The 70,143-nt window shown below is 42.5% G+C and overlaps 2 protein-coding genes across 3 annotated transcripts; one reads left to right on the top strand and one right to left on the bottom strand.

Moving 5' to 3' along the window:
• Nucleotides 1-15,467: 15,467 nt before the first annotated feature.
• Nucleotides 15,468-20,554, top strand: LOC115897463 (putative GED domain-containing protein DNM1P46). Its single transcript, XM_030930093.1, has 4 exons — nucleotides 15,468-15,551; nucleotides 19,150-19,155; nucleotides 19,516-19,720; nucleotides 20,442-20,554. Exons 1-4 carry the CDS (start codon nucleotides 15,468-15,470, stop codon nucleotides 20,552-20,554), a joined length of 408 nt encoding a protein of 135 aa, XP_030785953.1.
• A 6,691-nt stretch (nucleotides 20,555-27,245) lies between these two features.
• Nucleotides 27,246-35,551, bottom strand: LOC115897618 (golgin subfamily A member 8C-like). Of its 2 annotated transcripts, XM_030930946.1 has the most exons (17): nucleotides 35,473-35,551; nucleotides 33,663-33,782; nucleotides 32,709-32,766; nucleotides 32,444-32,526; nucleotides 31,553-31,591; nucleotides 31,242-31,289; nucleotides 31,069-31,153; nucleotides 30,864-30,973; nucleotides 29,737-29,823; nucleotides 29,522-29,629; nucleotides 29,239-29,326; nucleotides 28,595-28,830; nucleotides 28,187-28,327; nucleotides 27,953-28,053; nucleotides 27,773-27,870; nucleotides 27,516-27,671; nucleotides 27,246-27,430 (listed from the first exon to the last, which is right to left on the bottom strand). In XM_030930946.1, the coding sequence occupies exons 1-17, from the start codon at nucleotides 35,518-35,520 to the stop codon at nucleotides 27,246-27,248; spliced, it is 1,791 nt and encodes a 596-aa protein (XP_030786806.1). In that variant the 5' UTR covers nucleotides 35,521-35,551. The 2 variants fall into 2 exon arrangements, with proteins under 2 accessions (XP_030786806.1, XP_030786805.1); XM_030930945.1 differs by lacking the exon at nucleotides 32,709-32,766 and having other exon boundaries at nucleotides 32,444-32,571; nucleotides 33,665-33,782; nucleotides 35,473-35,520.
• Between the last annotated feature and the right edge of the window lie 34,592 nt (nucleotides 35,552-70,143).

Raw genomic sequence — 70,143 nt, 5'->3', positions numbered from 1 at the left:
AAAAATACAAAAATTAGCCAGGTGTAGTGGTGTATGCTTGTAATTCCAGCTACCTGGGAGGCTGAGGCAGGAGAATCACTGGAACCCAGGAGGCAGAGGGTGCAGTGAGCCAAGATTGTGCCACTGTACTCCAGCCTGGGTGACAGAGCAAGACTCTGTCTCAAAAAAACAAAAAACTAAGAAAACCCAAAAAACTACATATTAAGACAAGAAACAAATTAAACTGATGGATAGACTACTGCTTTGTTTTCAAAAGATACACTACCCAAAAGTTCCTGGTCTAAAATACAGTAGTACTATCTATCTCTGTTTGTTTAGTAAGAACCTAGCAACTTAATGGTGTTCTTATATGTAAAATGCTGTTCTTGCCTTTCATTTCAGAATATACTTTTTAAATGTGAATGTCTGGATTTTCATTTTATAGCATGTTTGTGTCATTAGTGAAGCTGGAAAAGCAAAATACAAAACAAGCCTCAGTTGAGAGTTCAAGTTGCGTTTGGAAACGTCTGGAGTCCTACGGACATCGCCAGTAAAATTATCAATGTTCTAGTTCTGTGGCCATCTGCTTAGTAGAGCTTTTTGTATGTATCTTCTAAGAATTGTATCTGTTTTGTACTTTAGAAATGTCAGTTGCTGCATTCCTGAAGTGTTTATTTGCACTATGAGCCTATAGACTATCAGTCCCTTAGGGTGGATTGTAGTTTAACTTGTAAATGAAAGAAATGACTTAAACCACACCACTGTTGAGTGAAACATTGAAATCGTATCTGTAAGATATAAAGAGAAGATATATTAGTTTTTTCGTTGATATTTTAATTTTTATATACGCAGGAAAGAACAGAGGTGATTGAATATTGTTAATTATACCACCGTGTGTTTAGAAAAGAAACAAACAGTCAATTTTCACATTAAAGACAGCATCTGAGAAGTTTTGTTCTGCCAAATAAACCTATGTCCTGGAATTATTTTAGTAGCGTTTCAGTAGTGTTGCCTGTAGTTTCCAACTTGTTCAGATTATTACAGTTTAATAATCTTTGTCAGCAGTTCCTTTCAAATGCAAATCAGTAAATTCCGACAAGTTTGCCTTACAGTATCCAGTCAAAATACTGTTTTCTAAAATTACTTATTTTCTTCTTCATCCCTCTCAGCATGGCTGTTATTTATAATGCAGTTTGGTTCATTAGCATTTGTGTTCCAAAAACACCCTCAGCCTTCCTATCCTAGTTTTAATGAATTATTAGGGTGAAACATAAGAAGATTTGGGGCTATACAGAAAGGTCTACTCAGAGGTGCTTTGTTTCCTCCTATTCTGTTCCCACCATTCCTACTTTCCACTCCTTTTTCCACTGACCCTGTGAGCATCATATTAATCGTTAATGGCAGTTACATTCTTACCAAGTGCTTCCTATCTGTAGGCACTTGCTGTGTCTTGCTTCTTTTGGTGTTCACAGCAACCTCTTGAGGGAGGCACTATTATTATCCCCTCCCTTTTTTTTTTTTTTTTTTTTGACAGAGTCTCACTCTGCGGCCCAGGCTGGAGTGCAGTTGTGTGATCTCGGCTCACTGCAACCTCCACCTCCCAGGTTCAAACAATTTTGCCTCAGCCTACCAAGTAGCTGCAAGTATAGACACCCACCACCACGCCTGGCTAATTCCTGTATTTTTAGCAGGGATGGGGTTCTGCCATGTTGGCCAGGCTGGTCTCGAACTCCTAACCGCAGGTGATTAACCTGTCTCAACCTCCCAAAATGCTGGGATTATAGGTGTGAGCCACCATGCTGACTATTATCCCCATTTTTTTTTTTTTTTTTTTTGAGACAGAGTTTTGCTGTTATTGCCCAGGCTGGAATGCAATGGCACAATCTCAGCTCACTGCAACCTCTGCCTCCCGGATTCAAGCAGTTCTCCTGCCTCAGCCTCCTGAGTAGCTGGGATTACAGGCATGTGCCACTATTCCCGGCTAATTTTGTATTTTTAGTAGAGACAGGGTTTCTCCATGTTAGTCAGGCTGATCTCGAACTCCCGACCTCAGGTGATCCACCCCCCCACCTCAGCCTCCCAAAGTCCTGGGAATACAGGTGTGAGCCACCGTGCCTGGCCTTATTATCCCCATTTTTTAGATGAGAAAGCTGAGTCCCAGAGAGCATAGGGAGCTTGTCCAGAGTGACATCTCTGATGCATAACCAGTACTCAAACCAGTATTTTTCTGACACCAAGGCCTGTGTGTAAACTGTAAAAGGGCTGTTTGGCACCTACTTTTCTAAAGTTGTCTGATCCCTTCTCAGTCTGGGTCTTCCTGAAGCTTGGCACTTCTGAAGTCACCTTTCTGAAAACATTCTGGTAACTGTTAGATCCCTTGTTCTAGCTATTCATGTGTTCTGTGTGATTAAACCAGGTTCACAGTGGGCCACTTAGCCTTTGGAACTTGGGTGAAGAGTCTGCCTTCAGCTGATCCTCCCCACCCCCATTTTCAAAACATCGGTTTCCATGTGTTAGTTGTAAATTAGGAAACATAACCATGTTTTGAGGCTTCATAGAAAACAAATGTCTGGGGTCACACAGGTTAAAGGAGGAACCAAATTCAGCACTATCACTGTTCTATTCAGTAGGCAATTCTGGGGTCTTCCTGTGTCTCAGGTTCTATAGTAGTTGTTTCAGGACTTTGGGATAAACACAAACTGTCCCTGCCTTCAGGGGGATTAACGTCAGGTATACAAGCAACTCTAATTCGAGGCCAGGTTGGATTCAGTGCTGGAAGAGGAGGGCATACCTCATGCTACGGGAGTTCAAAGAGGAAATGATCACAATGAGGAGGGAGAGATGGGTCATTCCAGGAGAAACTTCAGGGAAATGCAACATTTAAAATGAGACTTTGGAGAGTGAGGGAAGTTTGGACAGATGGATATAGAGGATTCAAGGCCGGGGGAAAGGTTTTAGCCAGAAAGTCTGCTTGGGCAAATGCATGAGTAAAAAAAGAAGGCTTTTTTTTGGTGGGGTGAGGCTGAGGCAGGTGGATCACCTGAAGTCAGGAGTTCAAGACCAGCCTGGCCAACACGGTGAAACCCTGTCTCTAATAAAAACACAAAATTTAGCTGAGTGTGGTGGCGGGCACCCGTAATTCCAGCTACTCAGGAGGCTGAGGCAGGAGAATCACTAGAACCCAGGAGGCAGAGGTTGTAGTGAGCCTAGATCACACCACTGCACTTCAGCCTGGGCAACAAGAGTGAAACTCCATCTCAAAAAAAAGAAAAAAAAAAAAAAAAGGAAGGGAAGGGAAGGGGAGGGGAAGGGAGGGGAGGGGAGGGGAAGGAAAGGAAGGGCAGTGTGGGAAATGGTGAGTAATCTAATTTGGTTGTTCCAGAGAGGATGTAGAAGGAAGTCACAAGAGAGAAAGCCAGACAGGTGGATGGATTAGGGTCATCTTAAGAACGTTTGTGCCCGTTAGGATGTTCTAGACTTCCAGGCAGGTTGCCCAGCTCAAACTGGCTTAAACAATGAGGGGGATTATTGGCTATGTGATTGGGAAGTCCAGAAGTTCTAGGAGTACAGAAAATTATTATTTAGTATTAGTTTGACAAAACACCTTCTGTTTTCTGGGAGCAGGAGATGCTTGCCAAGGTGTAGGTCATTGAGTTGAATATTATATGCTTTATTAAATTGCCAAGGGCACAGTAACTGTTGAGAGGGGAGAAGTACACATGAAATAAAATGTGACCAGCTTAGACATGTCAAATGATTATGACATGTTGTTACAAATTATTATAATTATTTGAGCGTCTACTATAAGTAGAGAGACTTGAGTTCCAGGTCATGGGCTCAGTTCTAGCAACAATCGGGAAGGTGGTCTTGCACGAAGCCCTTCTTTCTTCTATACTCTTCAGTGTCCTCACCTGCAAAATGAGGTCTTTGTTATATTAGGGCTCCTACTGTTTTTTAAAATAATTTTATTAAGTCCAACATTTTTACTAAGGTCATCGCTTTTATACATTCCTATTTATGAAAGGGGTTTTTGAGTATTTACCACATTTTATTAGAAATAGAGACAGTAAGAATATTTGACTTTACTGATACAGGCATAATTGAATGGGTATAAATGGCATGCCATAGAAGAAGAAAATTAAGTTGAGTTACTCTGTTGGTTTCACTGATGAGGAAATGCATCATTCAAACAGCCAGGAATTAAATCCGTCCAACTCACAAATGGGGAAACCAGTTGTGTCTGTACACATGGCCAGCCGGATTGAACACAAATCAGGAAAGTCAGTGAACTTTTCCTCAGTTCTGAGGGACTTCAGTGGCTGTGGTTCATTTTCGTTTTGTTTCTGAAACAGTCCAAGTTGATGCTTGCCTGGACAGAGCGTCAGTGAGTGGTAGGGTCTGAAGGCCAGGTCTGTGTCCAGTGCAAAGTGCCCAATGCATAGAAAAGATACACTACTAAGTGTGAGATGCTCAGTGAAAAGTAAAATGTGGGGTTGAATCATCCTGGGGGATACTGCATACTCTATTTTCCCCTGCAGATTTCCAATGCTCATTAGTATTTAGAGACCCTGAGAATTCCCGTAGCAAAGGCACCTGCTGAGGTATTTACAAACTAGTTGAGTTAAACCAGACTTTCAACAATTCGTTACTAAAGTCCACTCAAAATCTGTCAACACTCTGTCATCTCTATGTGACGATAGAAACATAGAAATTCAGGGTAAATGTTTAGAAATTTCTATAGAAACCTGACATTCTCCCAGCATCTGTATGTGACATCAGCGGACTTGTCTCAATGAGCAGTTACAGACCAACTCAGGTATTGTCAGACTTGATGAAAAGATGCAGAGGCTGTCAACTGCAACTGAGTCACGTGCACAGGGACCACACTGCAAGCTGCGTTCTTTAAGGTTAGTCTGTCAACTGTAGTATAATCTCACCCATCTGAGAAATGGGAGCATTTACTCTATAAAGTCTTATTTTTACAATAATTTTAATTTTCAGTCAAGCCAGTGTTAGCATGGTTAGTGAAAACAAAAGGAAGTTATATTATTTATTATTAGTCCTAATTTTATAGTGAAACAAATTGTATTATTTTTTTTTAACCAACAAAAGATGCACCTTGTAAACCAAGAGATGATTATGGAAGTGATTCTGGAGAAATGAAGACCAAAGGCGATTGTCCTCGTTTGACTCAGAAGTGCTATTTCTAATGGACAGGTGATCCTCGACATACAATGGTTTCACTTACCATTTTGTGACTTTATGATGGTGTGAAAGTGATATGCATTCAGCAGAAACCATACTTCAGTAGTCAATAAATTATATGAGATATTCCACACTTTAAAATGGGTTTGTGAGAGAGAATTTTCGCTCAACGGAAGGTGAACGTAAATTTTCTGAGAATGTTTAAGGTAAGCTAGGCTAAGCTATGATGTTAGCTTAGGTGTGTTAAATGCATTTTATTTTATTTTATTTCATTTTATTTTGAGATGGTGCTTCGTTCTTGTTACCCAGGCTGGAGTGCAATGGTGCAATCTTGGCTCACTGCAACCTCCGCCTCTCGGGTTCAAGCGATTTTCTTGCCTCAGCCTCCCCAGTAGCTGGGATTACAGGAGTGCGCCAACATGCCCAGCTAATTTTTGTATTTTTAGGAGAGACAAGGTTTCACCATGTTAGCCAGGCTGGTCTCGAACTCCCGACCTCAGGTGATCCACCCGCCTCAGCCTCCCAAAGAGTTGAGATTACAGGCTGAGCCTCTGCACCCAGCCTTAAATGCATTTTTGGCTTATATTTTCAACTGATGATGGGCTATAACCCCTTTGTAAGTTGAGGATCATCTGTCTTGAATTTGGTTTTACAGGCATAACTGAAGGTGAAAGGATAGAATCACAGTGTGTTACTGGCACACGTGCATTGGCTAGTGAAGCAAGAAGACATTCAAAATGTAAGTTGCATTCATGTGGGAAGCACAAAGAATTAAATTCAAAACAATGAAACATTAGAGAAAAGCATGGAGTTAAAAGACAACAGAATCAGATGTTTACTATTTCTCATTTTAACACTAGTGCTTTGCTGGCTTCTAATAAACATGTACTCCAGGAGGCTAAGACTGAAAAGTGACACTAGTGAAAAATAGCCTTGAAATGGTTCTTAGAAATGTTGGGTGAATGTGGGGCAAAGATACCACTAAACTTTAGTTTTCCATCAACACACAAATTCAAAGTTTTCCAGAGCGAGCAAGTGAAATGGAAGATCCACTGACAGGACACATGCAGTGTGCTAGGGGAACGCTTTTCAGCACTCCTTGATGGATGCACAAATAATGCCAATGTGGTCAATATTTTTGGTAAATGTGCAATGGAATGTGGTGGTTGTGTGAAGGAAGAATTTTATTTTCAGCTTCATTTTTGATAAACACAACCAGCTCTGGACTGTGCAAAACCGTGGAGCATTGCATAGTTAACAGAGGTGATTTGGAGTTTTTTAGCTTTGCACGAGGATGTTCTGATGCAGAAGCTACAGTGACAGGGAACCATTCTGGACCAGTTACAGAATTAAGGAACTTGTGCTGGGTTGGAAATAAATCAATGACTTCTGTCTTCTGTATTTGAGAAGTTTTTTCTCTGCTCCTCTGTGATTGTTAATTTTTTTTTTTTTTTTTTTTTTTTTTTGAGACGGTCTCACTCTGTCACCCAGGCTGGAGTACAGTGGCGCGAACTCGGCTCACTGCAAGCTCCGCCTCCCGGGTTCACGCTATTCTCCTGCCTTAGCCTCCCAAGTAGCTGGGACTACAGGCCCCCGCTACCATGCCCGGCTAATTTTTTGTATTTTTAGTAGAGACGGGGTTTCACCATGGTAGCCAGGATGGTCTCGATCTCCTGACCTCATGATCCAGCCACCTCAGCCTCCTAAAGCGCTGGGATTACAGGCCTCAGCCACCGTGCCAGGCCTTTGTGGTTGTTGTTGTTGTTAGTACTTCCCTCCAGTGTCATGGAGATAATAAGAAAATGTTTTCAAGCAAAAAAATTTATTTTTCCTTCTTATTGTTAGCAAAGAAATTTATTTTTCCTTCTTGTTATTTATTGGCCTTGGAGACATACACCACATAGCTCATTCTACTTACGAAATTTTGTTTTGGTTTCCCTGGCCCCTCCCCATAAAGTATTTCAGATTAGCAGGGAGTCAAGCATTGCCTATCTGACTGTGAATAAAATGTTTCAGGCTGCTTTTGCATTTAATATACATGCTCTTGCCTTTACAAGTCACACCCACATCTTACTTCCCGCTTTGTAAAACCCCAGGTAAAAAAGAAAACAGTATTTCTGAGTTCTGCTTTATCAGCCCAGTAGAGAACCCCTCCCTTCCCTGAACTGAGGGCCACTTCTGAGGGGTTGAAATAGGGCCAATTACATTCTGTGTTCCCAACATAATTGTCCATGCACAGATCCAATCAAGTTAAATGAGCAATAAGATATTTATTCTCAAAACAAGTTATTGCTATAATAATAATAATAATGCTATAGTAATATTCTAATAAGATATTAGAATAAAAACTGATTATTAAAGTACTAAACAGTTGAAAATCTAAATGTCTTACAAGGTCAACTATAGCAAGTATATAAAATTTAGTATTATTCACATATTAAAAATTGTATTCAGAGAAGTAATGACATAGGAAAACAGTTTATTGATACAGATATAATATAACAAATATAACTAAACTGTGCTAAAATGCATTTTAAAATAAAATATGCCAAAATATTATTGATGATTTTGGATGATGGTATTACTATTAAGGTTTCAAATTTAATTTGCTTCTTTTTATTACTTTTATACATTTTTAAATAATAAAATTAGGGTGTTAAAAATATCAAGTAATGTCTAGAAATCAGAAAAAGGCATATTGCCACAGGAGGACTGAGTTAGTAGATTTGGGGCTCCATTAAGTTTTGTTTATGATCAAAAAACAAACAAAAACCAGGAAAAAGCGGCAAAAAATATCTCGCTCTCTTCCTGGAAAGGTAAATGAAACTACAAAGAATTTCCAAACTTAAAAACCAGACATTTCAAGTCTGTTCATAACTACTGAAGTCACAGTTTCTAAAAACAATGGCAAAGTTTTAATCGATATTTAATTCATATTTTTTATTTAAAAAAACTGTCAGTATTGAAAGATAAATTTCATGGGAAAAGCATTGAATCATTCAGTTTTACAGTCACAAAGGTAAATATAATTTGCTTAATGCTGCCCTCAGTTTACAATGAGTCATTAGTATTTTCTAAGCTATGAGTTTGCCAAAATATAGCATTGGTTTGCTACATATAATTTACTCAGTGATAAAACACAAAGGAGTTACTTAAGATGTGAGTAATAAATTTATGCAAAATTTATGAAAGTATGCATTGTGAAGACAATAAAACTTTCCATTAAATTAGTGGGAAAGGAGCTCAAAACCCAGCCGGGTGATTCATTATTGTAATGACTTCCTGCTTTACTGGAGAACCTCTCTCTTCATTCGGTGTTGGCAGTTTGAGCCCGTTAAGGATTTAGGCTCACAATGAAGCTTCTATAAATTTCTAAATCTCTGTCATGCTGGCATGTGGGTCATTCTCCTTTAGGAATGATGAGGCTGGAAAGCGGTTGCTCCAAGGGAAGGGGGAATTTTTCAAACCTGAGCTGTCCAAGCTCAGCATGAATTGGAGTGGGCTGCTGACTGGGGCTAGCAGAGGCAGCCAGGAAACATGCAAATCTGCAATCCCTTCTGCCAGGTCTGTCCCAGCAGGTGTCACTAAAAGGCAGCCATATGTGCTTCTGTCACCATGGCAGCCTTGACAAGGAAGGTGGAAGGGAAAAGACCTGGTGCTGAACTCCAAGCAGAGATGGGGCTTTGCTCTCTGCATGTTTTCCCTCCCCTCCCAGCCTGCATTTCCATTAACATATTGATTTACATTTGTATTATGAAACAAAAATGGTTGTAAGCAGATGTTCTTTCTTTTTCTACAATGTTAGCTCCTATTTACATTCCTAACTGAACAATGTGTAAAGAGCTACTTAAACTGACATAAAACGCAGATAATCTTACGGCCAAATGCTTAGCGCAAGAAAAAACTTGAATTTGCAAGAGAAGTCCCTCCAAATATAGAAAGGACCAGTATTGTAAGAGGTATGTTAACTAAAATGTGGCAACTTAAGGAGCAGAGCAGGAAGAACCTTTAAGTCGGAAACTGACAACAAGTCAATTTCATAGTCAGTTTCCCTGGTCCTTCCACAACCACCTCTGGGCATCTGTCTTCTCTACAATGAGGTACAATAGTAGCTATTTCAGAGTAGGAAATGGCTTCGGGCAGTGCTAGAATATGATCGTGGCTATATTAAATTTTACTATTTGTATATTGTAACAAACCTACAATGTGTTTTTACTGGTGGTCAGTAATGGATTTCTTATGGAAAAGTAGCAGCCTCCTGTCCGGAGAACACCTGCAGTTCCCACTAAGTGAACACTGGTGTCAGCTAACCTTTGCCTCTGTTTGTCTCAGTAATACACTGTCAAGCTGTTCCTTGAGTTAGTGATTTTATTTACATTTTTTTTTAATTTTTAATTTTTAATTTTTTCCTTTCCCTTTTCCTGTGACAGAGCCCCGCTCTGTCGCCAGTGGGGAGTGCAGCAGCGCCAGCATAGCTCACTGCCAGCTAGACCCCTGGGCTGAAGCAATCCTCCTACATCAGCCTTCAGAGTAGCTGGGACTACCTGCCTGCGGTCCACCACGCTGGGCTAATCTTTGTGGTTTTTGCTTTGTTTCTCCGTTCTGGGTTTCGGCTGGGCACGGTGGCTCACGCCTGCAATCCCGGCACTTTGGGAGGCCCAGGTGGGCGGATCACCCGAGGCCCGGAGCTGGAGACCAGCCCGACCAACATGGAGAAACCCCATCTCTACTAAAAAAACCCCACAAAATTAGCCGGGCATGGTGGCTCTTGCCTGTAATCCCAGCTACTCGGGAGGTCGAGGCAGGAGAATCACCTAAACCCGGGAGGCAGAGGTTGTGGTGAGAGATTTGGAATACATTATCCGGCTTATATAAACACATTGGATCCTTCCCTTGGGTAGTTTTTAAGTTATTTTTGAGTAAGAGAATAAGACTGAATAATTTTGTTGATTGTTTCTATCCAGATGGGTGTAGCCACATAAGTAGAAAGACGTGCTTAGGGTAACTAATAGCTTCTTTTTTATGCAATGCTGGTGTCCCAGGAAGAACAGACCAATGACCCCAACTTTTTTTTGGCATGTTTCTCAGTGGAAACTTTTGAGTACATACTCCCAATATATTTCAATATATATTACTTTAGTAGAAATATATATATATATACACACACACATATATATATATTTTTTTTTGAGACAGAGTTTTGCTCTTTCACCCAGGCTGGAGTGAAGTGGCGTGATCTCAGCTCACTGCAACCTCCGCCCCCGGGTTCAAACAATTCTCCTGCCTCAGCCTCCCTGGTAGCTGGGATTATAGGTGCACACCACCACACCCGGCTAATTTCTTGTATATTTAGTAGAGATGGGGTTTCACCATGTTGGCCAGGCTGGTCTCAAATTCCTGACCTCAGGTGATCCACTCGCCTCGGCCTTCCAAACTGTTGGGATTACAGTTGTGAGCCACCGCACCCCGCCCAGAAATATTAAAAAGAAGAAATAGGCCAGGCGCGGTGGCTCACGCCTGTAATCCCAGCACTTTGGGAGGCCGAGGTGGGCGGATCACGAGGTCAGGAGATCGAGACCATCCTGGCTAACATGGTGAAACCCCGTCTCTACTAAAAATACAAAAAATTAGCCGGGCATGGTGGCGGGCACGTGTAGTCCCAGCTACTTGGGAGGCTGAGGCAGGAGAATGGCGTGAACCCGGGAGGCGGAGCTTGCAGTGAGCCGAGATCGCGCCACTGCACTCCAGCCTGGGCAACAAAGCAAGACTCCATCTCAAAAAAAAAAAAAAAAAAAGAAGAAGAAATAAAAGTAGAAATTCTAATGTTTTCTTCTTGAAACCAATGGATTGATTTGTGCACACCACTTGGAAAGCTGCTGGGAGAGACAACTTTATCTTACAATACTCTTAATATTGAAGTATAATTTACATATGATAAAGCACACATATATACATATCCTTTATTATTTTTTTTTTTTGAGACTGTCTCACTCTGTCACCCAGACTGGAGTGCAGTGGCACGATGTTGGCTCACTGCAACCTCTGCCTCCTGGTTCAAGTGATTCTGCAGCCTTAGCCTCCCGAGTAGCTGGTACTACAGGCGTGTGACACCACACCTGGCTAATTTTTGTATTTTTGGTAGAGACAGGGTTTTGCTATGTTGGCCAGGCTGGTCTCCAACTTCTGACCTCAGGTGATCCACCTGCCTGAGCCTCCCAAAGTGCTGGGATTGCAGACGTGAGCCTCCGTACTGGGCCTGAACTGACTGTTCTTGATAAGTCTTACAACAACAACAACAACAAACAACAACAGCTTTCTTGAGCCAGGTTGGCCAACTTGGTCTCGAGCTCCTGACCTCAGGTGATCTGTCCACCTCACCTTGCCTGTGCTGGGATTATAGGTGTGAGCCACGGCACCAGCCTTACGTTTAAAATTTTCTTTCTTTCTTTTTTTTTTTTTGAGACAGAGTCTCGCTCTGTCACCCAGGCTGGAGTGCAGTGGCCGGATCTCGGCTCACTGCAAGCTCCGCCTCCCGGGTTTACACCATTCTCCTGCCTCAGCCTCACTGGTAGCTGGGACTACAGGTGCCGCCACCTCACCCGGCTAGTTTTTTGTATTTTTTAGTAGAGACGGGGTTTCACCGTGTTAGCCAGGATGGTCTTGATCTCCTGACCTCGTGATCCGCCCGTCTCGGCCTCCCAAAGTGGTGGGATTACAGGCTGGAGCCACCGCGCCCAGCCTAAAATTTTCATGTCAAACCATTGGTAGTCTCCTCTCACTCACTTGCCAGATTTACGGAAATTTATGGCAAAGGAACCACAAAACAATTGGTGTTTTTGTTGTTTCTTTTTACAGTCCACTAGAGAAGCTCACTTTAAAAACATATTTATTTTGATGAAACTAAGGTTCCAATCAGTATGGCTTTTTTTGAGACAGGGTCTTGCTCTGTCACCCAGGCTGGAGTGCAGTGGTGCAATCTCGGCTCACTGCAACCTCCGCCTCTGGGTTCAAACGATTCTCCTGCCTCAGCCTCCCAAGTAGATACTACCATACTCTGCTGATTTTTTGGATTTTAGTAGATGGGGTTTCAACAGTTTGGCCAGGCTGGACTCAAACTACTGACCTCAGGTGATCCACCCGCCTCGGCCTCCCAAAGTGCTGGAATTACAGTCGTAAGCCACTGCGCCTGGACAATATTCTAGTGAGCTAGTCAAAACCAAGTAAATAAAGATAACCCTGGATGGCAGCAGGAAGACGGTGAATAGAGTGATGTCACAGCAAGGGACTGGGGATGTGGGGTGGTGATTAGCTGGGCTGGTCAGGTAAGGCTAGAGAGAAAGCTGGTCTGAGAGATGGCAGGAGTGGCAGGGGTTGAGGCTGGAAAGGCAGACAGGGCCTAGATCTTACCGACCTTATAAGCCACGGTATGGACGGGCAGGCAGCACCGAGCCATAAACAAAATCCAGCTTTTAAATCCAGTGCTTTTTAAAAACTTTGACCTTCCCCAAGGGGGTGTCTTTTTATATTAGATCTGCTCAAAGGAGGGCCTTTTTGTAATCCATTTTCCTGGAGAGGACCCCTGTTTCTAATTTGAACAGAAGGGAAGTGTTTTCTGCAACTTGGGTTTTATACTAAGTGAAATGAGAAGCCAGTGAAAAGTTTGAGGCCAGCCAGTGACAAGATCTGCCTTATGTTTTAAGAATATACTTAGGCAAGAGTATGGAAAATAACTGTATGGAGACAAGGGTAGAATAATAAAAATAATGATCACAATCACAGCTAGCAGAAATGTAATAAATATAACAATGACAAGAAGGATCCTTGCTGTTTTTTTGTTTGTTTGTTTTGTTTTTTTTTCTTTTTTAGAGAGAGGGTCTCACGCTGCCGCCCAGGCTGGAGTGCAGTGGTGCGATCATAGCTCCCTATAGCCTCGACCTCCCGGGCTCAAACAACCCTCCCACCTCAGCCTGATCTAGCGGTGGCCGGGAAGACAGGTACCAGTACCTAAGGGCACTGACCTCCACCCAGCCCAGGCGTCTTCCGTTCCATCCCCTTGCCTCCCTCTCCTGTCTGCACCTGGCCTCTTCTGTCTGTCCCTCCAGAGTGCCAGCTGCCCAGCAGGCTCCCTTCAGGCTGAGTTCATGGTCCCTGCCCCCTGGTGGCCAGAGCTGGCTTCACAGGATAAGAGCCAGCGAAGCTCCAGGGGCTTTCCAGGAAAAGTGAACCTTGGAAAGGGTATGGCCTTTTCACCACTCCCAACAGCACCCTAGAAATGGCTTGGCCTTTCCCCTCCCCTGAGCTCCACAGAGAACACAGCCAGCAGAGGACACATTTCCCCGCCATCCAGAAATGGGTTTCTCAGCCGAGGGACAGCAGGACTGGTAGAGACTGTCAGGCCACACAGCTGCCTGCACAGCACTCCCATGCTTGGTGGGGGCGGGAGGGATGGCGGGGGCTGGCTCTCCGTAGGCCGGCATGACAGGGAGGCTCACTGGAGGGGCTGCACTTTGGAGGGGCCATGTCAGGGGACAGCTTTCTCTTATTGGCACTGCAAGACTCCAAAAGGACAGCACGGTGACTGATTCCCAGTGCTAGAGGCAAGGCGGCCAGCGAAGTCTAGGGGGGTGTGTGTGTGTGTGTGTGTGTGTATGTGTATGCGTATTTATAGATATTTAGAGAACAGGGCAGGGGCGTACCACAGAGAGGGGCACAAGTTTTCAGCAACGGTCACATCTTGAGGTGTCAGCTCACCACTACAACAGACCAAGTCACAGATGAAGGGGGCTAGCTTTAGGGCTGGGGGAGCCACTGTCAAGTCACAGAACAGCCTCCCAGGTAGGCTTGGAAAGGGAGGTCTCCGAGAAGACGAGGGATCTGTTTAGAGGTTGAAGGAGGGCCTGGGGCTCTCAGAACTGGATGGACTTGCCGGACCTGATCGGCTGGCAGTAGGAGAGAAAACAGAGAGAAAACAGGAGAGAGAAAAGTGTGCAGAGAGCTGGTGAGGCAAGTGCAGAGCACAGGTGTGCCACAGCAGCTGTGGGAGGGCCGGGGAGGGGAGGGCACAGGTGTGGGTGTGGCAAGGTTCCTGGAAAAGAGGGTCTGGAAGGGAAAGAGGATGAAGATGGAGGAAGGAGCCAGAGCTTCACAGGTAGTGCCTGGGGGCTGTGGCAGCCCTCCCCACCCCATGCATGCTGGCCTCTTCCACGGCACCCAGGCAGTGCACCCTCTGTTAAGACCAATGCTCACCCCCCTCAGGCTTCCCTCTTCTCTGGTCACCCTGTTTTCAAACCGACTGGTCCGGGGCCATCTCTCGCCTTGGGAAGCCCGATGCAACAGCCACTAGGTCTGACAGAGAAGGAACACTGCTTGAACCAGGATGATGAAGCTAAAAGGGATGGGTGGCTGGAGTGATCGCCAGAGAACCCTCTGGGTGGTCAGAAAGCCCAGGACCCTCTGATGGGACTCTGGGGGAGGCAGGGAGGGCAGGCAGCTGGATTCCACTGGCTATAGACTTGTAAGTCTAAGAGGGGAGCCTCAGCTTGTTGGGGATTGCAGGTTGTATAGGTGAGGCTGGGCCCTTCCTGCTGGGAAAAGCAGAAGAGGGAGAGTCCATGGCAGGGGAGGTGGGTGGGCTTGCTGGGCAGAGCTCAGCCGGGACACCAGGCACTGTGGTCCCCTTGGCTGAATAGCAGAGGCGAACTCTAGGAGCAACAGGCCAAGGTGCGTGAGCCTGCTAGCCTGTGGTAGTGCTTCAGCGGGGGCCAGGAACCCTGCCTTCCGTCACACGCTGACAGCTATGATGATACCTGGGAGGGAGGGAAGGGGCCGTGTGTCCCTGCCTGGCCTGTGAGGTGTGTTGTGGGTTGACCGTCTGTATGGGACTCTCGAGGTTTTATCCTGGATCACCACTGGATTGGCGACAGATAGAGGAGGTGGGACCCTGACTCTTACCCCTGCTCTGCAGTGGATTTGGCTCTCAGCACTCCCAGGCTGTGATTATTATTGTGTTGGCTACATATGCATTAATGAGGCAGGAGAATGCTCAGCGATAACAACCAAGAATCCTAATGATCTCATCAGACCAAGAGGGAGACATATGTGTGCATGCTCATGTTTCAGCTCAGAGCCCTTTGTCTAGAAGGCTGTTGAACTCAGAGGCCCAGGCACTATCAGGTTGACTTTGCCTTGGAGCCAGCACTTTTGTTGATCAATGAAATTGACATAATGCTTTCTTTTTTTTTTTTTTGCACCAACCATGTGCCTCAAGCTCTGTCAAGAGGAGCATGCTTCAGATGGCTGGAGTGAACAATTCAACTTGTGGAGGAATGAGAAATGTTAGTGCTGAGGCAAGAAACATAAACCCCAGGGTAAGGTAGGAGTCACTGAAAGTCAGGCAACGGAACCAGCATCCAGTAATGAGTTAGGCTTTGCCGGCCTCTGGAGAGGAAAAAATTAAGCCAGGCCCGAGGGCACAGATCCTAAGGGAATGTGGCAGCTCTAGACTGTCTATGGAAGAGAAGCAGAGGGTGGCACCTGGTTGAAAGAGGGGGCTGGGGGACATAGCTTGAGCCTGTGTTTACAGATGGAGTCTCCTGATTCCTGCGACTGGGGAAGGAGATCCTGCCTGGATCAGGGGACCTCATATCAGAACTCTTCCCACCCACACCCCTTCTTTTTCAGGGCATCTTTCACTGCAAATAACAGGTAAACTAGTTGGAAAGCTCAGCAGATTCTCACGGTGGTGCCTAGCAGGCCAGGCCTAGCTGCCCTTTAACCTGTGACTGAGGATGATGCCACTGGCCTGTAAGCACACATTGGAAAATCTTTACATCCAGGGACACACCATGCCCCACAGAGACAGCTGTGCATGGTTCTTTAGGTTTGGGGTGCGGTGCTGGCAATTGCCTTATAAATATGTCAGATTAAAATGGGATGCCCTGGAGCTTAGCTAATCTTTATCCTTTCCCTCCCCCTCCGCCCCAAAATGAAGGGGCTGCTAGTTTTGTTTGCTTTATGAAAGATGGATCTGTCATTGTTTTTAGAAACTTTGGAGAAAGATTTCTTGGGAGGAAGCTATCCTGAACCTCCAGGGATTTTCTCATTTACTGGCGCACCAGCTTTAGAGTCCTAGGTCTTCATCTTGGCTCAGCCACCCTCCAGCTGTGTGACCTCTGAGAAGTGGCTTGACTACAGTGAGTCTCGTTGTCACCTATGAGTGGAGGTTGCTACACGGCTACTGTTTGGAGCACCTACCACCAAGCACTCTTACAGCGTGATGGTGAAGATAAAATGCAATAATAAGGCTGAAGGGGGAAGATCGCTTGAAGCCAGGAGTTCGAGACTAGCCTGGGCAATAAAGCCAGACCTCATTTCTGTGAAAATGTTTTTTAAAAAATTAGCTGGACTTGGTGGCTTACTTCTCTAGTCCCAGTTACTCGGGAGGCTGAGGTGAGACCACTTGAGGCCAGGAGTTTGAGGCTGCAGTGAGCCGTGATCACGCCACTGCACTCCAGCCCGGGCAAAAGACAGAGACCCTATCTCAAATAAATGAATAAGTCAATAAATAAAATGATAAAATAATGCATGCAATTACAACACTAGTACATGATCAGGCACATGATAAATGCTCGATAAATGGTAGCCCCAATACACTTTGTAATGTTTTGGGAGAGGGTGTCCTTTGGACTCAGCCCAGTGGCAGAAGCATTTGAAAAGGCTGATGTGTATGATGGCTGTTTCCTACAGGTACAGGCCTGTACCCCCAGGGAACCGAGGCATTGGCTCCATGGGGCACCTTGTTCTATTTACACTTGTTTTGGGCAGCACCGATTGCCCTAGGGCTAAGCAGGACTGCCACCACTGACTCGATGGCCAAGAGTATCTCCCTCCCCAAGCTAGCCATGGGAAAGCCACTTGCATCACAGGACTACAGGAAATCAAAGGGAATAAAAAGCACAATTTAGTCAGCTACTCTCCAGTTGATGGGCAATAGATTTTTGCTGTTTTGAACAGAGTTGTTAGGAACATTCCTTGTCCACATCCCCTGTTTTATATAGACAAGAATTTCTCTTGGATGTAGAGTAGAATTGCTGGGCTGGGAGGAGTGTGAATATTCAACCTTATGAGATGGAGTCAAACTGTTTTCCAAGGTGGTCATACCAGTGTATACTCCCAGCAGCAGTTCTTAAGAGATCTCGGGATCTCTATCGTCTGGTGATGTCACAAGCAGTCAAAAAGAATAAATCGCAGCTATAAACAACAATAAGAATCTTAGCAATATACTATTAAGTGAAAAAAATAAATTCTAGAAGGATACATACAGCATACTTTATTTAACTTGGAAAAGAAAATGTATATACAGGCTGGGCATGGTGGCTCATGCCTGTAATCCTGACGCTTTGGGAGGCCAAGGCCGGAGGGTTGCTTGAGGCCAGGAGTTCAAGACCAGACTGGACAACATAGCAAAACCCTGTCTCACCAGACACTAGAAAAATTAGCCAGGTGTGGTGGTGCACACTTGTACTCCCAGTTACCAATGAGGCTGAGGTGGGAGGATGTCTTAAGTTTAGGTGTTCAAGGTTACAGTGAACCATGATTGTACCACTGCACTCCAGCCTGGGCAAGAGAATGAGACCCTGTCTCTAAAGAAAAGAAAAAGTAAATAAGTAAATAAGTAAAATTTAACAACAAACTGTGGGCCAGGTCCAGTGTTTCATGCCTGTAATTCCAGCACTTTGAGGGACTGAGATGGGCAGCTCACAAGGTCAGGAGTTCAAGACCAGCCTGATCAACATGGTGAAATGATGTCTCTACTAAAAATACAAAAATAAGCCAGGCATGGTAGTGCATGCCTATAATCCCAGCTACTCGGGAGGCTGAGGTAGGAGAATCACTTGAATCTGGGAGACAGAGTTTGCAGCGAGCTGAGATTGCGCCACTGCCCGTGAGCCTGGGTGACAGAGCAAGACTCTGTCTCAAAAACTAAACTAAAATAAAATTTAAAATTTTTTTTAAACGTTGGGTTTTTGACAAGATAACATTGACAAACAAGAGGAAACATGACAACTGATACTGCAAAAACTCAGGCCGGGTGCGGTGGCTCAAGCCTGTAATCCCAGCACTTTGGAAAGCTGAGGTGGAGGTCAGGAGATCGAGACCATCCTGACTAACATGGTGAAACCCCGTCTCTACTAAAAATAACAAAAATTACTCTGGTGTGGTGTCAGACACCTGTAGTCCCAGCTACTCAGGAGACTGAGGCAGGAGAATGGCGTGAACCCGGGAGGTGGAGCTTGCAGTGTGAGCTGAGATTGCACCACTGCATTCCAACCTGAGTGACAGAGCGAAACTCCATCTCAAAAAAAAAAGTCAAAAAAACTACAACACAAAACCAAACCCTCAAAGGATCACTAGTGGCTATTACTAGCAAATATATGCAAAGAAATAGGAAAACCTACTAAAAATGGATAAATTTCCAGACCCATCTAGACTACCAAGATTAAACCATGATGAAATCCAAAACCTGAACAGACCAGTAACAAATAATGGGATCGAAGCGGTAATACAAAGTTTCCCAGCAAAGAAAAGCCTGGGACCTGATAATTCACTGCTGAATTCTAGCAAATATTTAAAGAAGAACTAATACTAACCTTCCCCTAAACGATTCCAAAACTGGAGAAGGAGGGAATACTTCCAAACTCTTTCTACAAGGCTAGTATCGCCCTGATACCAAAACCAAAGATACATCCAAAAAAGAAAACTACAGGCCAATATCATGGATGAATATTGATGCAAAAATCCTCAACAAAATACTAGCTAATTGAATTCCAGAAGCATTGAAGTTGGGGTGCAGTGTCCCAGGTTCACTCAACCTTTCCCATTTTCCTCTCTGTGTGTGTCTACTTTGCCGTGTTCCCTGGTGGCAGCGGCGGTGGCAATGTTGGTGCGTGGGCCTCCCAGGACAAGGGGAAAGTGAGTGTGCCCTTTTCTTGCCTCCTGCCAGGCGTCTGCAGCCTGGCACAACCTCTGGTCAGGTCATCAAGCCAGGGACCTGGAGATGTTCTTTTCCAATTTCTGGATTGATAACTTGAGGCAAATTCTGGGCACTAGGGTCAGAACTAAGACGAGACTGAATCAGGGGAATCTGGGGTCCTGAGAGGCAGAGGCCTGAAACCGTCTAGAGCCGTGTGGGGAGCTGGGTGCGTGTTCAGGCCAGTTGCTTCTCTCTGTGCCTCAGTGTTCCAGGTACCCTTGGAGGGGCTGAGATCCTAGGGATTCCTGGAACCTGGCTGCATGGCCTGGCCACCCTGATGCTTGTGTTCTCCATGATAGGGCAGCAAAGCCGAGGAGAATGGCTCCGACAGCTTCATGCACTCCATGGACTCACAGCTGGAGCAGCAAATGGAAACCACCCAGAACCTGCAGGACTCCTACATGGCCATTGTCAACAACACCGTGTGGGACCTCATGGTTGGTGTCACGCCCAAGACCATCATGCACGTCATGATCAACAACGTGCATGCACCGCCTCATGGGGGCAGGGGCTCCTGTGGCACTGGGGATGCAGGTGGCCATGTTGGTCTGGGGGAGATGCTAACCAGCCCTATGAGACCCGGTCCAAGGAGAGAGGCACGGTCCAGACCAGAGCTGTCTCATAGAAATATAATGTGGGACTGAGGACTGTGGCCCATGCCTGTAATCCCAGCACTTTGGGAGGCCAAGGCACAGGATAGCTTGAGCCCAGGAGTTCGAGCCTAACATGGGCAATGTAGTGAGACCTGATCTCTACACAAATGTTTTAAAAATAGCTTGGCTTGGTGGTGGCACGTGCCTATAGTCCTAGCTACTCAACAGGCTGACATTGGAGGGTCACTTTAAGCCCAAGCGGCTGAGGCTGCAGTGAGGGCGATCTCGCCCCCTGTACTCCAGCCTAATGACAGAGTGAGATCCTATCTCCAAAAATTTTTTTTTTTAAAAACTGAGTAGACAGGTGTGCTGGTGGCATGATAGGTCCTGGGTGCCCTCCCAGACCTGTGACCTTGGACAGGTGACTTTTCCTCTGGACCTCAGTGTCCCTATCTGAGTGAGAAAAGGGCAGTGGGGAGGCAGATCTTTGAGTCTAAGCGGTGTAGAAGCTGTGTCTGAAAAGCCATACTCAGGGCTCCAAGTCCAGCACACAGTCCCAGCAGGGCCCGGCAGGAGGCCAGGGCAGCACAGGCATCAGGTCCCAACCTCCTTCCCTCTTTGCCCACTCTCAGACCAAGGAGTTCATCTTCTCAGAGCTGCTGTCCAACCTGGCATCCTGAAATTGAACCTGCAGGACAATCAGGTGTCCTGTCCCTGTACTTGCGTGGGGACCAGAACACGCTGATGGAGGAGTCAGCAGAGCAGGCACAGCAGTCCACGGAGATGCTGCACATGCACCCCTTGCTGAAGGAGGCGCTCAGCGTCATTGGCAACATCAATACGGCCACCATCAGCACACGCACGGGGTCTGTGGACAACTCCTGGCTGCAGGTGCCGAGAGTCCTTGCCGGATGCAGGTACCAGGGCTGGCCCCCAAGGCCCCAAAGTCCCCCAGACCCCATGGGTGAGCCTGGGGCTCTTGGAACAGGCTCCCTGCCCAAGCTGGCAGACGTGGGTGCTCTCTGGAACCATCAGAGAGCTCATGCTTTATGGTGTAAGGGCTTAGAGCTTAGAGTGGGTTGTGTGTGGGGCTGTACCTCTGAGGTGGCCAGAGGCCTAGGAATGTCATCCTGGGCACACTGTACCTGTTCTGCCATCTGAGTCATGCTGCCAGGGCAGAGTATCCAGATCCCAGCCTGGGAGTGCTGAGAGCCAAATCCACTGCAGAGGAGGGGTGAGAGTCAGGGTCCCACCTCCTCTATCTGTTGGCAATCCAGTGGTGATCTAGGATAAAACCTCGAGAGTCAACCCACATCAACCCACAACACACCTCACAGGCCAGGTGGGGATACACAGCCTCCTTCTATCCCTCCCAGGTACCATCATAGCTGCCAGTGTGTGATGGAAGGCAGGGTCCCTGGCCCCCGCTGAAGCACTATCGCCGGTCAGCAGGCTCATGCACCTTGGCCTGTTGCTCCTAGAGTTCGCCTCTACTATTCAGACAAGGAGACCACAGTGCCTGGTGTCCCGGCTGAGCTCTGCCCAGCAAGCCCACCCACCTCCCCTGCCATGGACTCTCCCTCTTCTGCTTTTCCCAACAGGAAGGGCCCAGCTTCACTTATGTGACCTGCAACCCCCAGCAAGCTGAGGCTCCCCTCTTAGACTTATAAGTCTATAGCCAGTGGAATCCAGCTGCCTGACCTCCCTGTCTTCCCCAGGGTCCCTTCAGAGGATCCTGGGCATTCTGATCACCCAGAGGGTTTTCCTGTGATCACTCCAGCCATCCATCCCTTTTAGCTTCATCATCCTGGTTCAAGCAGTGTTCCTTCTCTATCAGGCCTGGTGGCTGTTGCGTTGGGCTCCCCAAGGCGAGAAGTGGCCCCGGACCAGTGGGTTGGAAGACGACAGGGTGACCAGAGAAGAGGGAAGCCCGAGGAGGCTGAGCACTGGTCTGACCGGTGGGTGCACTGCCTGGGTGCCGTGGAAGAGGCCAGCATGCGTGGGGTGGGGAGGGCGGCCACAGCCCCCAGGCACTACCTGTGAAGCTCTGGCTCCTCCCTCCACCTTCCTCCCCTTTCCCTTCCAGCCACTCTTTTCCAGGAACCTTGCCACACCCGCACCTGTGCCCTCCCCTCCCCGGCCCTCCCACAGCTGCTGTGGCACACCTGTGCTCTGCACATTGCCTCACCAGCTCTCTGCTCACTTTTCTCTCTCCTGTTTTCTCTCTGCTTTCTCTCCAACTGCCAGCCGATCGGGTCCGGCAAGCCCATCCCGTCCTGAGAGCCCCAGGCCCTCCTTCGACCTCTAAATAGATCCCTCGTCTTCTCGGAGACCTCCCTTTCCAGGCTGCCTGGGTGGCTGTTCTATGATTTGACAGTGGCTCCCTCAGCCCCAAAGCCAGCCCCCTTCATCTGTGACTTGGTCTGTTGTAGTGGTGAGCTGACACCTCCAGATGTGACCGTTGCTGAAAACTTGTGCCCCTCTCTGTGGTACGCCCCTGCCCTGTTCTATAAATATCTATAAATACGCATACACATACACACACACACACACACACACACACCCCTAGACTTCGCTGGCCGCCTTGCCTCTAGCACTGGGAATCAGTCACCGTGCTGTCCTTTTGGAGTCTTGCGTGCCAATAAGAGAAAGCTGTCCCCTGACATTGCCCCTCCAAAGTGCAGCCCCTCCAGTGAGCCTCTGGAGGCTCCCTGTCATGCCGGCCTACGGAGAGCCAGCCCCCGCCATCCCTCCCGCCCCCACCAAGCATGGGAGTGCTGTGCAGGCAGCTGTGTGGCCTGACAGTCTCTACCAGTCCTGCTGTCCGTCGGCTGAGAATCAAACTCATTTCTGGATGGCGGGGAAATGTGTCCTCTGCTGGCTGTGTTCTCTGTGGAGCTCAGGGGAGGGGAAAGACCAAGCCATTTCTAGGGTGCTGTTGGGAGCGGTGAAAAGGCCATACCCTTTCCAAGGTTCACTTTCCTGGAAAGCCCCTGGAGCTTCCCTGGCTCTTATCCTGTGAAGCTGGCTCTGGCCACCAGGGGGCAGGGCCATGAACTCAGACTGGAGGGAGCCTGCTGGGCAGCTGGCACTCTGGAGGGACAGACAGAAGAGGCCACCAGGTGCAGACAGGAGAGGGAGGCAAGGGGACGGAACGGAAGACGCCTGGGGTGGGTGGAAGTCAGTGCCCTTAGGGGCTGGTACCTGTCTTCCCGGCCACCGCTAGATCAGGCTTCTGAGCCTGTTGGCTGTCGGGGCCGGACTGCGCCCCATAGGCACCATGGCAGTCCCCATGGAATCCCCCCGGTGCCACCAGGCATCATACAGGTAACAAGCCTGGAAGGTCCCCAACAGCCTCGCTGGACATGCTCAAGACACTCTGGGGCTCCTCGTTTGGTGGCACAAACTCCAGGACCCATTGAGGGAAACGGGCACACACCAGGCCGAGGTGTATGGTTAAATCTGTTTATTCCAAAATAAAAAGCAAAATAAACAGGAGTCGCATCACCAGGGAGCCACGACCCCATCCGCGCCTCCTTCCTCTGTCCTATGCTAGCAATAAATAAGTTTCCCAGCCACAAATAATTATTAGAACCTCCTCCCCACATGCCAGCTCCAACCACAGCTAGGTACGATACAGGGGTGGCCCTACCCTCTGGAATATACAAAATGTTACACAGACAAAATAGGTACACTGGGGAAGGGGACCCACGCCAGCGGCCCATGTCCTCGCCTGGTCCACAGTTAGCCCCACTGTCCTGCCTCAGCTACCTCTCTGAATAAGAAGGTGGGAGCCCCCCTGAGGGAAAAGTTGCTAGCTGAGAGTAAGGAGGCCATCAGAGTCATGCTTAAAAATTTTTAATTTTTAAGGTCTTGTCTTGCTACCCTAATTGTAAAGGGGTGACTGGGAAGGGGTGGTAGGGTCATGGTGGCGGTGCAGACTCCAGCCCCACTTCTCCAGGCTTTGCTGACACAGAACTGCTTTTAATTTTTATTTTAATCCCATGACTTGTTTTTTAAATCCCGTAACTTCTTTTTCATAACATTTGGTAACTTCGCATAAAACTTTTTTCTACGTTTTGCCACAAATTTTCACATTTTATCCTATAACTTTTTCACTCCATAACTTTTTAAATCCCATAACTTTGTAAATTTGTGTTCTTCTAATAAACACTTGCAAAGTTACATTACCATTTTGTAAAAATGAGACAGATGATCTCATGCCAAGGATGCCCGGCATTTGCACAGTATCAATACCTTTAATCCTATAGTTTTCAAGACTCGCAAAATAAAATTTTAAGGCAAAAACAGCACTTTGCAACCATTTCATCATTTATTACATTAGAGTAGCATCACATGAGCAGTCAATAATGTCACTTTAGGGAAAAGTCTTTCAGTATTTCCATTATAAATTCTGTTTACAAGAATTCATAAATTGGTAAAATTCATTCTAAGAAAACTTGGCAAACAAAGCTCTGGGCTGGAATTGGCATTTCTTTCTCTACTTTTCCTTCCCACCGTTTCGTTCTTTTAAACTACGGCGTTCATATTTTAAAATGTTTTAACTTACTTCAGAACATTAAGATAGCAGTTACATTTTTTAATAGTTATATTATTTTAAAACGACTCTTTAAGATAAAGTTTTAGAGAAACTATACTATGGATAGGGCTGATTTACATTTTCAAATTTTCTAAAAGTCAGCTTAGAAAAGTTTTAGAGCTGAATTTTTTCCATTTCTGGAAAACCTATCAAGTTTAATCCAATACTTTCAAATTTATTCAGTTGAAATCACATTTTAAAATTCGATGTTTCTGATGAACTCTAACCTTCCAATGTTGCCTTCTAAGCAAGTTGAAAGCTGCCTTACACTGAATGAGGAAGAGCACAAATACTTGACTGAATGAGGTATCGCAAAAGACTACGTGCACTTTGAAGGCTTACGTTATTGTCATACCATTTCCATTCTTTTTAGCTTTTACTTAAATATATGACAAATACCTACACAAAGAGTGGTATTTCAGTTAATATAGTAAATTTATTTTCCAGACTGACATTCCGCTTAAATATGCCAGTGTGTGATTTAATCCATAGGCACCTGATGGACACATTATTGTCAGATTCGGTACAGATGCTAAACACTATCTGAAGGTCATTCCTAGTCACTGATATTTATCAGGGTAAAAGTGAAGTGATTTCAACGATAAAAGTACCTTTGAAATAATTTATCCATGTATTAAGTAAACCCAGTTTCAGAGTGACAAAGAAAAAACCTTAGACTAAATAATGTGGCTAATTAACAGTGGTCCGATTTCTAGCCTGAGGGTTTAAAATGGACTTAAAGTAACTGTCTTTAAACTGAACTCAAACAATACAAAAGCGGCAAGTTCAGAAAATAAAAGGCAAGAACAGGACTTTAAATCCATTTTAAACCCACGGGCTAGAAATTGTACCACTGTTAATTAGTCGCATTATTTGGTCTAACGTTTTTTCTTTATCATTCTGAAACTGGGCTTATTTAATACATTGATACATTCATACAATTTGGAAGAGTCGGTTGAAGTCACGAGGACCCGATATTTGCGCTCTTTCAGTGAATGCGGCAAATCTGTTATTCCATTGGTAAAATCGTCTTGTTGCTCTCCTGTTACTGTCATATTTATAAAAGTATCATGAGGATGCCATATGCTGAAAATGGAGGTCTCGTAACCAGGAAATCCCCCCTCCAGGAAGCACACGTACATAGCTCCGTACATCCTAATAATGTGATGTGTTTTGGAACAAAACTTTCGAACTTCATGAAGTTTTAACTGTTGATTCTTTCCCAAGCATCAAGTTATGATTTAGGCAATGTGTGACTGAAATTCATTCATTCATCGTGCATAGGCACAATCACATAAATATTGCACAAAATATGTCCCTAACTGAAACTGAGAGGTACAAAAACATATTTCACTCTTGGTAAAGAAGTTTGTGAGGAAATACCACTCTGATTGTACAGACACGTTTCCTGATAATACATTGACATTCACAAACAGTAGATTGCACTGTAGTTTGTAAACATTTTAAGTTGCATAAAGTTCTCCTTGATTGTTAAAGATAGTGTAACACTGTCTACTAAAACTCCTTTCTGTTTCAACTAAGTGCTCTCACATATATTAGTTTATGATAATGCTTGTTATTATTTTTGAAAGTGTTTTCCATTCAAGGAAAAGAAGTAAATTCCTATGTCAGGGTAACCAAGGTGCTTGAAGAATAGATATTAGCCAGAGAGGTCGAGACGGTAAAATCAATCTTCAAGCCTCAAAGAAGCTCCGTGAACAGAGAGGAATGTCAGGTGTCACACCGCTTCCGTTCACTCTAAATCATTCTTGACTAGAGCCTGTATGCCTGTTCCACGGACATTTAAACTCTTAAGGGATTTCTTATGATCTTTACTAAATATATTAAGAAGATGCCAGCCAGCACCCTTTTGTGTACTGGGACATGTAGTCGTGTGATTAAAACAGGTAACATGAACTCTGACTTTCAAATGTATTATAAATACAAATGCTCTAAGCTAGGAAAAGGTTTTCCACATCCACAGTCAATGATGGGAGCCTTTCATTCCTCAGAAATAATCCCTTTCTAGGTCATGGAAAAAGAGTACAACTGCTGCAGCTCCTGATGCAATATCTTCATGAGCCCAGAGCGCACACAAATCCTAAGGGAACTACCATAGTACAGCGCTCATTCCTGGCACGGGAACCAATGAAACACACTCTGTCCCGCACATACCTGCCGGAGCAGGCCACTGTCCTCTTCTGTGAGATTTAAAAAGCTCCCCCAGAACGTTATTACTCCCATCACCAGTACACAGAAAATGGGGGACAGGCTGTTTCCAGTTCTTGGCCTTTAAACAACTCTAAATATCAGTACTCACGGTGGCATATATTACAAAGTAATCAACAGTGCACACTTGAGGGCAAACTGCATATTGAGCTAATGAAGAGCTCACTGTGATTAAGATTGGATCAAACGTAATAGCAGAACATAAGCAAATTTTATCTGAATTCTGTAAGGAACATACACGCTGCAATAACATTAAAAAAGCATGGCAGCCTATTCCAAACCAGCGAGAACAGTTTTGTGCAAACAGTGGGTCTTTGGGTGTTTGAACTCCCACCACGTGAGGGCAAACTCCATATGCATGCTAATGACCTACAATTATGAAATTAAAAAAGAAAACGCTAAAGGATGTCAGAGTGAACCTCAGTGAAGGCCACAGAGACCCACTCTCTTTTAACTTTTTACAAATAAACTTAAAGTATAAATTAGAAACAGAAATAAACATGAATAGCTCTAACATTCCAATGAAGTAAATGAATTGTGTAGCAGATTAACCCTATAACTTCCTTTTTAAAAAGTTTGTTGACCAGCTCTTTGATGATGGTGATGTTTATCTCCTTCTTCTCCGCAGCCAAGCCCAGCAAAAGAATGGCCCAGAGCGGTTGCTGCCCAAGCCTGGGTGATCCTGGTGGTCCTGCACGATGGGCTGTGCAGTAGGGTTGTCTTGGGGAGACCCCTTCCTGGCCTCTCCTTGCCCAGTCTCGGCACTGTCGGTGAGGCTCACCTCACAAAGATCTTTGAAGAGAGGGAGGTGGGGATCTGAGCACAGTGCAAAACCCCCTGCCCCTGCCTGCCCGCCCTGCATGAGGACTCTACTCACCACCATGCTGGTCGGCAGCCCCAAGCTCCTGGGGGGGTGGGGCTCCTGGACCGGGCTCATCAGCTGGGTTCTGGGCAGCGGCCAGGAATTTGCTGTGCCCTTTGTTGCCGTCAACCCAAGCCGCAACAGCATCTCCTGCAGCTCCAGGAGCTCCACCTGGAGGGAGGGGTGCTCAGGTGTCACGCCGCTGCCAGCGCCCACCTTCACGCCACCCCCACCCCCGACCCGTACCCCCGCAGGGATGTTGCACACCCTACCTTCATCTCGTCGTCCTGGGCCAGCCTGATGATGTCCTTCTCCTGGCGTCGCCTCTTTGGCACTGCCCTCTGGCTCCGTTATAAGGTGCTTAATTTTCCTGCGGGAGGACAGGGCTCAGATGCTGGGGCCCCTCTGACGGCCCTGCAGCTCCCCCTGCCTTGCCCTGGCCTCCCACTCACTGATGGCATCTCTTCCTCCAGTACTGGATGAACTGATGTTCTAGTTTCTCCACACACTCCCTCAGGTCCGCCTTCTCCTCCAGGAGATCCATAATGCCGCTCTGGAGCCAAAATAATGGGGTCACCTCTCAGCAGCGACCTGCCTACCCCTGCCCTTCTTGGCCTATTCCAGGACTCACTCACCTCCAGCTTTTCCATGACTTCCTGCAGGGCCCGGGGGGTCTCCCCACTCACAGACTCGCCCCCAGTCCCTGGGGCTGGGACCGCTGCCTCTGGCTCCTTGTGGGTCGAGGTTACTGTCTCCACCTCACGCAGCTTCTGCTGCAGCTCTTCAACTTGCTGCTCCAAGTGCAGTGTGCTCTTGTTCTCGTTGTTCTGGACAGAGAGAAGCAATCAGCAGCCACCCACTGCAGCTGGAGACCCTGGAACTCGGTGTCTGCCTCCCATGGCACCGGGAAAGGTGGAGGCAGGTTAGAAAAATCATCCCCTCTCTCCCACAGCTACCAGAGCAGGGCTCTGGCTCACAGGTCCCTTTAGAAGTAACATTTCACGTGAGGGCTACACTGCCCCGTTTTACAGGTGGGGAAACAAAGGCCTGGAGGGCTAGGGAGGAGGGCAGGCTCCCCAGGTGGGGCAACGCACCAGCTCCTCGATGCCGCTCTGTGGCTCGGCCAGCTGCTGAAGTCTCTCCTCCTGCTCCCGAAGCCTCTCCTCCTGCTCCCGAAGCCTCTCCTTTTGTGCCTGGTTCAGGAGACTTACGTGCTGATGGTTTTCCACCTGGACCTGGAGCTCTGCTGACACTCGCTCTAGTTCCTTCCTCAGGTGCTGCAGCTCCTCCTCAGGGGCCACTGCTGGGGGCTCCAGGGGCAGGGGTTCAGCTGAGAAAGGAAGCAGACAATAAGGGCCTCTAGATTCTCAAAAAACAAAACAAAACAAAAAAAAGACCACCACCACCACCAACAAAAGACACCCTCCTCTTGGTGCACAGCTCCTCTCAGGCTCCCCAAACTTGGCCTCACTGCTAATGATTCCTCGCACCCGGATGGTAGCCAATCTTCCAACCACTTTCAGATGGAGAGCACTGTGGCTGGCTGACAACGGGCCCTCTTTGCTGATGGGGACACTGAGGCTCATGGAGGTAACAAGACTTGCTGTCTCCCGGCACAGACCTCTTTCCCTCTGCCTCAAAGCCCTTCCATCCACCCACCTCCCTGGGGCATTCTAAGCGCCCCCACAGCCCCCTCTGATGCCAGGCCTGCTCCCAGGTCACGCCAGCCCCATCTTACCCATCTGGTTTTTGAGTTGGGACAAGCTCCTCTCCAGCTCCTCCACCCGATGCATATTATGCTGTTTCTCCTTCTTCAAGGTGCAAAGCTGCCCAAAGCACAGGGGAAAAGGGCCCTGGAGAGAGGGGCTGGTGGCTCCACAGGCTACCATCTCCCTCTCTGCCCCCACCTCCACAAAGCCCAGACCCATGACCACCTCTGGCTGTACTATTCCCATGTTACAGATGTCCAGAAAGATCCAGCGACCTATCTAAGATGGGCAGGCTGAAGGGTCAGATCTCACCTCCTGTGACATTTTCCTCATCCTCTCCTGCCACAGGGCCCTCTCTCCTTTTATATGTCCAGCATATTCATCTCTCTGTAGCTGGACTTGTTGCAGCGACTCCTTCATCTGCAAGAGTGGGAACAGAAGTTACGCAGGGCTGTCACTGGTCCTCACCTGCTCCTGGCCACCTGGGGTCACCTTCCTTCCACATCCCTCCCTCTGCAAAACCTCACCTGTGTCACGTGCGCTTTCAGCAGTGCCCGCTCCTCTAAGGACTGCCTTAACTGTGTCTTGAGAAGTGTTTTACTGCGCTTCGAGGACTGGATGGTGAAGAGTAACAAGTTTCTATCTGGGGAACCTGGGCCATTCCATACAGTGCCCCTTAAATAGGCTAGGGCTAGGCTCAATATACAACTCGGTCAGTACAGATCAAGGCATTTCCAAGCCCGTGGTCTGGTTTTTAAAAGAACTCAGTAAAGTTGAAAGGGACAGGGAAAGAGATCGAATTTACAGGTGGCTAACAGAGGCCCAGAGAGATCAGTTAATATTGTTCTTGTTATTACTGTTATTACTAGCTCTGTTTGAACCTTTATGGAGTGCTTCATCGGGTACCATGCTAGCAATCCCATTTAATCCTCGTAACCACCACAGGAGACAGTTACTATGATTCCCTCTGTTGTGTAGATGAAAACACATGGAGTATTTGATGTTAAGTGCTTGCCTAAGATCACTTAGGCAGAGCTGGGATTTGAACAGCCAGATCTATCCGATTCTCTAAAGCCCATTTTTCTTGCTGGGGGTCACAGATAGGAAGGGGACAATGAATCTTTTGTTCACTGTTTGAAAGGATGATACATTTGCATAGTCCAAAACTGAGAAGGTACAGAAGGGAAGTATCTCCCAGCCACCCTCTTGCTCTCTCCTGAGTTTTTTATGAACCTTGCAGACTTATTTTATGTATATTTTCATAGTATGTACACACACACACACACACACACACACACACACAGTTTCCTCTCTACAGAAATGGTAACATACTAAAGGTACTCTTCTGTACCTTCACAGTACAAGTACCCAATACCCCACCTAGGACTTGGCCAAGACCCCAGCCAAGTAAGGGCAGGGCAGGCACTTGGCCTCCAAACTCTGCGTCCAGTGCTCGCTCCCCACCACACCCCCCAACTCACCCACAGCAGCTGACTCAGCCCCAGGCTGCCTCTAACAACCAGACAAAAAGCAGCGAGAAATGGCCATGATGCCTCCTGGGCAGGACACTCCATCCTGCAGAAGGGACCTTCAGGCTCACTCCTCCATCTGCGAAGCCGGGCTCCCAGGGGATGAGGCAGGTGGTCGGACTCACCCTGTCCGCCTTCTTCTTCTGTGTGGCGGTGACAGCAGACAGAACCCGCTCTAACTTTTCCGTACGCTGCGATGAACATTGCAGGTAGGCAGCCAGATCCTTCGACTCTTCTGTAATGAGAGAGTTGAGATGGGGCCCAAAGGACTCCCCCTAAAGACCTACTGAAGTGCCAGGTTGAAGGATGACAGGGTGCCCAGATTCCCACCTTCAAAGTATATGAGAGAGCGCTTCGTGTGATACAGGTCTATAGTTAGTTTCCTTTTCTGTAGGTTCAATCTCTGGACTTGAGCCTTTGGGAGAAAAGCCAAGCAAGTGCTGAAACAGAAGGAAAGAAACATTCTCCGGAGGACAGGAGAAAACTTCACACCCTCCACTCACCTCTAGCTGCCTTTCGGCTTTCTGTTTCTCATTGTTTGCCTTCTTTTCCTATAGGAAGAGGAAGACAGAGCTCTTACCAGGGGGAGGCAGAGATGGCACAGCAAGAGACATGCCCCCAAAATGCTACCACTGCCCCAGGACAGGCCCACCCATGAGACCAGGTTGTCAGGGACCAGGTTATCAGATGGGGTGGAATCTGAAGGGTGAGCCTTCTTCCCCAGGCTGGGAGTGGGCGAGACAAGACTGGGGCCTCTACATCTGAGTGTCCCCCAAACCCAGCCGTCATGTCGTGGGCAAAGAAATCGCATTACTTCTTCCAGCTGATGTTCCACTTGTTTCTTCTGTTGTTCCTGTGGGGAGAGTCAAATTAAGGTGATGGAGGGTGGCCCCGTCAACTCTATTCCCCAGGCCAGGAAGCAGTAGGCAGGGGCCAGGAATGGATTTTAAAGGCAAAGTTCTCAGACCCAGTGGGAACACGAACTGGTAAACTCTCCTAAAGCTCCCAAGGACAGAGGATTTGTGTCTTTGTTGGTTTTCATCCACAGCCACAGAACTCAAAGTCTGAATCTGGAAGCTCTTGAGAGGACAGTAACATAAACCTCTAGAGATGGAGTTTGAGAAAGGTCCCCCCTTCTGCCCGCTTGTGATTTAGAAAAGTGCGTTCATTCAATAAACATTTACTGAGCACGAACCGGCCAGGTACGGTTCTTCACAGTATATATAGGATGGAAAAGGACAGACAGGAGCCCTTGGCCCTGAGGTTTCCATTCTAAGGGGCCTTTAAATCTCAGACTCTCAGAGCTAGCAGACACCTTTGATACTCACTACCTCCTCTGGAAACACGAGCCCAAAAGGAGAGGCAGCTTGCCAGAATCAAAGAGCAAATTAGGGACTGAGTCACAGCAGAAATACGGGCCCCCTGACAACCAGTCAGGCTCGCACTCCCCCAAGAGGCCACAACCCCAGGGCATGTATAGCAAGGACTAGAGCAGGGGTGTCTGGAGAGGAGAGAGTTAGCAAAGAGGGCAGCAAAAGAACAGCCATGCTGCATGCTCTGGGGTCCCTCCAGGTGAGGTCTGGGTGCCTCAGCTCCCTATTTGCCCTTTGCACCAGGGCCCCCAGCCCCTTTCTTCAGAGCCCCAAGAGGAAACTGGAGCCCAGGATTGGCAGCCTGGACTCAGGGGACCCCACTGGACTCTTACCAAAGCTTTGATGGTGTTATTCAGTCGACTGATTTTGACGGCTCTTGAGTCAAGGACTACTGCTTGTTCTTGGCACGGGTTCTGAGGCGCATGCAGAGAGGAGGAGGTGGAGGAGGAGTGGGGGAGAGGTAGAGAGAACAAGCATTAGGGCTGGGGCGTGTGGGGGCTGACTCAGCTGGCAGAGGGGCACCGAGTCCCCGCTGTGGGAGGAGGTTGGAGGGCTGCCCTGCGTGGTCACTGCACCTCCGCCCAGAGCCTCCTAGCTCCAGATCCTTCAGGGTAGCACATGATGTAGGGCCCGCCCCGTGGATACCTGTTGCTGACTACAAGAGAGTACACATGGAGATATTCTGTTCCCCTCAGTGTCTAAGCCCTCTGACTTCCTTTCATTCACATCAACTGCCAACATTTTCTTTTCTGTCTCTTTTGGACCCTTTGTCCCATAACTCCTTTGTGCCAGCTTCTCTCATGGTTCTTATTTCCTCACCATCCCACCCTGGGGTCTGGAATCAGTGACTCCTGATGGGAAGTGGCTGTTCTCATTGTCCTGGCTTCCCCTTGAGACGGGGGATGAGGAAAATCAAAGAGCAATGGCCATATCCTGGGTGCCCTGAGTGTTTACAGCAGGCCACGTACTAGGGATTAACATAAAAACAACAAGAAGAAATCTCATTTAAACCTCACAAATGGAAGTCAAACAACAGAACCTGTATTATACACATGTGAAAAGAGAGGCCCGAAGAGCTCAAGCAACTTGCCCTAAATCATATCCCTAGCAGATGGAGAGGCAGGATTCAAACCCAGAATTCTTTTTTTTTTCTTTTTGTGAGACGGAGTCTCGCTCTGTCTCCCAGGCTGGAGTGCAGTGTGGAGATCTTGGCTCACTGCAAGCTCCGCCTCCTAGGTTCATGCCATTCTCCTGCCTCAGCCTCCCGAGCAGCTGGGAATACAGGCACCTACCACCATGCTGGCTAATTTTTTTTGTATTTTTCAGTGAAGAGGGGGTTTCATCACGTTAGGCAGGATGGTCTCAATTTCCTGACCTTGTGATCTGCCCAGGTTGGTCTCCCAAAGTGCTGGGATTACAAATGTGAGCCACTGTGCTCGGCTAAACCCAGAATTCTTAACCAGTACCCAACGGTCCATCCATAATCTTAACAATTACCCTCTACTGCCCCTTTGGTCCCTTGCCCCCAGGAGCCTGGCCACCAAGACTCACATCCCGAGGTGAGTGGCAACCAGCAGAAGTGGATGTCTCAGGGCTACCGCCATTTGTTTTCCTGTCCCTCTTCGCTTCTGCTGGAACAGCAGGGCTGTTTCTCTGCCAATATTCTTTTAACTGTGGGAAAGAAGAGCAGTAATCCTCATGAGAACTATTGGCCCCTACAGCCACATCCTCCCTTACAGTTTTTACAAAATACTCTTATACACCATCTGATTTAACGACACCAACTGCTGTATGATAAGTGTTGTCACAATCTTTTAGGGACTGAAAGGGATTGATATCATAGCTAGAAAAAAAGAAAAAAGAAAAAGAAAAAGGCGATACTGGAACTTTGAAACTCAGTCTTCTGACTCCAAGCTCTGGGGTTTTGCCAAGAATCAGCAGCTGCCAGGGACCAAAACCAGAGGCAGAGGTAGAAAACTAAACATTAAGTAGGCAGGAACCGTATGCCCTGTGGTTTAGAGTCATACATCCTCACACGTCTGTTTGTGTGAAGAAGTGCACCAGTACCTCTCAAACTTCTGTATCAATGTGTCCTCATGGCAGAAGGCAGCCTTTCTGTTAAATCCGGGAATTTATCAGAACGAGGACAACCCAAGCCTCATTTCAGAAAGAAGTCTGGTATTCTCTTAGAAACCTATGTGACTGTCATCCCTAAGTATATTCATGTTTTTTCTCTTGATCTCAAGAGAATCAAGGGAAACCGACGCTTCAGAAAGATGTCCCATATTTATCCTGTGGCACTCAAAGTACCCCAGGTCAAGATAATATGAGGAAGAGTCAAGCTGTCAAGTTCAGTTTCCCAAGATCTATTCCACAGAAGATGAGCAAATCTCATTTCAGAGACGACTGACTGAAGGGCAGTCTGGTCCCAGAACCATGGAGAATTAGAATATGAGGTGGAGAACTCAGAAAAAAATGTTAAAATCTCTCCGGAAAGTAGAAGCCTGGGAGAAAACCAAACCAAACCCACTCTCCAATTGCCACATGGTCAACGTTTTGCGCTCACGGGGGGAAGTGGAGGCTTTTCCCCTGTCAATGTCGATGTTAAGGGAGTGAGGCAGCCTGAAACCTCTTGCTCCTAGGTCCCACAGTCTCCATTCCCCTTCCTGCTGGAAATCTGCGCTATGACCAGAGGAACCAGAAATGGGGTGAGATCACTTAGGGGACTGGGTCATAAGATCAAAGGCCAGTCTTCCAGTAATGACAGTTCCTAGGCAGACTGTGACATCACTACATTCCACTCCTCCTGATTGGGGGGAGGGACCACATCAGCGCAATGTCCCAGTTACCACTCCATGATGGGGGAAGGAGACACAGGGTTGGAAACCAGGTCCTTGGAGACGCCCGTGGGAAGAGCCCAGGGAGGTTGACCTTGAGGCAGCAGGAGGGGAGGGCAGAGTCTGCAACAGGGAACCCCAGGAGTCACCAGCCCAAAGTCAACCAGGGATGACTGGCGAGGATGGGGCCTGGGGCTGGGGGACCCAGGTCTTTGGCGACACGAGCCCAAAGAGCCCAGGGAGGTCGAGCTTGGGTCGGCAGGAGGTGAGGGCCTAGTAATGGAGACGGGAACCCCAGGAGTCACCGGCCCAGAGTCACCCTGGAGTGATTGGTGAGGGCAGGGACTGGGCTGATGCTGAAGGGGCAGGGCTGACTGACAAGACTTTTGCGTGGGGATCCCAGAGACACCTGGATTGGAGGGCCCTGTCCAGTGTGCCTCAGCAGTCATATGGGCTCTGGCAGCAGTCTTGTCGTCGGAGGGATCTGTAGCTGGGTTGGGGGCCATGGCCTGGTGCGTTTTTACCTTTCTCTTGGCTGCGGCCCATCTGTTCTGCGGAGTTTCTTCCGCCATCGCAGAGTGGGAAAGGGAGGTGGGGTTGGGGCCACAACAGCGAAATCCCAGCAAGCACTGATCAAGACCTCCAGTCACCTACCAGGCAGCTGTGCGACTGAGCCACAGGGGTGGTAACCAGGGCACCAATAGAATGTAGAATAGGGGCGTGGCCTTAATGCTCCAAGCCTATTGGTCAAGGAGAAAGATGAAAGGGAAAGGGGCGTGGCCAGGCAGCAGTGTGTCCAGAGGAACCCGCAGCTCATAAGGAAAGCTACTCATGCAACCGCTGTTCCCACCCACTCTGAAAGAGGGGAGGGGCGCCCACTCTGGGAGAAGGAAGGGGCCAGCTTTTGCTTTAAAAGCTTTAAAACTAGGCCGGGCGCAGTGGCTCAAGCCTGTAATCCCAGTACTTTGGGAGGCCAAGACGGGCGGATCACGAGGTCAGGAGATCGAGACCATCCTGGCTAATACGGTGAAACTCCGTCTCTACTAAAAAATACAAAAAACTATCCGGGTGAGGTGGCGGGCGCCTGTAGTCCCAGCTACTCGGGAGGCTGAGGCAGGAGAATGGCATAAACCCGGGAGGCAGAGCTTGCAGTGAGCTGAGATGCGGCCACTGCACTCCAGCCTGGGCGACAGAGCAAGACTCCGTTTCAAAATAAATAAATAAATAAATAAAAGCTTTAAAACTTTAAAAAATATATGTGTGCATACTTTATATATAGATGTGTGTCTGTGTGTGTGTATCTATATGTTCCTCTAGAGCTGTCTTCATTACCTAGTTTCTATGCAAGGTCTATGATTTTGGCCTATATTTTTATCTTCAAATACAGTACAAAAATTACCAGTATTACCTGAACTGAGATACAGATCTTACAAAGATGGAAAATCCATAGCATGCTTGATGATTAATGAAGCAGACTATATTATTCAACATTCCAATAAGATAAACTAATCACAATGATTTCTCTTTTCTGGAAAAACGTTTCTCTTATTCTCCTATGTTATTGTTAAGATTTTTTTTTTTTCTCAAACAAGAAGCACGTTTAATATCTGGAAAAATACAAAGGTTTTGGGCCAGGTGTAGAGGCTCAAGCCTGCAATCCCAGCACCTTGGGAACCTGAGACGGGTGGATCATCTGAGGTCAGGAGTCCGAGACCAGCCTGGCCAACATGGTGAAACCCCATCTCTACCAAAAATACAAAAACTAGCCAGGTGTGGTGGTGGGTGCCGGTAATTCCCGCTATTTGGGAGGCTGAGGCAGGAGAATCACTTGGACCCAGGAGACAGAGGTTGCAGTGAGCCAAGCTCACACCACTGCACTCCAGCCAGGGCGACAGAGCAAGACTCCATCTCAAAAGAAATACAGTACAATAAATACAAAATAAATCTAAAAAGCTTTCAATTTAATAAGCACTCAAAGCTCTTTACCGGTTTAAAACAAATACAAGGCCCATTTTGCTAGAATCACCTGGCCTCTCTAAGCCTTGCAAACAAAACAATTTCTCACGTGATACTTGGCTATGACTTGCAATCATGAAAACCAAGAATTGTGTTACGTCACTGTGTACTAATTGGTACCTGGAGTTCACACAAGGCTGGGATCAAGGGTTGAATCTTTCAAGATTTGCTCCATAACCTCGGTGCTTCTTAACCCAGACCAAACTAAGCTTTTGTCTAGAGTTCTACAATTTACAGTTAGTAGACAAGAGTGGTTCTCAGTAATGTAGTCTCTGGACTAGCAGCAGCAGCAGCACTTGAGAACTTTTCATAAGTGCAAATTCTCAGGCGCTACCCTGGACCTGGTGAATCAGAAACTCTGGAGTGGGGCTCAGCAATCTGTGCTGCAGTCATCCCTCCAGGTGTTCGGGAACCTCTGCCATACAGCAGGTAGAAAAATGTGTTTCCTTCTGTAGGTCAAAAGCCAGGGATACTCTATGTTGTGTCTCGATATGCAACAATGGCATGCAATTAAAACACATACCTCTCCTTCCTACTCCCACCCTCCATCCAATGTGTTTTATTTTCATGAGTTTAAAAAGAAAACAAGTGGCAATCAGAAGTTCAGTCTAAAAAGTATATGTACAAGTATTAGTTCTCATCCAGCCTTATCTCATAGAACACCATTTACATCCTCTCACAGCTAAAGTTTTAAAAAAGTATCTTCACAATCTAAGTCTCAGGCACACTAGGAGTTCTATAATAAAACACCAAGTAGATCTGAATGTCCAAACTTACTAGAGAAGAAAAGTGGAATCATTGGCTATATTTCCAAATTGCATTCAAAGGAAATTTAAGTTCTGAATTTTTTTCACCTTCATACTTCCAAGGTAATAGAATTCAACCAGAACACTCCATTCCTTCAAAGCCTCTATCGAGGCAAAGTTTTACTGTATTACATCTTGCTTTCAATGGATATAAAGCAGAGTCCTGGTAGGCACATTATGCATACCTGCAAAGATGCAGAACTAAAAAGATGCAGAACAGTTCCATCTGTTCCGTATTAAAAGAAAAGTCCTGTAAACCTTGGATGGTGAGTGTAATCCTTCAGCACTAGCGCCAAAACCTCCAATATGAGAAGATACCAAGAACACCAGTAGCAAACAAAACTAAACTCTTGGCCGGGAGCAGTAGTTCACACCTGTAATCCCAGCACTTTGACAAGCCAAGGTGGGAGGATTACTCAAAGAAAGAGTTCAAGACAAGCCTGAGAAGCATAGGGAATTCTCACCTATACAAAAAAAACTTTAAAAACAGCTGGGCGTTGCGGCGCAGACCTGTCATGCTAGCTACTCGGCAGGCTGAGGTGGGAAAATTGCTTCTTCCCAGGAGTTCGAGGCTGCAGTAGCTGTGATTATGGCACTGCACTCCAGCCTGGGTGACAGAACGAGACCTAGATAATTACATTCTCTCCTGCTCCTGTTTACACTAAAATCACTAAGTTAAAACGCTTTCAAATTTGAGAGGATAAAAATCAAGTGAAATGTGACTTTGGAGTTTGGAGGTCGAAGGAAGGAAGAGAGGGAGTAACGGAGAGAGGGAAGGAAGAGAAGGAGGGAGGGAGAGAGGAAGGAAGGAAGGAAGAAAGGGGAAACAGAATAGGAAAAGAAAGGAAAGGAAAGGAAGAAGGAAGGAAGGAAAAGCAAAGAAAGGAAGAAAACAAAAAAAGGAAGGAAAGAAGGAAACGAAAGATAAAGAGAAGAAGGAAAGGAAAATAAAGGAAAGGAAAAAAAGGAATGGAAAAGGAAGGGAAGGAAGAAAGAAAAGAAAAATAGAAAGAAATAAATTACTTACTAGGGGAAAGTTTTAGTAACCTCAATGACAAATAAAAGGATTGTATCTTTAGCCTGTAAAGAAATCTTTAAAATTACTCAGAAAAAAAAAAAAAAAAAGAAAAACCAAAAAAAACCAAATGATTTTCAACAGAAAATAGGCAATGGAGAAACAGTCACTTATCACAAAAATAAAAATGGCCAATAGGTACATAAAACAGATTCAAAAGCATTAGAAATCATGGAAATGTCATGAAAACAATGACATTTTCTGTATAAAGGCGCAAAGATGACAAATGGAAGGGGGAACCTGGAGCTCTGTTCCTGTTGGTAGGAGTATAAACTGAGACACTTTTCTTGGAGGATAATTTGAAAATTTCTATTAAAGACCCTCAAAATTATTATCCTCCAGAAATTCTACTTCTATGAATTCAGTCCAAAAAGGCTTGCTCGACGCCATTAAAATGTATATATAAGAAAATTCACCTCTGCGGTGGCAATGATAAACTTAATATACATCCAGCTATTAACAATGATGATGCTAGGATACATTTCCTGTCACAGAAGTATGCCCAAAATATAGTCAGTGGCAAAACACTATCTAATATGATTCTACTTTAGAAAATATTTACATGTATAAAAAGTATAAAAAACAACAAACCAGAATGTTTTGAGTGGCAAATTAAAGATTTTTCTTAGTATTTGTCATCCAAATTATTACAAAAAGAATATGATTTCCTTTATAATCAGGGAGAAGTGTTATTTTCATTTATTGATATTTAAATCTCTTTTCTTTTTCTTATTTTTCCTCCCGTATGTATCCCAAGGAGGCTAGAACTCTTGCCTCTTGAGGGAAACCAGCCCATTTGTGGGAAGTGCACTACATACAGCTGCCCATTTTCCTTTTATTTTAAGAGATCTGGAGACATTTTTATTTCAAATTGTTTTATTGTTCTCAGAATATATGTTAATATATGAAATTGAGGAAAAGACAAAGGAAAGGCTGACTCCCTACCCTCCTGGGGTTACTCTTCCAATTTTTGCTGCTATTGTTACATATTAGTATTCACTGGGTACTAAAAAGATGGGCAGCCCCTTAGATCCTTTTTTCTTATCTCTTTCTCATAATCTTACTTCATTCCTTCATTCACTTATTTTTAAATGGGTCATGTGTACAAATACAAAGTTCAGAAAATTTGTAAATCTAACTATAAAAGTATACAGCAAAATTCCATTCACAGTCTTATTCTCCTTCCACAGCCAAACACTTTTAATTGGTTTCTTATACATCTTTTCAGAATTTATCTTTGTAAATACACATGTATATTCTTATTCTACTCTTCTCTCTCAACACAAAAAGTAGCATACCATACATACGATACCATTCCTTCTTCCTTTTAAAAAACACACACTATAGGTTCAAGTTCTTCTACATGACTACAGAGGTCTTTCTCATTCTTCTTTTCAGCTGCACAGTATGCATCGTTTGGATGTACCACAGTTTACTTAACCAGTTCCCAGTTGGCGGACTCTGAAATCGTCCCTATCATACTATTACAAACAATAATGGCAAGCATAACCACCCACGCACACCAAGTTCATTTCTGAATCTGCCTTTCATGAAGCCTCTGTTTGAATCACCACATGGTCACAAGGCTGAAAAGTGAGCCCCTTTTTAAGTTTTCATTATGTACAGCAGCATGTAGCAAAAGACTGCCTCGGGCAAAGCAAATGTACTCTTTGGGGATTTACTTCATAACAATAAATGAATAAACAGAATACCAAGGAGAACCATTTCTATTTAACCATGTGCATGTATGTATACAATACGTGCATATGTATAGAAAGTATAAAATAAATAAATCTATCAAAGCATTCAGCATTGTCTCAGTATGGTGGATCTATGGAGTGCTTTGTAGACCACGCTCCTTGCCTATCAATTCTGTCTAATTTCACAGCAATAAATATTTACTACTTCTGCAATATAAATTTTCAAAAAATGTTAAATTAAGCTGCATAAATTCCTTCAGTCTGTCCTATATTTGCATGGTGCTCCAGAGTGCTCAAATAGCACTTCATTTAAAAAAATTATTTATTTATTTTTCAAATATTAGAGGTGGCAGGATCTTGCTCTGTTGACCAGCCTGGTCTTGAACTCCTAGATCCTCCTGGATTCTCCCATTTCCACCTCCCCAAGTGCTGGTATTACAAGTGTGAGCCATCATGCCCGGCCGGCTTCATTTCAGAAATCTTTCCCCAGCACTCCTTATATTATGAATAATTTCTTTCCTCTTCCTTAGATATCATTTTAGTCATATCTCTATTACCTCACTTGTCACATGATAATCAGTTGCTCACCCATCCATCTCCCTTGATTGCTCATGAGCTCCTTGAGAAGAGTCTGATTTTCACCACCTTGAACAGTGTGCTGTTCATGCTTCCTACATGCTTCATACACAGAGAAGGAAATGATTTCACTACAGTGTAATTATTCCCAGAATTCGATACCTGTATTTCTAAATTGTTTTAGATACTCTGCCAACAACCTGAGAATGTTATGTTTTTTCCCTAAAACTTCCATCCATTACTGAGAGTCTGTGGTCATAGTTAATTGCAACATGACCTCTCGCTAAGCCCATTCATAGTTGGTTTTTTTTCAGGTGATTTTTATTTTCAATTTTTGATTTTGATTGTTTCCTTTTTGTTTTTTTAATCTAGTAGTGTTTAGTAAACGTCAACATCTCTATATCCCTGCGTCTTTGCACCTGCTAGCCTCTGCTTGGAGTAATGTCTCAAGGTTTTATTCACCTGGAAAAAACTTGTACTCACCCTGAAAGAATCAGCTTAAATAGGCCGGGCATGGTGGCTCATGCCTGTAATCCCAGCACTTTGGGAGGCCAAGGTGGGCAGATCACCTGAGGTCAGTAGTTCAAGACTAGCCTGCCCAACATGGTGAAACTCCATCTCTACTAAAAATTCACAAAATAGCTAGGTGTGGTGGCAGATGCCTGTAATCTCAGCTACTCAGGAGGCTGAGGCAGGAGAAGTGGTTGAACCTGGGAGGCAAAGGTTGCAGTGAGCTGAGCTCGTGCCATTGCACTCCATCTTGGGTGACAGAATGAGACTTCATCTCAAAAAACAAACAAACAAACAACAACAAAAAATCTTAAATAATACCTTCTCTGAGAAGACTTTGTATCTTCCTATTCTTTCAGGAAGAGTTGAAAATTCCTCAACTTTTGAAACATTTGTGCCTCTATTACTATGTATCAGGCACTGAACTGAATTCCTAGGACAGAAAGATGAAACTGTAGACCCTACCCTCATGGAGCTCATGGTCCAGTATGGAAAACAGACATATGAACAAATAACCACACTATAGGTCTTCAGAGCTCAAATCCTATCCTAAATACTGCTAAACTAATGTTCTGTGAGGTTTTGAAAGTACCAGGGCCAGAGACAACATGGCTGCTTGGATGACTTTACATCCAAGTTAACATTCAGCCCTCATCATCAAAGGTGATATGTGTGTGCCTCTTCCTTGCAATCCACCAGGGCCTAACACATCATATCACCACTTCGGAAATCAGGAAACAGGCTCAGAAGTCCAAGAGCTTGACCAAAGTAACTCAGCTGGTAGGTAGCAGAACCAGGTCAGTATGATTCTTCTTCAATATCCTGCCAGTAACATGGGCAAGTGGCCTCAAAATCAACAAAAGACAAGTAGAGGTTACATACATCAATGGAGAGAGGCTCAAAAGGAAGAGTTTATACACAAGAATAGAACAGAAATGTTCTGGAGATATGTCTGGTGATGTGAAGTAGGAGAGGGCACACCAGGTTTCACCTTGGTCAAGTTAATCTGTAATTCCAACCTGGGCCTCACCCGCCAAGCTCCAGACTTAACTGTCTTTCTTACTCTAATATAAAATTCACAGGGCAGGACCTTGATCTCCAGCTTGTTCATCACAGATTAAAGCAGAGCCTGGTTTATAGTCAGTACTTAATAAATACATGAATGAATAAATAAACTATCAAAGAAGCTAAAGATACATTCCACACTCTTGGGGGAAGGGATTACCATGAAAACAGAGCCTAGCAGCCACTTACAAATACAGTTGACCCTCATTATTTGTGAATCCCATATTTGAAAATTTGCTTACTTGCTAAAATGTCTTTGTAATCTCCAAATTAATACTTGTGGAGCTTTCAAGGTGGTTCCTGGATAGACACACAGTAGTGAAAACTCTGTCACTCCTTGCACACGTCCCAAGCTAAGGTCAAATAAGGTGACCCTTGGTCTTCTTGTTTCAGCTCTCATGCAAACATGACCTGAAGACAGAGACAGTAGAGGACAGTGCAGGGTAGTGGAAGAAGCTGCGGCTTTGGGGCCAATTGGGCAGGGTCTGAATCATAACTCTGGCACCTGTTAGTGGAGTGGCCTCAGGCAAATCACTTAACACTTCTGTACTTCCTTTATTCTTTTGGAAATAAAGAAAATGCAATCTACCAGGATGAGTTGTTTTTAGGAATTAAGATTATAACCTACGTGAGATATGTATGTATGCACATATTTACCCTGGAAACAAGGGTTTAGTGTTTGATTAATTCAGTGTTCCAGGCAACTTTATAGAATATTACTACTGCAACTAATAAGAATTGACTGTAATTATTTGTAAAGAAATAAAAGAGATGTTGACAAAACAATTATTTGGATGAGCTAGAGGCAGGCTTCAAGAAGCTTCAGAAGAAAGAGAACTTTGCCAGGCACTTAAGGTGTGTAAAAGACTTGCAAGGAGAGAGAATGGTGTCTACAGAGAGAGATCCAGATGGTGGATAAAAACAGGTAGGGTCAGAAAATGTCACTTCAGGAAATCTAGAGCAGTAGAAGATGAGGCCAGAACATGGTGCCACAGCGCTTCTCTGTACCCTGTATACACCCTGTACCACAGAACCTCACTCTCTGCATTAAATTATTGGTTTTTAGTTCTCTCTTGCATTAAACTATGAGCCCTTCAAGGTCAAGGTCTCTAAGAAGTCATAACTACAGTCCTCTAAATTTGAAAACAAGTTACTAAATATGGGTACACCCAAAAAGACTGTACAAAAATAACGTTGGATTTCACCTGCAGTCATAGGAATTCACAACTGGTATACACTTGCAATCTGTCCAGGATTTTTCTCTGATGACTGCTGTAACTCTGTCATAAATCCTTTTCATTGTTTTAGACCCCCAGACATTCTAAAAGAGCAAGAAAGATCTTCATCTTTTTTTTGTAACTCATTTATTAGTTGATTGACTGAGATGGGATCTCATTATGTAGCCCAGGCTGGTCTGAAACTCCTAGGTTCAAGCAATCCTCCTGCCTCAGCCTCCCAAGTGGCTGAGAGCATGCCACCAAGCTGGGCTCTAGTGTGATGTATGAACAAGAGTTAAACATATGGTCCATTAGACAAGGCCGCCACCTGAGAGTAAAGATTTTTTAAAAATTCACTCTAATAGACGTATTTATCTATATGCAAGATACAATTTTACCATAGTAAAACACAAGGAAGCATATTGATATACATATATGCTACAAACAGGATAAAAAATATAATTTTCTCCACAAAAGCTTGCAAAATCCTGGCCAAAACACAGTAAACAGGATGTTAAACTCACAGCTTACATTTCTCCACTGAGACCTAGGAAAACAATGCCAGTTTCTGTACAGTCACAAAACTAAGCACTGTGAGAATTTAAAAGATTTGGTAAACTTGTATATTCTCCCCACCCCCACACACAAGTAGCCAAAGGAGCCTAGCAGTCTTACCCCAAAACTACTATTCCAACTACTACTCAATCTATTCCAACCTCCAAAATAAAACCCTCACTCTCCAATATCTGAATTTGTATTTTCAAATCTCTAAAATCTTAATCGAAATTAAGAGCAGCACGTTAGATATTCCCTCATAAAATTCTTGATATAATTTTACTTAGGTACAACACAGATTGTACTGTTACCTAAAAACATATGGATAGAACCAACATGACTAGAAACCAAACAAATATACTATGAAGGTGAAAAGGGAATAGGGAGTGTTGTTTTTAAACAGATTCAACACTGTTATTCTCTACTCATAGGTTGGGTGTGATCAAATCACATCGTGCTGTATGGCTAAGTATGTCCTATATTTTATGACAAAGCAGGGTAACAAATTATTTATTGAGGACCTGTTGGGTACACAGAGGCGTGCTAGAAGCTGTAAAAGACTTGATTCTTGCTCTCAAGAAACTTCCAAGGTTGTAGACAGCCTGGTAGAAGGTAGTCGAAAGCAAATACTTCAAGCACTGTTCATTACAATTACCATAGGTATTTACCCTTTTACAAGCCTCTGAATATTTCAAGGCCCCCTTTCTTATCTCTGATGGGCTCTATGGTTCAACATTCTTCACAACCACAGGCTTTCATGGACTTAACGTTATTATTGAATCAATATTTCTCACTATCTGCCTCTTTCACCGATTAAAATTCCACTTTATATCCAACCACCACTTTGGCTTTGAAGCCACCGCCTGATACTGACACTTCGGAGATGTAGTATGACTATTCTTATACATCTCTGTCTACTGATGAGGATCCTACTCTTTTAGTACAAACAGTACCATTGACTTCCAATCAGTTAGTTTCAATAATCTTCAAAATATAGGATAATGTCCAATGATACTCCCAAAATAAATAATGAGTGATGTTCTCTCAAATATACGTATAATCAAATGTGAAATTGAGGAGAAGATGAGGAGGACCTTAGACTCAGAGACTGTATTCAGGCCTTTGTAGTGAAATGTATTTGACATAATTATGCATTTAAAAAATAAGTTAAATTGTCATCAGATCAATCTGAAATTTATAGAGGCTTTTGTTGGTGAGAAACTTTCTTTATATATAATCATTTATCCATAGGAATGTTTTTGATTAATGTTATCTGTTAAAGACTTCAGTTCACACTATTTCCCCTGTTAACAGTATATATCTTTTTGGAGCTAATCTGGAGAAGTTGAGGACCATGTGTTAATTGCTATCTGATATTATTCTGGGAGGACAATTGATTGGCTTTAAGTTGTGGGAGTTGGAACTTGAAGGTGGGTCTGAGTCTAGAGATCTTGCCACTGACTTTTGGCAAGTTTGTTGATTCTACCTTTGGAAGTGCCTTTAAATGCCTTATGGAAGACCGGGCATGGTGGCTCATGCCTGTAATCCCAGCACTTTGGGATTATCGATTAATAAATCAATTTTGGAAATGCTTGGTAAGTTCAACAGGATTTCTCAGAACAATGAATTTACATGGCCATGATTTTATTTTATTTTCTTTCAAACAGCATTCACAAGACTTTCTAGTACAACAGTTTGGGAACTGTTGGTGCTGTTGGTGGAGGAATCAGGGTAATTAGGATTTGGACTATTCCAGGTAGAGGTTGTCACTATACTCAAGGAATTGTTCTTAGTCTTTAGTCTTTGTATATATCAGAATTACCTATAGCAATTTAACAGGCAGAAATACAAGAATTGCACCTTGGCTCAGGCCTAACAAATCAGAACATCTGAAAAGTATGGGTGTGGAAAAGCTTCCAGGTGATTCCATGTACTCCAGAGACTGAAAACTGCTCAATTACAACAGGCCTTCTCGCCCCTTGCTAACTGAATTGTTAATCCTAGTTGAGTATGGTTCCATTTTGTTTTCTTGGGCCTGGTCCAGGGACTAGACTGTTGCTGTAATTAAGTTCAATTTATCATTCTTCCCACAGTATCTGTATCCCGATTTTCAGATTCCATTTTATCAGTGGGGCAAATTTATAGGTCATTATAGGACAAGTTTTAAAAATTAATGGAAAAGACATTGTATTATATTGATATTGTCCTTCTAATCTGGCAGCCTTGAATTTCATTTAGAAAATGCCTCTATTTCTAATTCCACCTTGATTTTGATATATTTTATTATTAGGAATCACATAAATGATTTTTCTCTTTTTCTTGACTTCCTTGTCAACTATTACGTTTTTGAAAGCTTCTGGTTAACTTCTAATTACAGGTAAGTTCTGCTTTCCATTGCTTAACAAGCTCATTGAGGTTTTTTTTTTTTTTTTTTTTTTGAGAAAGAGTCTTGCTCTGTCACCCAGGCTGGAGTGCAGTGGCACAATCTTGGCTCACCACAGCCTCTGCCTCCCGGGTTCATGCCATTCTCCCACCTCAGCCTCCCGAGTAGCTGGGACTACAGGAGCCTGCCACCATGCCTGGCTAATTTTGTTTTTTTTTTATTTTTAGTAGAGACGGGGTTTCACCATGTTAGCCAGGATAGTCTCGATCTCCTTATCTTGTGATCCGCCCGCTTCGGCCTCCCAAAGTGCTCAGTATCACTGATTATCAGAGAAGTGCAAATCAAAACCAAAATAAGATGCCATCTCACACCAGTCAGAACGGCTATTGTTAAAAAAATCAAAAAAATAACAGATTACTGTGAGATTGCAGAGAAAAAGGAACACTTATACACTGTTGATGGGAGTGTAAATTAGTTCAACCATTGTGGAAAGCAGGTTGGCGATTCTTCAAAGAGCTAAAAGAATAACTATCATTTAACCCAGCAATCCTGTTACTGGATAGATTCCCAGAAGAATATAAATCATTCTACCATAAAGACACATGCATGTGAATGTCCACTGCAGCACCATTCACAATTGCAAAGATATGGAATCAACCTAAAAGCCCATCAATGACAGATTGGATATAGAGGATGTGGTACATACACACCATGGAATACTATGCAGCCATAAAAAAGAATGAGATCATGTCTTGTAGAAATATAGTTGGAGCTGGAGACCATCATTCTTTAAAAAAAAAAAAACTAATGCAGGAACGGAAAACCAAATACCTCATGTTCTCACTTATAAATGAGAGCTAAATAATAATAACTTATGAACACAGGCTGGGTGTGGTTGCTCAAACCTGTAATCCCAGTACTTTGGGAGGCCAAGGTGGGCAGAGACCAGCCTGGCCAACACGGTGAAACCCTGTCTCTACTAAAAATTCAAAATTAGCTGGGCATGATGGCTCACTCCTGTAATCCCAGCTACTCGGGAGGCTGAAGCAGGAGAATCACTTGAACCTGCAAGGCAGAGGTTGCAGTGAGCTGAGATTGCACCATTGCACTCCAGCCTGGTGACAAGAGGGAGACTCTGTCTAAAAGCAAAAAACAAACTTCTGAACACAAATAAGGAAACAACAGACACTGGGGTCTACTTGATGAGGGAGAGTCAGAAGAGATGAGGGAGAGAGGAGCAGAAAAGGTAACTATTGGGTACTGGACTTAATACTTAAGTGATGAAATAATATGTACAACAAACCCCCATGATATGTGTTTACCTGTGTAACACATTTTCACATGTACTCCTAAACCTAAAATAAAAATTTTAAAAAGCTGTGTCTTAAAATTTCAATTAAAATCCATTTACTTATTTTCCTTGAGATTTTTTATCTTGTTACAGTCTTTAATTCAGATGAATTTTGTTGGTTTCCCTCCATGTGCTAATGCCAAGAGGGGATATTTCTTGGGTCTTCAATGTTAGCACCTGGTGGTGTACCTGGAGTTAAAACCACAAAAATGTGGTCTTCTCACAGGAGTTTTTCACTGTTACACTTGTCCCACTGAACCTCTAGCAATTTGTTAAAGTTACCTTATACAAGTGATATGGTTTGGCTGAGTCCCTACCCAGATCTCATCTTGAACTGTAGTTCCCATGTGTTGTGGGAGGGGCCCTGTGGGAGATAATTGAATGATGGTTGGGGGAGGGGTTCCACCATACTGTTCTTGTGGGAGTGAATACAGTGAATCAGATCATGAGATCTGATGGTTTTATAATGGGAAACACCTTTCACTTGGCTAATTCACTCTTGCCGGCCACTATGAAAGACATACCTTTCATATTCTACCATGATTCTGAGGCCTCCCCAGCCATGTCGAACTATGAGTCTATTAAACTTCTTTTTCTTTATAAATTACCCAGTCTCAGGTATGTCTTTATGAGCCGCATGAAAATGGACTAATACAATATGTTTCTACCTTTGTATTATTTCAGCAGCTTCTGCTCCAGGTAAGCAACATCTCTGCTGTAACTCCATGAATTGGACCCTCTCTCTAAATTTCATGGTGGTGGTTTCCTCCGCAACCTCAGTTCTGTGATGAAATAAAAAAAAAGTCAGTGATTTTCTGCTTGTTCATTTTTTTTTTCTTCTTGTAAGGACAGAAGTGACAGCTTACAAGTTGTTAACTTATTGGGCTTTTTTCCCAGGCCTGTCTCAACCTCCCCCTGAAAGCCTGTCCACCTGTCCCCATCCGGCGGGGGCGCTTCTTGCTGCTCTGGGGTGCCCCTGGGTGAAGAGACACGCACCCCAGGTGGGAACCAGGGACTCCATGACCCCCGGGTTGGGCGCGGGGGCTGCCGGGAAGGCCCCGACCTCTGGCGGTGCACCCCGGCCTCCTCTTTGGCCTCCCGGCTTTTTTCCCAGGCCTGCCTCAACCTCCGGCTGAAAGCCTGGCCGCATGTCCTCATCACCCGGAGGCTTCTTGCCGCTTTGGGATGCCCCTGTGGGGAGAGACACGCACCCCAGGTGGGAACCAGGAACTCCATGACCCCCGGGTTGGGCGCGGGGGCTGCCGGGAAGGCCCTGACCTCTGGCGGGGCATCCCGGCCTCCTCTTTGGCCTCGCGGCTTTTTTCCCAGGCCTGCCTCAACCTCCGGCTGAAAGCCTGGCCGCATGTCCTCATCACCCGGAGGCTTCTTGCCGCTTTGGGATGCCCCTGTGGGGAGAGACACGCACCCCAGGTGGGAGCCAGGGACTCCATGATCCCCGGGTTGGGCGCAGGGGCTGCCGGGAAGGCCCTGACCTCTGGCGGGGCGTCCCGGCCTCCTCTTTGGCCTCGAGGCTTTTTTCCCAGGCCTGGCTCAACCTCCGGCTGAAAGCCTGGCCGTATGTCCTCATCACCCGGGGGCTTCTTGCCGCTTTGGGATGCCCCTGTGGGGAGAGACACGCACCCCAGGTGGGAGCCAGGGACTCCATGACTCCCCCGGGTTGGGCGCGGGTGCTGCCAGAAAGGCCTTGACCTCAGGCAGGGCACCCTGGCGCTTTTTTCTCAGGCCTGCCTCATCCTCCCCCTGAAAACCTGGCCGCCTGTCCACATTTCAAGGGGGGCTTCTTGCAGCTTTGGGGTGTTCTCAGGGGGACAGACACGCACCCCGGCTGGGAGCCAGGGACTCCACGACCCTTTCTGTTCCCAAAATGGAGCTTCCAGTGACAGACTTGTAGAGTAGACTGTTGAATTGGCCAATAATATACACTTGCTACCATTTTTTTTTTGTTTTCTAATTCTTCTTTGCCTAGCCTTCTAAGAGTTATTTTTTTGTGGAAATTTATGAAAAATAAATAACATATCTTGGTCTTCTCCATAATACTTAAGCTCTTTATGGAAATGATAGAAGTCTTTGTATCTTCTAGGTGCATAGTTCTATGACCTTTCCTGTGTAGGTGTATATTAAATAAGTAATGAAGAGTTAATAAAAATGACTACATACTATATTAGAAATCAAAGTACCATATTGTACTTGTACTTCCTTTCCTAATTTATTTGCTTCAATTCAATAAAACCACCATGGATTACTACCCAGCAATATAATAACTCACATCAAATTTCAATATTTAATTATTTCATGGATAACAAAAATTTGTATAAATTTCATAAAAATAGAAAAATTTGAAGCAATGTATTTATTTCACAGAGGTTATTTTGGTGTCCTGCAAAAATTGTACTTTTGGACAGTAGAATTAAAATTCAAAAGAGAAAGTCTAAAACACTAGAAATACACAGCAAGCTTTCTGGAAGTTATTTCATTATGAAATTCTTACAGAAATTCAAAAGAATTAAAAGTTGATGTAATTACGGTGAATTTTACTGGAGATACCAACATTTTGCCTTTAATGACCTAAGTATAAATTGAGAAAGAGAATCTATACGCTAAAAAGACATTACGTTGTTATGTATAAAAGAACACAGGGTCTTTGCTCCAATGCTCTGGTTGCATACTCTCCTCCTTTGTCAAGAGGTAAATGGTTTAAAATGACATCCTGCTTAGTTTACAATGGCAGGCTCCCTAGGTTTGTAGGAAGAATAATTTGAACGCTCTGTTTGCTAAAAGAAAAAGAGTTCTTAATAGTATCTGACGGCTTTTGCTAAGCCATCAGAAGGCCCTTATTGAAAGCAGTTGAACTAGTTGATTCCTTTTTCTGGGAATAACACCCCCCTTCTACTTTGTTGAGTAGGAGTGAAGTTGGTGAGCATAATTATTTGACTAGATATGACTGTAGCCAGAATTTAACTTAGCCAGTATTAGGTAATATTATTTTATTTGTAATCTACCTCCTTAATACTGAAATCAACCATCACTTATTAATAGCAGCCAGTTTGGGCAAACAAAATCACTAAATAGCATGCATACACTTGACTTTTATTGTTTTCTAACAATAATTACAAACTTGTAAATAAGCAGTGAGATACAAACTTTTTTCTTTCTACAAAGCAATCAACATGTGAATCTAAGCATTCTTCACATTTCTAGTCTACAGGTTTCTGAGAGATTTTTGAGCCACATTAGTATTTTATAACATAATGGTAATATACATTTTTGGCTTTTGTTTTCTTTATGATCTTGACCCCTTTTGTACCTTAGGATTGTCAGTATAATATCCAAGAATATCAAAGCATATTATTTTTGTGTGTGTTTGCTTGTGTTTGTATTTTCTATTTGGTTAGGCTTCTGGCTGAGTCAAAGTGGAAGCCAAAAAGCTTCTCGTGAAAGTCAGTTAGAAGCTCTTGACAAATCTGTAAGAATTTTGAAGTCAATTAAAATCTATCCTTGGGTTAATTGTGCTCATTTGGCATATCTTATTTGTGCCATAGATGACTCATAGGATGAATAGAAGCTCTCTTCATGCTTTTCCTCCACTCAACTTAATGCAAGTTTTGAGATTTATTCCTCATTGCAGCAGCATAGCTCTGCTTGTTTTTCTCTAAAGAATAATTTACTCATGCCTTCTCAAATCTTTTGAATGATTACCTAAGAATGTTAAGTATGTCAAATTTTAACTCATTATTTTCAAATCAATAGACAACGGTAGCTACAACTCAAATTTTCTATTTCAATATAGAAGTGCTGTGCTGTATTCTCATATTCAACTTTGCCTAACACATTTCTATGCTATTAAGTTTGCAAAGTTTAAGACAAGATGCCTAAAAAAATGGTATTGAACCACTGAAATATTAATGGTGGATGTTTAAGGATTTAATGGCTATATGAACTACCTTAAAGTAATTTAAAACATATGTAGTTTTTCAAACTATGCATTAAGTACTATAAAAGCAACTTGTAACCCATTAGCATGTTAAACCAGGGGTCCCCAAGCCATGGTCAATGACTGGAACTGGTCCGTGGCCCATGGCCTGTTAGAAACTTGTCCACATGGTAGGAGGTAAGCAGCCAGCCAATATTACTGCCTGAGCTTTGCCTCCTATCAGATCAGCAGTGGCATTAGATTCTCATGGGAACACGAACCCTATTGTGAACTGCGCATGTGAGGGATCTAGGTTATGTGCTCCTTATGAGAATCTAACTAATGCCTGATGATCTGAGGTGGAACAGTTTTATCCCAAAACCATCCCCCAACACGGTCTGTGGAGAAATTGTCTTCTGTGAAACTGGTCCCTGGTGCCAAAAAGGTTGGGGACCGCTTTGTTAAGGCATTCTAGAGTCATTGTTACATTATTATACAATATTTATTCATTCCTTCTTAATGAGTAAGTAGAAGAGAAGATGTAGATTCCTATCAATAAACTGTAAAAGTATAATACAAATGCTAATAGAGATATCATAAACATTCTTATTATTGCGGATTTTACATTTTGCTGAATGATAAAGGGACTATTCAGAGAGCTAATAATTTCTTCAAAAGAAATAAGCACAAATACATATATTAGCAACTTTCTCTGTTAAAAAATATTTATTTTTCTTTTAAAAATAAAGGGTATATGAAACTCTGTTGGTCAAAAACAAATTAGTTAGCAGTATTGTATTACATATGAGTTTTCCAAATAAACATTTATTCATTTAACTGTGTTATTAACTTGTCCAATATTCATAATGTTCTATAAATTGCTTTATATTTGAAGTGTGAGTGATTTCAATTAGAAATTACTAAAAAGGAAGTTAAACAGAAAATATGTTTTCAGAATAGCTAATATTTCCCCCTTTATCCTCCTATTTTAGTTATCTTATTTTTTGCCTTCTGATTTATACTCATGTTTTCTGATTGTTTTAGTGTTAATTTCAAATAGTTAAAGATGAATGGGTTCCTGAGAGCATGGAAATTGTTAGTCATGTTGACCTCTGTGTCACCAGAAACTAGAAACAGTGCCAAGCACAGAAGTGCTCAATAAAAAGTTGCTGAAAAACGATTGAAGGACGAATGTCTTAGGACCATCTGCCCAATGATTCAAAGCTCATTTTCACAAGCAAAATTGGACAAAAGCAAGATAATTGAGCTCTGTACCCAGCAGAATGCCTTGCACAAACTGAATGCATAATATTCCTTGTATTTATACAATAAAAAATTATTAATTTTTAAATTCCAATACAAATTAAGACCTTGAACAAATATTCGGTTAATAAATAATCATTCACAGCAACTGGGTAATGGATTACATTCTTATTCCTAATTTACAGAAAGTAACTGAGGCCTAAACGGAATGTCTTTCCCAGTTTCTTGGCATACTGGAACTGGAAGTTGAACCCAATCTTTGACAGAGTCCAGTGTTTTTTCTACTAAACCAACATTTCCCCAAGATAGCTCAACAGAAGCTATGTTAATAAGGATAAATATATTACCCCTAAGTATGATCATCTTAAATTCTTTATTAAGGTGGTACATTAAAAGTACATCATAGATAATATAATATAAATGTATAGGCAGTCCTCACTTAACATTGTCAATAGGTTCTTGGAAACTGGGAGTTTAAGCAAAACAATGTATAACGAAACTGATTTTGCCATAGGCAAATTAATTTCCTATGGCATATTTCTGATTACAAAAATATAACTACACTTCTAAATAAAGACCAAAACACTTCTGAAATTAAACACTGAAATAAATGTGAGCTACACATGCATTTAAGAAAGAATAATAAAAACAAGACAATTCTTTACCTGCTAATTCCATCCAGTTCAGGGGCATGGGTGGCCAGAGCCTATCCCAGCATCTCAGGACACAAAGTGAAAAACAACCCCGGAGAGGATGCCATCCATCAGAGGGCACACTCACACACTCCCTCCACTCGCTACAACTGGGACAATGTAAACACACCAATTAACTTAAAGTGCACATCTTTGGAATGTGGGAGGAAACCAGAGTACATGTAGAAAACCCGTGCAAACATGGGGAGAAGTGCAAACAACACAGGCCGTGGACCCAACTGGGAATCAACATTTTTTTGTCATCATCATTATAACTGAATAACATTGAATGACACATCCCTATTAGAGGACTTGCTGTACATGTAAGTGTAAAGATAGAACTCATTTTTAATATTCAAAATTTTCATATCTTCCTTAATATGAACATTGAGTCTGCAAACTCAGATAAGTGAAATTTAGATTTAAATTAAAGAGTGAATTCTTTTCAAAGCTATCTTGTCCTTGTGCAAGTATTTAAAGCTCCTAATATTCCATATTATATCATATATTATATATATATTATATATAAAGATATGAAATTAGTAATATGAAACTAGTGTTTAAAATCTCTAGACTCTCATATCTCTTTCAAGTATAAAGTCTATTAAACCACTGGGAAAAAAGAGTCTACATTTACATGTCCTCTGTAATCACACATTTATTGGAAAGTTAGGCTCAAATAGTTAAAAGGAAGGTGGCTGAAAATTTCTGGTGTTTTAGATTTGACCTATCTTCCCTTATTCTTCTGTGGTATCCTTCCAAGTGTCAGAGAGAACAGATGGAATTAAGTGTGTACACACAAAATAGATTGATAGAGAATAGACAGATTTATATAGATTATGACTAAAGTATATACCAGGTCTCTTTACCTAGGAAATATTTGCATATCTAAGTTCATTATTTCTCTTTAACCTATTGTTCACCCTTTGTGTTCTGCACTGATGCCATGCAAATCCCCTTTACATTTCCCAAGTGGGAACTAACTTGCCTGTGAATTATTCTACCATAAATTTGATTTTGTTTCCCATAAATGAGTCTTTTTAATTGTATATAATTAAGATGAAAAAGATCATTATAATCAAGGCAGTCACCAAGAGAGATGCATGTACAGTTAAACTTTGCATTCATTGCTATTTTTTGCGAAACTCCAATTTTGAATCCCATTACCTAATCTGTTTCAAAACAATGTCTCATTAATTCCCCCTAAATTTCCTGCTTTGATCCTTTTTATATTTATTAAAGCAGTGAGAAATTTTTCTTCCACTACCAAAATATACGTGGAGCTATATCAACTTGGAGGTCATTTTACAACTGGGAAAACAAAGACACGGAGTCTCACAGTTCATGAAGATCTTTGTGTACTTAGTATGAGCCAGGTGCTCTGCTCCACTGTGTGTGGGTCATTTGGATGGGAACTGGTCATTTGGATAGGTCAGTTGGTTGGGAAACCTGACACAAAGAGATGCCCTCACAGCATAAAAGTGTATGAGTTAACTCATATCATGTTTACTCAAAAGTATATGAGCAAACGAAGTCATAGTTTTCCCAGTCATTTCTGTGTTTTCTTATCTCAGAGACAAGTATCTCAATAATTCTCACTACATAAAGCCATACAAATTTCAGAGTACTCAATATGATAAGCAGTCAGGTGAATATAAAATTCAGCCACATATTGGAGAGAGTTCACCCTCCTGTCTCCTGATAAATATTCTTGAAGAATAAAATTTTACTAGAGACAACTTCTCAATTACTGGACACTGAGAACTATTTACTGGCTATAATATTATTCATCTCTTTGCAGATTTTTAAAAAATCTAATTAGTATTAACTTCCACTGCCCATTTTCTAGTTAGGGTTTGAATAATAAATTTGAAGAGCAAAAATTATGCTCTTGAAATTCTCTATAAGATACAATTTTAGTTTATGGGTAAATATCCCAAAGCAATGGAATTAAACTATTTTTCTGAGAGTGTGATGCTAAATCAGCTCTTTCTTGACTCACTTTGAAACAGGGAGACATAGAAAATTGAATTCATCAACATTTCTTTCATCTGTTTCTAGGCTGATATACAAGAGTAAAAATTTATTAAAGATACACTATCCAAATTATGTGTGAAAGAGTAAGATTTATCATAAAACTACTTTTAATGACTTAACTCTTTGAATAACTTCATCCCTTTCCTTAAAGGAAAAGGCAACAAAGTTGTTTTTAATCACTGATAAAATGGCCCATTGGTAGCCTTGACAAGGTATTCTCTATAGTTTTCTAATGTGATTTTGTGTTTGAGATATTAAGCCAGCTACTCCTAAGTTAAATTAAAGAGGCCATTATTTCATGTATAGTCATTATTTATTTCCTTTTTAGGTACTAAATCCAAGTTTATAGTAAGAATTTCTGAGTTTATTCTCTTGATACAACCTTTAGTACTACCTCTTGAGACATGTGTCATAATAACTTTTTCTCTATTATTCATCAACAAAATTGAATAAATAATGTCTCATTTTTCTAACATGTAGCTATGCAAATTGGTACATAGCATTGCTCTGCATTTGGGAAATGCAAATTATTCTCAAACAAAATTCTTTTAAAGACTGGAGGAAAAGTAGAGAGAAATCTGATAGAAAACATGAAGACATAAAAAATGTCAGTAATGATTATTTGATTAGTCTGATTTTATTATATAATAAATTTAAAGAGGCAACTATGAATGAACAAGATAAAGATAATAACTATTGAAAAGTAATAGAAGTTTAGGAAAAAAATTAACTTCAATCAATTTATTTTAGGTGAGTAAAAGGTTGGTCTATAAAGAGAAAGCCCAAATGTAATGTTCATGGATCTTAGCAAAGCACTTGATGTGGCTCATAATTAATTGAACTTAATTATTGTCTTGAATATTAACATGACTGCGTACACTGAAAACCAGATGAAGGATTTAATAACACTACCAAGTTAAAGAATCTGCCCAGAGTTTTATTATTATAAATGCCCTTATTTAAATTCCCCCCAGAATTCTGGCACAGAGAGTAAATTATAAATATGCTTACTTTATGGACATGCTGAGATGAAAAATTATTTCTTTATAACTTGAACTCTTCTGTTCCCTTTAGAAAATGCAAAAATGCCTTTCTATGGAATGCATTGTGAAGGTGCACAATTCATTTGATTCTATAGGCTTTCATTCCCTGCTATATAAAATTAAATAAACTTGGCTGGATAAACAAGAAGGTCCTTCAGTTTTTGATTCTGTTCTGTTTATGATTTTTCAGAGAAACATATTAAACCTTTACTTAATTATTCTAATTTCTAAATAATAATTTTAAAACTTTATATGAAGATGCTTTTACTAAACTACATGGCCATCCCTAAAAATAAATTCATTGCTATTTAGTGGGGGAATTTTGCTTGTAATCATTTTTGGAAAAATAAAATTGCAGCCAATCTGCATGTCTAACTGATTTCTGAAAGAATGTCTGCTCCTTCTGTGTGGAGACCATACATGTTGGCAACTAATGTCCTAATTTAAATATTTAATACCTATTATACCAAATAACAGTAAAACACAAACATATGAACTAAGAACTGAAAACAAAATTAAATATTTTTATTTTTTGAAGCAGGGTCTGACTCTGTCATCTAGGTTGGAATGCAGTCATGCAAATGTAGCATGCTGTAACCTTGAACTCCTGGCCTTTGGCGACCTTCCCACCCTTTTAAAATAGAATATCGGTATGATCCTTTACCTGTAGCTTTATTATCAAAGTATATGAATTTGCTCATATTTTTAATTAACAATAATAAGACTTAGGCATTATTTTGTACATTTTTTGTGGCTGGCAGTCTATCTTATATTCTTTGATTCACTTGTGTTAGATTTTATTTAATCTGAAAAATACATATTTTTTTCTTTGCTTTAGGTCTTTGCTATAGAATATAATGTCATATTACTTGCTACTAAATTGATACTAAAATTTTTATACAGAGAAAGGGATGTGGATTCCTTGAAGGATATCCAGTATGTCCACTGATCTCATTATTCAGCAGCTTGTGTTTCAGCTAAGCCAGATGGTAAGATTGCATCATTATTATACACTTGGAGCTGCCTTTGGTAAATTTAAAGTAGTCATTATGATTTCATGATTCATTGAAGAGCATTTAAAAATTATTTTGTTAAAATTCATATCCTATCATTTCTCTGCTCAAAAATTCTCCATGGTTTCTTGAGTTTATCATCAAAAAGCCCAGGTTCTTAGGCTGGACTAGAGAACTGACATACTCTGGCTATCAAGCTCTGTCTGATCTCATTTTCAACCATGCTTCCCCATGTTCACTCGATTTCTGGTAGTTCTCAAATCATAGCAGCCAAGTTCTGCCTCAGGGCTCTCTTCATACTATTTGCTGTAGCTGGAGGGCTTTTCTCTAGATATCCATATGCCTTGTACCCTTATTTTTTTCTGGTCTTCGAACAAAACCTCATGCTCATTGTCCAATGCTAGTAGGAATTTAACTGGCTTTGGCTATCTAAGGAAACTAATGTGATCAACTCTTTCTTTACCAATTTCTAGTTATTCCAGAGTTTTTCATTATTTCTCCCTGCATGGAATTATTCCTTCCATGGTTTTATCAATTTGCGTTACTCTTCAAGAACCAGCACAAATGCTAATTTCTCAATGATATATTCTGCGATATTCCAAAGCAAAATCAGTGGCTACCTTCTCTACTTTCATAATGCCTGACTTATACACTCATAATGTGATTATAAAGAAGAAAGGTCCTATCAAGGCAGTTCAAATAAGAAGGGACTTTATTGATGGGGCAAAGGCAAAGCTTGTAGCTTTCCGTGGACAAAACCCAAAACATTTGCATTTTATCCAAGCCACAAAATACTTTTAGTCCATGGCCAAATGAAAAGGCAGGAGTCAAGGCTCCATATCTACCTCACAGCCCTCAGAGGCAGATAGCTCCTCTTTCTTCAAGTCTTTTTCCTTCTCCAGCTTTCCTCTGAAGAACCATTCTATTCCCTTCTTTGGCTTCTTCATAGAGGCAGAGCTGTGAATTACATGTGTGTATTAGTTTGTTCTCACATTGCTATAAAGATACTCTCTGAGACTCAGTAATTTATAAAACAAAGAAGTTTAATTGAGTCACAGTTCTGCATGGCTGGAGAGGCCTCAGGAAACTTACAATCATGGTGGATGGCAAAGGGGGAACAAGGCATGTCTTACTTGATGGCAGGAGAGTAGGGGAGGTGCTAGACACTTACTAAACAGCTCGATCTTGTGAAAATTCACTCATTATTACAAGAACAGCAAAGGGGAAACCACCCCCATGATCCAGTCTCCTCCCTCCACATGTGGGGATTACAATTTGAGATGAGATTTGAGTGGCGACACTGAGCCAAACCATATCAATGTGACTTTGTCTAGGCCTAGTTTTATAAGATGTTTCATTTCTACCATTGAATTAATCAAATTGTCTCTGCCTTTTTAGTTTTCAATTCCAAATTTCTGAAAATAATCTATTTGGATATGTTTGGATTCACGAATTTAATTTGGATAAGTTTGGATTCATGAAATTAATTTCTCTAAGGCAAGTGTCCTGAGCCAGGTGTTCACCAGTGTACTCAGCTATGACCAGCCAATGGGATTATTTAGGAGGAACAAGAACATTTAGGCTCAAACAATACCAGCCAAGTTTTGCCTCAGGGCTCTCTTCATACTATGTCAAAGAAAGGAGAATAGGCTGGGCATAGAGTGGACAAAGTAAAGGGTAGGAACCCATGTTGGCTAACTAACACTAAGCTCGTGTCTAGCTGGTATGGTTTGGCTTTGTGTCCCCATCCAAATCTCATCTCAAATTGTAATCCACATGTGTTGAGGGAGCGACCTGGTGGGAGGAGATTGGATCATGGGGGTCATTTCCCGCCTGCTCTTCACATAACAGTGAGCGAGTTCTCATGAGATCTGATGGTTTAAAAGTGTGAGGCAGTTCCACCCTCATTCTCTCTCTCTACTGCTGCCTTGTAAAGAAGGTGCTTGTTTCTCCTTTGCCTTCTGCCGTGATTGTGACTTTCCTGAGGCCTCTCCAGCCATGTGGAACTAAGAGTCAGTTAAACCTCTTTTCTTTATAAATTACCTAGTCTTAGGGAGCTCTTTATAGCAGTGTGAAAACAGAATAATACACTAGCTAACTAGGGACACTGTATCTAGTTATGGACTCCATGCTTTTGGCGTCCACTAACTTGTTTAAGTTCAAGCCAAAGGGAGTAACTAGGTGTGTCTGGACATCATATCACGTATCAAAATATTTGAAAAACACACAAGTGCACAAAACATAAAATAATACCATGGGAGATATGATAGTTATTTTTTAATTAATTGAAGAAGTCTAATTTGAAAGAAAAAATATAAGTACATATCTATGCCATGAGAAAACTAATGAAGTCCTTCTCAAGAACCTGGGAATAATGTAGATTAGATATAATAACATCTAACACTATAGAATTGATATTCCCAGTTATCTTAGCCGGGAGGTGGCTACATAGTGAATGCAGCTAAGAGAAAAATAGCTAGGAATAGGCACAGCACCACCTAGCCCACAGTATCTGCCACATAGGTTCATGGCAGATACTATGTGGCAGATACTGTGGGCTAGGTGGTGCTGTGCCTATTCCTAGCTATTTTCCTCTTAGCTGCATTCACTATGTAGCCATTGATGCTGCTATTCATCAGGATTTTAGTTACTCAGAGTCAATCACATTCTTCATGGCTGCAAAATATCTGTAAAAAAACTTGTGTCCACTCATTTAGAAATACAAGAGTGAAAAAAGTTAAATATTGTTAACAGGCCTCCAAGAATGCTCATAGGAGAGGGTAACTTGGCACAGGGACTTTATCTGTCCAAGCCAAGTGGTTTGTGAATTTCCATTGAGTATCTGGATCCATTATGCCATTAAATATTTGAATTAAGTAATGGACTTTCTTTCTTCTTATTTCATGCTCAATCAACTTTTTTATTACAATTTGTGTTCCCCTGTAGCTTGTTACATTAAGACAATATAATACGTAGAAGACAATAGGACTTAACTCACTCAATTATTCTTTCCATGAGAAGTTTAAAATGCTAGCATTATATTTTATATATTTAAGTCATCTGTAAGTAAGTCTCTGTATTCAATCTATATTTGTGCAATGACAGGATGGCATCTTAGGCCTAGTGAGCAAGTGATTGGCATCTGGTAAAGTGTTTTACCTTCTGCTATTCACCTTCTGTATATATATGTATACAACAACAGACACACATGTTTTTCTATATGTTCAATGTGATATCAATCAATAGGCAAAAGATTTTTTATGAAATATGAACTGATTGCATATTTCATATGGATAAAAATATATGAAAGAATAACCAAGGTAGTTTTGAAAACCAGTACAATGATGATGGTATTCTCTTATAAAATCCCCCCGAAGTATGTTAACCTACAATAAAAGAAACAGTGTGCCATATACATGAATGAAAATAATGGATCTATGGAATACACATTAGATTACCAAACAGTCTTCAGCAGGTATACAGCTTGTGATAAAACTGGAATATTACTATCAAAGGTTTGTTCAATAAATGATGTTTTGAATACTCTTTATAAATTAAGTGAAATATTAATAAACAATTTTAATAAACAATTTTAATAAACTTCAACCCTTTTCTTATACTACACACATTCACACAGTATAGAATCATATATACATTTCAGATTGTCAAGAGCTAAAATTAAACAAATAGGAAATATTAGTGGAAAATAATTTTATAACATTTGATAGGGAAGATCTTTCTAGGTAAGAATGAAACCCCAGAAGCCTTGATGGCAATATTGACAGATTTGATTAAAGAAAAATTAAATATCCTTCAATGCTAAAATGTAATTATAAAAATACAAAGAACAATTAAAAGAAAATATTTGTAAAAAATACAGTAGACATAGACTCATTACCAAGGTAACTATGGCAGAAATCCAATGAAAAAATGAATGAAGATTAAGAATTGGTAGCTGGGGCCGGGCGCAGTGGTTCATGCCTATAATCTCAGCACTTTGGGAGGCCGAGGTGAGTGGATCACGAGGTCAGGAGATCGAGACCATCCTGGCTAACATGGTGAAAACCCGTCTCTACTAAAAATACAAAAAATTAGCCGGGCGTGGCGGTGGGCACCTGTGGTCCCAGCTGCTTGGGAGGCTGAGGCAGGAGGATGGCGTGAAGTCAGGAGGTGGAGGTTGCAGATCGGGCCATTGCACTCTAGCCTAGGTGACAGAGCGAGACTCTGACTCAAAAAAATAAAAATAAATAAATAAATAAATAAATAAATAAATAAATAAAAAGAATTGGTAGTTGGTAGTTCAGTGAGCAAGAATTACAGAAATTTCCAAGAATTATAAGAAAAGGTGCTATGCCACACTAATATTCAAAGAACTTCAATATGCACTAATGTGTCATTTTAATCCGTATAACTGACCATCATCAAAAAGATTAGATCTGTTGTGAAGGAGAATGCATAAAATAGAAACAAGCAGAAAATGTATAATTAAAACACTTTTGAAGGAAAATTTAGCCCTATTTTCAGATTTCATATGTGCATCCCCTTTGACCTAGGATTGTGTTTCCAAGAATCTATCCTAGAGCAACAGTCACACATTACAACCAGGGTGTAAGCACAAGATGTTCACTGCAGAATTGTTTATTCTGTACTATCTATACTATGAAATGGAAAACAACCTAATTTCCCATCAGTAAGGACATATTTTAATAAATTAAGATACATTTATGGTGCAGCCTTTAAAATAAATGCTACAGAGCTTTAAATACTGCCACAGAGCAACTGTCAAGAGATGATTTTAAGGAGAAGGAAAAGACAAGAAAGAATCCACAAAGTACATTCTTTTTATGTAAAAATAAGGGGTGTGTGTGTGTGTGTGTGTGTGTGTGTATGCACGCACGTGCCTGTGCATGCATGAAGAGAGGGGCTTTCCCAGTTACCTTGACGTATTTCATATTATTTGATATATTGCAATAAGTATTCATGTATTAGTTGAGCACATACACTTTTTCTTTAATAACTGATGTTTTTTCAGAACATTGAGTATAATGCTCAGGCCAAAATAAGCACCAGTGGATAAAAGGTACAGAGAAGAAATGTAGAGGGTTTCTGTATTGTATAGCTGGCCCAAACATATTCATTTTCGGGCTGGACAATAATCTAACAATGGCTCCGTGAAAGGGAGTGCAGTATCCAAGGGAACAGATGACAGTTGATACTCTCTGATTCTATGATTCAAAATGTAAACCTTGGAATAATTAATCTACATACATTACTTCAATCTGTTGCCTAACCTGCAGGTGCCATTTACTAGGCACGCCTGGTGTGACTCAGGTATTCTTATCCTGTTCACTCATTTGAGGATAACATTACTACCAGTAAGGGAACTAGATGTTACATTTAAATATGTTCAAAGCATTGCATGGAATTTTCTTTATTTAACCCATTCATCTTAATGCCTTTTTCCAGTTCAAAGGAAAAACAAGTACTGAAGTTTCTAAGTTCTCTAGCTGTGATAACAGAAACACAAAAAGATGAGGACTGAGAACTGTTGTGATGCAAAAGGAGTGCAAAAATGTTCATAAGACTTTTGTTGCGTACAATATAAAATCATTTTAATTAACTTGAGTTAAAAGATGGGTTACATTGTTCTCCTCAAGCATGCAACTTTAACAGTAGATTTGCAACTTCTAAATTATGAGTTTTGCTAATACTCTTTAAATAAATCTCACAGCAATGACTCCATTGTATAATAATTTTAAGAACTAGTTATTATTTTCTCTAGTACTGAATTTATTAAAGATGAGCTACAATTCTGACAGCAGAATATATTCCATCTGTCCTTATCAAAAGATTACTTGAGGTCAGGTACAGTGTCTCATGCCTGTAATCCCAGCGCTTTGGGAGGCTGACACAGATGGATCACTTGAGGTGAGGAGTTTGAGACCAGTGTGGCCAATATGGTGAAACCCTGTCTCTACTAAGAAAATACAAAAATTAGCCAGGCATGGTGGTGCGTGCCTGTAGTCCCAGCTACTTGGGAGGCTGAGGCAGGAGAATTGCTTGTGCTCGGGAGGTGGAGGTTGCAGATAGTGCCACTGTACTACAGCCTGGGTAACATAGTGAGACTGACTCAAAAAAAAAAAAAAAAAAGATTACTTGGGATACTTGAGATAGGGATATTATGCTAAGTTTTCTCTAACATTATGCATGATAATGTATAATAGAAAATATCCATTCAAAAATATTTGTAGACAACATTACTTGTTAAAATGTAAAGATTAACTTCATAAATATATTTTGTTATATTTTGTTATATATTTTGTAATATTTTACTGGGAATTGTTCCATGTAAATATTATTGTGAAGAAACATACTCTCTTCCTTTCTGCCACCAATGGGAATTTTGATTTATAGTAAATAGTAAATCTTGGACATTATGTTTATTGAGGACAAACATAGATTCAACAGGATACTTGACATTGTCCTAAGATAATCATGTTGCAATGTGTGTGGTTTTTTTTTGATATTTTATTTTATTTATCTTTTTTATTATACTTTAAGTTCTAGGGTACGTGTGCACAACATGCAGGTTTGTTACATACGTATACATGTGCCATGTTGGTGTGCTGCACCCATTAACTCATCATTTACATTAGGTATATCTCCTAATGTTATCCCTCCCCTCTCCCCCCACCCCACGACAGGCCCTGGTGTGTGATGATCCCCTTCCTGAGTCCAAGTGTTCTCATTGTTCAATTCCCACCTATGAGTGAGAACATGTGGTGTTTGGTTTTCTGTTCTTGTGATAGTTTGCTGAGAATGATGGTTTCCAGCTGCATCCATGTCCCTACAAAGAACATGAACTCATCCTTTTTTATGGCTGCATAGTATTCCACGGTGTATATGTGCCATTTCCTTAATCCAGTCTGTCATTGATGGACATTTGGGTTGGTTCCAAGTCTTTGCTATTGTGAATAGTGCCACAATAAACATACGTGTGCATGTGTCTTTATAGCAGCATGATTTATAATCCTTTGGGTATATACCCAGTAATGGGATGGCTGGGTCAAATGGTATTTCTAGTTCTAGATCCTTGAGGAATCGCCACACTGTCTTCCACAATGGTTGAACTAGTTTACAGTCCTACCAACAGTGTAAAAGTGTTCCTATTTCTCCATATCCTCTATAGCACCTGTTGTTTCCTGACTTTTTAATGATCACCATTCTAACTGGTGTGAGATGGTATCTCATTGTGGTTTTGATTTGCATTTCTCTGATGGCCAGTGATGATGAGCATTTTTTCACAGTGTCTGTTGGCTGTATGAATGTCTTCTTTTGAGAAATGTCTGTTCATATCCTTTGCCCACTTTTTGATGGGGTTGTTTTTTTCTTGTAAATTTGTTTGAGTTCTTTGTAGGTTCTGGATATTAGCCCTTTGTCAGATGAGTAGATTGCAAAAATTTTCTCCCATTCTGTGGGTTGCCTGTTCACTCTGATGGTAGTTTCTTTTGCTGTGCAGAAACTCTCTGGTTTAATTAGATCCCATTTGTCAATTTTGGCTTTTGTTGCCATTGCTTTTGGTGTTTTAGACATGAAGTCCTTGCCCATGCCTATGTCCTGAATGGTATTGCCTAGTTTTTCTTCTAGGGTTTTTATGGTTTTAGGTCTAATATGTGTGCTTTTAAAAGAAAACCAATTAATCTCTGTAATTTTTTTTTTTTTTTTTTTTTGAGATGGAGTCTCGCTCTGTCCCCCAGGCTGGAGTGCAGTGGCTCAATCTTGGCTCACCACAAGTTACACCTCCCGGGTTCACGCCATTCGCCTGTTTAGCCTCCTGAGTAGCTGGGACTACAGGCATCTGCCACCACGCCCGGCTAATCCTTTCTATTTTTAGTGGAGACAGGGTTTCACCATGGTAGCCAGGATGGTCTCGATCTCCTGACCTCGTGATCCGCCAGGCTTGGCCTCCCAAAGTGCTGGGATTACAGGCGTGAGTCACCGTGCCCAGCCTAACCTCTGTAATTTTAATAGTGTTAGTTTTTCTAAAGTTAATAATTTTTCCGTTTTTGATTAATTGGTGTCTTTACAATTTAGCTTCCCTAATTAAACAAGTATCATACTCAAAGAACTACTTTATATGTGCATAATGATGTATCGAAATCCATAATACATTATCTCTGCCAAATGTAGGTATCAAAATAGAGCTTGTATATGTGTATAAAATAGTTATGCATATTTTTATCTATCTACTGTTATCTTTCTATTAGGATGATGTAAAAGTAATTGCGATTTTAGCCATTACAAGTATTAAAAGTAATGGCAAGGTCCCAATTACTTTTGCATCAATCTAAATATCTATCTCTATGTAGCTATCCATGATTGCACACTCTACACCCACACACAAATACACAAATAGATTATTAACCTTTGACATATGGTTCTCTTCTTACCATGATTCAAATTATCACCCTAGTTTGGAGTAATAATCATTAAGTCAAAATTTACCTTTTGACATCTTTAATCCTCTAAGACTGAGAATATGTGAAAAAAAAAAAGCACTTCAAAATGCTTGCAGTGCTAAAAATTCCTATTTTAAAAAGTTTGTGGTGGAAAAGAACATTGTATTCATTCATTCTTTCACAAATATTTACTGTCTACCTGATGCTAGGTCACCTTACACTAGTCACTGTTCAAGGAATTCAGAATATATCAGTGAGTAAAACAGACAAAGAACCCTATACTTGAGGATCCTATGTTTTAGGAAGTATGGAGGATCAACAAAAATAAACGTAACAATTCACTAAATGATATGGCGTGTTCAGTAGGAAACTAGTACCTGTGGACCAAGGCAGGCTTGCCACTGGTGTCTGTATGGCCCTTGAACTAAGATTTTTTTTTTTTTAACATTCTTAAACAGTTGAAAAACTTTACAAGATTGTGTGATGTGGTAATTATGTGAAATTAAAATTTCTGTCTCCATAAATAAAGTTTTGTTGAAACAGCCATGACCATTGGTTTAAGCATTGTTTATAACTGATTTTGCAGTGTAACAGAAGAGTTGAGTAGTGGAGAGAAGAAACAGACCATATAATCTGCAAAGCCTGAATTATTTACTCTCTAGCCCTTTACAAAACAAGTTTGCCAACCCCTGAGTTAAATAACTTAGTAATACTTTACCTCTCTACCGAAATTTTAATGTGTTTATATAGATAGTTACATTAATATTTAGATCTCAGTTCATTAATACATTATTTTGCTAAAAGCTTTTTCAAATTAAAATTTAAACATTGGGGTGGTTGGTGGTAAGAAACATAAAGACAGCCTGTCAAATCTCCTAAGTGTCTTCATTAATAGACACATTACTGTCAGATAAATGCAGAATTAAAATTTGATTTGCATTGAAATAACAATAATAGAATTCCTATGTGCCAAATACTTTGGCTACACTATCTAAGTTCTCAAAGCAACCCACTGAAACAGGTATTTCTATTTCCATTTTATAGACAAAGATGCAGGTGGTTTGAGTGACTTGCCCAAGATCAGAGCAAACCTGGTTGGTGGTTGAACCTTGATTAAATTTTGGTCTCTTTACTCTAAATCCAGTGCTATTCCTTCTACCCTAGAGTTAACTCTAAGCCACGCATTATACTGAGCATTGGTTTTACAGCTCCTTAACACTGCTAAGCAATTAAGCAACATTGAAATTTAAGTGTTATCAGCAATTTGGGTTGAAACAGTGTGAAATACCATCTAAATCCAGAATGAAAGGAATAAATCAAGATTATTTTATTGGCCAGTTTCTGTAAATGGGCATGTTCCCTACTTAATGATTTAGACTGCTTTTATCATACGAACAACGTGTACACTTGATAAAAATCAAACTCCATCTAAGCTTTTTTATGTTTACTCAGGGATATCAGTTACTCACCATTCATTTTTGTAAAACAAATTTTAGAATGAATTGATGGAATGGGTGAGGGAATAGTGGGACAGATAAGAGGTTGTAAGTTTAACCAAAATGAGGATCAAGGGTAGGGAAAACATAATTGACTTTATCAAGGACTGCAGCTTTGATAACTACAGAGAAAAGTGAGCTATGAGCTCAGATGAAAATAGAGAACTCAGATAAACAGGCTGTTTCAAGGTAAAGGGTATAGGTAATCCTAGGACCATGAAGGTTTATCTTTGCAAAAGCAGGATGAGAAGGGAGGCTGAGATGAGGCTTATTTGAGAGTTTAAAGAATAGGATGAACACTTAGGGCTCCTCATTTTAAAGAAACATTAAATATGTTTATTATTTTGTGTGTTCTAAGGATGATACAATCTACCAAAATTTTCCATGTTTGAATTTTCATGGTCCTGTTTTTCTAACTCTGTTTCTAATTTTTCGTATTTTATTCTATAACTAGGAGTTATAAGTTAAATCAAATGAATAGTGAATCAGAGGGTTACTCATTCATTCAAAAATGTTTTTCAAGTACTTTTTATTAGGTCAGATGCTTTGCTAATCGGAGAATGCAGTAATATAGACCGTCAGGGTCACTTTCCTCATTAAGCTCACATTTTATTGCAGAGACAGATAGTAAACCACTTATTATGTAATCATCCAGTTAAATCCTTTGGTCTGGGCGCAGTGGCTCACGCCTGTAATCTCAGCACTTTGGGAGGCCGAGGAGGGCTGATCGCCTGAGGTCAGGAGTTCAAGACCAGTCTGGCAAACATGGTGAAACCCCATCTCTACTAAAAATACAAAAATTAGCTGGGCATGGTGGCACATGCCTGTAATCCCAGCTACTCAGGAGGCTGAGACAGGAGAATTACTTGAACCCGAGAGGTGGAGGTTGCAGTGAGCCAAGATTGTGCCATTGCACTCCAGCCTGGGAGACAGAGCAAGACTATGTCCTAAAAAAAAAAAAAAAAAAAAAAAAAAAAAAAAAAAAAAAAAATCAAACTTTTATGAAGGAGACGTACAGAGTACTTTGAGAGTATATAACAGAGAATTGATCTAGTCAGGGACAGATGCTTCAGGGTGTAATTTTTAGGCTAAGAAATCCAAGATGAGTAGGGATGTCTGAGTTTGTTTGGGTTGTTATAACAAACTACCTTAGACTGAGCAACTTATAAACAACAAAAATTTATTTCTCACAATTCAGAAGGCTGGGAAGTCCAAGGTTAAGGCAGTGGTAGATTCAGTGTCCAGTGAGGGCCCACTTTCTGGTTCATAGATGATGCCTTCTAGTTGTGTCCTCCTTGGTGGAATGGGTGTGGGACCTCTTAATCCCATTTGTAAATCCTCTTCCCTTATGACCTTATCACCTCCCAAGGCCCCACGTAATCCTTATCACACTGGGGATTAAGTTCCAACATATAAATTTTGGGGGATATAGACATTCAGACCTTAGCAAGGGATTTCTTTCTAAATGGGGCTGGAATGTATCAGAAAAAGGAATATTTAAACAAGCCCTCAGGCTTGTAGTTCCTCAAAACATTAAAGTTGTATCACCAGCAGTTCCACTCCTAGGTATATATGCCTCAAAAATTAAAGTGTATATTCATACAAAAACTTGTGCACAAATGTTCATAGCAACATTATTTGTAATTGCTAAACAGGTAGAAAAATTACAGGCTGGCATGGTGGCTCATGGCTATAGCCCCAGCACTTTGGGAGGCACAGGCAGGTGGATCTCTTGAGCCCGGGATTTCGAGGCCAGCCTGGACAACATGGAGAAACCCCATCTCTACCTGCCCCCACCCCCCCAAAAATACAAAAATTAGCCTGATGTGGTGGTGCATGCCTGTAGTCCCAGCTATTCGGGAGGCTGACGTGGGAGGATCTCATAAGCCTGGGAGGTTGAGGGTGCGTGCAGTGAGCTGAAATTGCACCACTGCACTCTAGCTTGGGCAACAGAGTGAGACCCTGTCTCAATAAAAGAAAAACTCCAAATGTCTATCAGGCAATGAA

Source organism: Rhinopithecus roxellana, chromosome 5 (assembly GCF_007565055.1).
Source record: "Rhinopithecus roxellana isolate Shanxi Qingling chromosome 5, ASM756505v1, whole genome shotgun sequence".
Taxonomy (NCBI): Eukaryota; Metazoa; Chordata; class Mammalia; order Primates; family Cercopithecidae; genus Rhinopithecus; species Rhinopithecus roxellana.
This window is presented reverse-complemented; position numbering and strand designations above follow the sequence as displayed.

Excerpts from the sequence above, each read along its gene's own strand:
- LOC115897463 (XM_030930093.1), top strand. The coding sequence starts at position 15,468 with ATGCTTCAGATGGCTGGAGTGAACAATTCAACTTGTGGAGGAATGAGA. Across the intron at positions 19,721-20,441 it reads GCATGCACCGCCTCATGGGG|ACCAAGGAGTTCATCTTCTC; the intron begins GCAGGGGCTCCT and ends GCCCACTCTCAG.
- LOC115897618 (XM_030930946.1), bottom strand. The coding sequence starts at position 35,520 with ATGGCGGAAGAAACTCCGCAGAACAGATGGGCCGCAGCCAAGAGAAAG. Across the intron at positions 29,824-30,863 it reads AGAAGAAGAAGGCGGACAGG|TCCTCGAAGCGCAGTAAAAC; the intron begins GTGAGTCCGACC and ends TTCACCATCCAG. Across the intron at positions 28,831-29,238 it reads CCAACTCAAAAACCAGATGG|CTGAACCCCTGCCCCTGGAG; the intron begins GTAAGATGGGGC and ends TTCCTTTCTCAG.